We start from the raw sequence: 72,089 nt of genomic DNA, 5'->3' as shown, positions 1-72,089 counted from the left end.
AATTCTTCAGTGCTTCGCTCATAAGATACTCCTCAACTTCTTCCACGATCAGTTTAATTATTTTATATCTAATTCTAACAGTCTACTGTGATTTAGTGCTATAATAAAAAATATGTATTTGGTCTTGATATACCCCCCATTCCTGGCCCAGACCTCCTAAAACCTTTGCAATTTCCTGAGTGATAGGACCATCTTTTGTTATAGTATTTGGTCTTTGTTCCTGGTTCCTGACACAAGAGCTTCTAAAACACTTGGAATTTCCTGAGTGATAAGGGTGATAGGAGCATTTTTGTTACTCATAAGCCCCTTTCAACCAGACCTAAGTTTATGCTAATGATGTGACTCCTGGTGGGCCCCTAGATAACCAGGGGCTGCCCCAGATGACTTCAGATAGCTTCCTCTGGCTGTTAGAGGAACCAACCACATGATTAGAAGGTTGGAACTTTAGTCCCCACTCCCCAACCTCCTGGGAGGGAAGAGGGGCTGGAGATTGAGTTAATCACCAATAGCCAATGATTTAATCAGTCATGCCTACATAATGGAACCTCCATAAAACTTTTAAAGAACAGGGTTCAGAGAGCTTCCAGATCAGTGAACACACTGAGGTGCTGGAAAGGTGGTGCCTGGAGAGCGTCTGGAAGCTCCATGTCCCGTCCCCCACACCTTACGCCGACTCCTTACCCCGACACCTTACTTATTGAATTGTAAGACACACAGTTGGTGTCCAGAGAGTTAGAGAATTGGTAGATGTGGGGAAAAAAACCCACACATTTGGTGTCAGAAGTGTTTTGTCTAAGAGGCAGATTATAGTTTCTACCTAAACTGAGTTTCGGAGCCCTCCAGAATTATTAGAAGCAACAAAAATGGGGACAGGAAGAAGGAGATATACAGAGGCAGTCATACACACAAGAGAGAGAAGTGACCCATCAGAGATTGATATGGGAAGGATATTAAATTATCAAGAACTCCAAAAGCTTGTGGTCTCCTCATTGTACTTAAATGATGTCTAATATAGTTAGGGGCAAAAAAGTCCACAGGACACTAGAAGCCTGGAGCGTCTCCTGGAATGCAGCATAGTATTGTGATTAAGCATGTAAACTGAGAGACCACAGCCCGGGTTTGAATTCTGGTAGCTGCCTCCTGGCGCCTACCTGTGCCTCAGGTCTCAGTTTTCTCAACTGTCAAAGGGGTAGAATAGTATCTACCTCATAAGATTATTGTGATAGTTATATCACTTAATACACGTAACATGCTTTCAACAGTGCTTAGCTCATTATGAGCACCATGTAAAGGTCAGCGATGATAATTGTGTATGCACATATAAGCTGAAGAGTCTGGATCATAATAATAATTATCCTTTGCAGACTGGTAGGCAGGACAAAAATCATTATCAATCATGCCCTACCTCTGATTTTACAGATTAAAGAAAGCAAAGCTCACATCTTAATTAGCATCTTGTCTAAATCATGAAAACAAAGTAATGTGGTGAAGATTTAAAAATGGTGACATTAGATGATTCCTAATTTATTTTTGAGAAGAGTCCATTTTTAAAAAATAATTGAACTAACATATGTTTTTGCTACTGTTGCCTAGAGAAATAAGGTAGACATGTCTGGAAAAAGTCGTATAGGTAAATCTTATCTCCTAATGATACCAGGGAAAAGAAGTGGCTCATGAAGAACCCATATATACTATATGCTTTATTTTTGATTATGTTGTTTTGTTTTCGGGAGTTTAAAAAAAAATTCCCACTTTTCTATCACCTCTCTTACACAAAGATCCTTACCCAAAACTTCAAACAGAATTCTGAACTCAAAGATACCTCACAGTGGGAGCAATTAATAAGTGATCAATGGCTTGATTATTTAAATAAAACACTCAAAGGAAATTGAGAAAAGCCAAGTATCTGTGCTAGGACTTACCTTCGAGTCTTCATTCAAATTAGTGGTTCTAAATTATATGATATGTATAGATTTGTAACAGATTTGTCATAACTGCTTAAAATAAAGTCTAGTGAATAGCAACCAATAACATTCTAAGTAACTGTCATTAGCTGCCACACAGGAATCCTAAACACAAATTTCCTGGGACAAGGCTTTAGACAAGTTGGCTTCTAACCTAGTGGTTAAGTACACATACTAGGAGCTGAATTCAAGTCCTAAATACGTCATTTTTTAGCTGAGTGACTTTCAGTTAAATCCTTAAGCCTCAGTTGCTCTGTTTTATTAATAAGGAGGCTATGAAGCCCACAGAGATTAAGTGACATATTCAAAGTGACATAGCTAGGAATGTAGTGAAACGTGGCTAATAGTAGTTACTAACATTTGCTGAGAGCTATCCATATTGCCAGCTTGTGCCAAACACTTTACCTGCATCATATCATTTAACCTTCAGAATAACCTACAAGGTATCATTACTATCATCCCTATTCTTAGGTAAGGAACGTAAAACTTGGAGAGGTTGAATTTCCTAAGGCTCATTGCCAGCAATTGCAAAGCTGTGATAATAGAACAGTGCCTGGCAATTTAGTAAGATTTCAAATAATGTTAGTTATTATTAGGATTATTAGCATTATTGAGTCACCATTTAACACCCAGTTTACTCTGGATGAGTAACATAATATTTCTGGGCCTTATCAATAAAATTTGAATAATAATAATGTCTGACCTGCCTATCTCTCAGGTTTACTGTCATGGTCAAATTAGAAACGTGAAAATGCTTTGTAAAGTTTAAGAACATGTAGTTGCCAACTTACTTGAATTGTTTTAGACAGCTAATTTTCAAGAAGGGAGCCAAGAGCATACGATGGAGAAAGGAGGGTCTCTTCAATAAATGGTGTTGGGAAAACTGGACAGCCACATGCAAAAGAATGAAAGTACACCATTCCCTTACACCATGCACAAAAATCAACTCAAAATAGATTAAAGACTTGAATGTAAGACATGAAACCATGAAACTTTTAGAAGAAAACATAGGCAGTACACTCTTTGACATCGGTCTGAGCAGCATATTTTCAAGTCCCATGTCTGACCGGGCAAGGGAAACAAAAGAAAAAATGAACAAATGGGACTACATCAAACTAAAAAGCTTCTGCACAGCAAAGGAAACCATCAACAAAACGAAAAGACAACCTAACAATTGGGAGAAGATATTTGCAAACCACATATCAGATAAGGGGTTAATATCGAAAATATTCAAAGAACTAATACAGCTCAACAACAAAAAAAACTAACAATCCAATTAGAAAATGGGCAAAAGATCTGAACATAGATTTCTCCAAAGAAGATATATGGATGGCCAACAGGCATATGAAAAGATGCTCAATGTCATTAGCTATCAGGGAAATGCAAATCAAAACTACAATGAGGTATCACCTCACTGCAGTCAGAATGGCTATAATTAACAAGACAGGAAACAGCAAATGTTGGAGAGGGTGTGGAGAGAAGGGAACCCTTGTTCACTGCTGGTAGCAGCGCAAACTGGTGCAGCCACTATGGAAAGCAGTTTGGAGTATCCTCAGAAAATTAAGATAAATCTACCATATGATCCAGCTATTCCTCTGCTGGGTATTTATCCAAAGAACTTGAAAACACAAAGGCATAAAGATACTTGCACCCCTATGTTCATTGCAGCATTATACACAATAGCCAAGACTTGGAAGCAACCTAGGTGCCCATCAAGGGAGGAATGGATAAACAAGATGTGGTATTTATATACGATGGACTACTACTCAGCCATGAGAAATGATGAAATCCGGCCATTTGTGACAACATGGATGGACCTTGAGGGTATTATGCTCAGTGAAATAAGTCAGAGGGAGAAAGTCAAACACCGTATGATCTCGCTCATAAATAGAAGATAAAAACAATGACAAACCAACACATAGCATTGGAGATTGGGGTTGGTGGTTACCACAGGGGAAGGGAGGAGGAGGGAGGGCAAAGGGGTGACTAAGCTCACATGTGAGGGGATGCACTATAATTAGTTTTCAGGTGGTGAACATGATGTAATCTACACAGAATTCAAAATATACTATGATATACATCTGAAAATAAACAAATAAATGGAAAAAATTGTTTTAGAAGCGATTATTAATATTTTCAGATCAAAAGCATTCAGTACTCAAAATGGAGGTAAAGAAAAGATGAAAAATAAAGAGACAGATCTCTTATCCCAAGGAAACAGACATGGAATATGGATAATAAAGTCATGGATTTAAAGAAGGCATTGAGCTGTTCAGATGAAGCTAGAAATTAGATCACGCTTTTTAGAACACCCGGGACTTATTCTCTGTTTTGATGGCTTTACCAATATGATCACATCTGCTGACTCTCTTCCCACAGCTTCTTAGAACGTCTGGCCATTGATGGTACCTTCTGATTTCTAAGGCTATTGTAGGCTTATTATTTAAAGCTACATAGATAAATAGATACATGGTAGATAGACGAGAGAGAGAGAGATTGAGAGAGAGAGAGAGATCTTTTCTATCATTTAAATTGGAACTTTCTAGGGTAACACACATGTGGCTCTGTGTACAATTTTCTATCAAAAATTTACAACATTGATTTCCCCATTTCCATAATAAAGAGTCAATAAGTATGCTATATAACTGAACTATGATTATTTAAGTATTCTACTTAGAATCATAAATGCAACCATGAAAAATAAAATGAAAAACAAACATCTAACACAATCTCTGAGGTGGAAGCAGAAGAGGAGGCAGTAAACAGTGTAGTTATGTCAGATTCTTCATCTTTTGTGACAAGAAATCAAATGATCTGGTCCAAAGTCAAAAATCAAGAAATAGAGCATATCGTGCACATTTTTAAAGCTGCTACCAAAAGAAACCAAAACAGAAACTGATAGTAGCTGTAGCCTCTAGGAAATAAAAGCTTGGGTTGAGGGGTGAGTAGTGGCATTTGAAGAGAATTTTCCTTCTTATGTGTATTTGTCTATAATATTTGAATTTTTCAAATTTCTTTAGTGCAAAACAATTGGTTTATTTAAGCCATGAATCCTTTTAGTGGCTCCTTTTATCTTCAGGATCAAGTTCAAACTTCTTGGAGCGTCTATTAGGCCCTTCATGATCTGCCATCTCTATTTCTCCAGGCTCCTCTCCCTGCAATCTCCCACATGGAGTTCTTCCTCCCCACTTTAACAATCTACATGTCGTACCCCTCTGTGCCTTATCGATTGACTATGATGCACAGTGAGAAATATATTTGATAATATGACATAAATGTATATACATTTACATAACAGAACTGCCCAAAGAGAGCGTCTTACCAGATTCAATGCCTTCTGATATTTTCTGTTCCATTCTATTTTACTTTTAAATGTCAGTCCTGATTTTGTTTGGATTTCACATTTATTTCATGAACCACTAACTGTCACCAACTTCAGTTTGAAAAAACTGCCTTCACACATTCTGATCCCTTGACCTACATTCTGATCACTTGCTCACTCCCCTGGGTAAATCACTTTCAGCCTTCAAATCTCAGCTCAAGAATCATCTCCTCCTAGATGCCTCCTGTGACCAATGAGCAGATGGAATAAGCTGCTTTGCCCCTAGGGTCTGCCTGCGTGTTCCTATAACATTACTGCTGTGGCGCTTTCTGTTCTGTTTGGTTCTTGACTCTCTCTTCCACTAAATTAATTTCTTTAATACTGCCTCATTCAGTATTAAACATCCATTCCCTGGCATATAGTATGTGTTCATTAAATGTATTATTTTAATGTTGAATGAATGAATCTGTCAGTTTGAAACCAGGCCAATTTACTAAAGGATCAATTTGCCAAAACACTCAAATTCACCAAATTCACTAATTTACCAAATATGTTCTAAAGAACATTTTAAAATTGTATTCAGTGGCTATGAACATATTATTCGTGTTATACTTAAATTAGCTGTCACTGAATTGGTCATTTAGTGAATTGACATAAAAAATTAGTTGTTAGTAAATTGGTTTTAGGAAAATTGTGTTACTTGTGAATTGATTAAGAGCCCATAACTTTTCCTATTTAACAAATAACAACAATTATATTTTTTTCTTCTCAAGAATATTGTACATGGTAATATAATTTGTGTGAAAATTGGATGGGGGTACTTTGGAAGTTTCTATATATTCCTAAGAAAATGTTATTACTTCTTTTTATTTACATGGCTAGTACGACCAAAACTGATTCTCCCTGAATTGGCTGCTATGTGCTACTTAGAAAAATAGTTTTGCTCATCTCAATCTCAGACTTCTTATGCTTAGTTGATACAAAAGCATTTATATCAACTTGTCTGGTAGCTACTCCATGTGAAATCCAACTATAAAAAGAGATCCTATCTTTGTCTGTGCTGCTGTAACAAAGTACCATAGACTGGGTGGCTTAGAAAACAACAGGCATTTAATTCTCACAGTTCTGGAGGCTGGGAAGTTCAAGATCAAGGTGCCAGCAGATTCAGTGTCTGGTAAGGATCTACTTCCTGGCTTATAGACAACCATTTTCCTGCTATGACCTCACATGGCCAAAGGGACAAGGGCGCTCTCTCGGTCTGTTTTATAAGGATTCTGATCCCATTCATGAGGGCTCTGCCGTCATGACATAATCACCTCCCAAAACCCTCACCTTTCAATACCATCACATTGAGGGTTAGGTTTTTAACATATGAATTTGGAGGGAACGTAAGCATTCTGTCTATAGCAAACCCCAAAGTAGGACTACATTGAGTGTTGGGCACTGAATATGCCATCTTACTGACCAACTGAAATGAGCACTCTCCTTCAGTACTATCTTCTAGTATTATTCATGCCTTGTTCACAGAAGATGGCTTTAGAAATAATGAATAAAATCCAAAATAAATCTATGGAATTTAGCATAGGCTTAATAAAAGCTAATTATTATTATTATTATTACTCAGTTGTTACTTGTGGTTTAATCTAATATCTTGAAATGATATACAATTAAAGTTTAAAGCAGTCATATCCCCTGTAACATTTCATAATAAAATATGATACAAAGAAGTGACTCTGCACTTCACAAATCCATGGCAGCTTAAAGAAATGTATTAGCCTTCAGGACCCTTGGATTTTTTTTTCTTCCCTGTAATCTTCAATTATATCCTTGTGATATTTATTTAACTACGCTTTATGCCATAAAGAAAAAGGAAAGGTTAGGAGTTGGATGTTGTCTTTAGTTAGCAGAATACATGTAATACCTCCACCAAGGTAACTGGAAAATTCTCTCTCAACCAACTTTCTTTACTCTCTGCTGACAACAGACATTTATGCAACAATCTGTGTGTAGTACCTCTGTCTACAATTCAGCTATACCACTTTGGCACATTGCCTGAATAAGCTATGATCTAGTAGTAAGAGGAAAAAAAGAAGGGGTACTGCTCCTCTCCCCCCACTTTTTCCCACAAAATGCTGCAAAGATTTAGTCCTGACAAAGCAAACGGGACAGACTGGGGAAGGATATTTTCTCCTATAATAAAAACAATGAGTTTCTCCAGCGTGTCTCACACAGACAAAATATAAGGTAGTTATGCAGGTGTCAGTTCTGTGTTGGGTGTAGTTCAGAGATGGATAAATTCTGACTATTCATAACTCTTTCCTGTCATATTTAAACTAATTAATATTCACTCATTAGCAATAAACCTATTTGGAAGCTTTTCCTTACTAACATGGACCCTCTGTTTTAACAGTAAACGTCCTGCCTGCTTCATAGTTGTTTTTTTCACATGCACATATTTCCATCGGGTGTTTATGATGATGATCACCCATTGTTTGTTTATTGTTGGCAGAGGCCATGTCTAATCTTCCAGATGTTCATTCACCAATAGTTACCTGTGGGTGCTAAGACAATGCCCATTAAAATTTCAAGTATCTTAATATGTTTACAAGAAAGAGCTATGTTCCAAAAGTTCAGGCTGAGCAGTGAAAAAATAATAGATATTTTCCAACTGGAAGTGTACTCTGTGAAAGGATGCATCTGAAACCTCCTAGTCTACGGTTCCCATGAAAAGAAGTGCGAGAGTCAGATGACTCAGCAGATTTTAAGTGCTCATTTCCTTAGGAGGAGGTTAAACTTAATGTCAAGTGTTGAGTGAGGTTTGACTGCTTTTCCAGGTGCCCAGGACATCTTTGTAAACACAGGAGTTAGAGATGAATACAACTCATTTATTCATGATGTTTGCATGACTTAGACCTTTTCACATGTGCCTGTATCAGAGAAGCTCAGAAACATCTGAGTAAATGCCGACATGATTTATGGAGAGGCTTCTTCTCTCACACCAAGACCACAAACATTTAAGGTGGATGCAGTCCAACATGGAGGGAGAAGCAGCTTCCTGGACCAAGCTGGAGAAACGAGTGCAAGACATTCTGGGAGGGTCTAGGAAAGCTATGTACCACTGAAAAGATCATCCACTCAATAAATGATAAAAAGCCTCCTTTTGGAAGAAGATTTTTTTTTTCCTGCTAATGTAATTGCCTTTAACATCTGGGTCTATAACAATAAGAAATTTTATATTTGTCTTTAACATAAGAGAGAAGAAACAACATACCACAGACTTGAGGAAAGGCAAATAGAGGGAACAGAGAAATGGGTTAGGAGGAGAAATAGGCCTTTTTTTTGCCTCTAGTGGAATATTTTCAAAACTAAAGATTTCTCTTCTAAGGACTATTTGACCATTCTTTTCTCTTGAGACTGGCCCTTAGCTGAGCTATCTCTCTTTAATCTACAACAGTTCTCCACTCTCCCGAGCTCTGCTGAAGAGTAAAAGTTGAATGTATTTCCTCATAACTTTACTTGTGAATAAGACAGTATCTGCTTTTCAAAAACTTTTGGGAGACAGATCCTCTTTTTATCATAAATGACTCTGACAACCATCAATTCACTTTACAAACTAGACATCCAAAGGAAATAACTTTTCTTTATATATATATATATATATATATATACATACATATATATACATTTTGTATATATATGTATGTATATATATACACATATATATACATTTTGTATATATATGTATTTTTTGGGGGGTGGCAAAGATTTGCTCTAAGCTAACATCCGTTGCCAATCTTCCTCCTTTTTTTCATACTTGAGGAAGATTAGTGCTGAGCTAACATCTGTGCCAGTCTTTCTCTATTTTGCATGTGGGATGCCTCCACAGCATGGCTCATGAGTGGAGTAGGTCTGCGCCCAGGATCCAAATCCACGAACCCAAGCTGCCAAGGTAGAGGGCATGGACCTTTAACCCCTTTACCCACTCAGCTATGGGGCCAGCCCCTTATATATTTTTTTTTTACTGTGGTAAAATATACATAATATAAAATTTACCATTATATACACTTTTAAGTGTGCAGTTGTTAATGCATTAAATACATTCACATTGTTGTGTAACCATCACTATCATCCATCTCCAGAATTTTTTCTTTTTTTTCCCCAGGTTTACTGAGATATAGTTGATATATAATGTTGTGTAGGTTTAAATTGTACAATGTGTTGATTTGATACACATATATTGCAAAATGATTGCCACCATAGCATTAGCTAACACCCCATCACATCACATAATTACCATTTCTTTTTTTGTGGTGAGAACATTTAACTCTTTACTCTTTTAACACCTTTCAAGTAAATGATACAGTATTAACTATAATCTCCAAGTTGCACATTAAATCCCCAGAACTTATTCATCTTATAACTGGAGGTTTGCACCCTTTGACCAACATCTTTCCATTTCCCTCACCCCTCATCCTCTGGCAACCACCACTCTGCTCTCTGTTTCTAAGAGTTTGGGTCTTTTAGCTTCTACATATAAGTGATATCATAGAGTATTTGTCTTTCTCTGTCTGACTTATTTCACTTAGCAGAATGCCCTCAAGTTTCACCTATGTTGTTGCAAATGGCAGAATTCAAAGGAAATAACTTTTGATTGGCATAAATTGATATGTAAATAACTTTAGCAATTTAATTGTGAACAATGACCATGATATTCTAAACAATTTATTTTCATAGTTTTGATGAAGAAAATATTTAAAATATATAAAAATATGAAATATGAAATATTTTATAAATTATTAAAAATCTGAAGAGTATTATAAGTAATTCAATTCCCAAGATTTGTTGTACTGCCTAAGGAAAATTAAATAAATACAAACTCCAATGGAAATTTTAAGTATGTTGCTCTCCTAAAGCATTAAAAACTTTTTCTTGGGGGGGCTGGCCCCGTGGCCGAGTGGTTAAGTTCGCGCGCTCCACTGCAGGCGGCCCAGTGTTTCGTTGGTTCGAATCCTGGGCGCGGACATGGCACTGCTCATCAAACCATGCTGAGGTAGCATCCCACATGCCACAACTAGAAGGACCCACAACAAAGAATATACAACTATGTACTGGGGGGCTATGGGGAGAAAAGGAAAAAAAAATAAAAAATCTTTAAAAAAAAAAAAAAAACAAACTTTTTCTTGGGCCAGTCCTGGTGGCCGAGTGGTTAAGTTCATCATGCTCTGCTTCAGGGGCCTGGGTTCAGTTCCCGGGCATGGACCTACACCACTCTGTTAGCCGCCATGCTGTGCTGCTGGCCCATATACTGAAAAATAGAGGAAGATTGGCACGGATGTTAGCTCAGGGCAAATCTTCCTCAGCAAAAAAACGCACTTCTTCTTAAAATGTATAAGATAAACTTAAATTTTAAGGATCATAAACTCCATGAACCTTTCTCCAAAGTCCACATGAAAATGAGTAGGAAGAGCCACTCATCTGTGTGTAATGAAGACTATGCAAATTGTCATGAGGCAATTTAATTTTGCTCACTCACTATTCCAATTCCAAAGCCAGTACGATGGAATCATGTCCCCATCTCCACCTGCCTTGCCAGAAGGGCACCTTCTGAAGAGGGAGAACAATGAGTTAATGAGGGGTGGGAGAAGACATCAAGGACCAGCTGGGTCCCAGAGCCATAGCTGAAAAACCAGCCCCGGAGGTTGCCAGGCCTTAATAGCCTCATCTCAGGTACTATAAAGCAACAAATCATAATTCAGTTGGTTCTTGATCACTTTTAAAGAATTTTTTAGGGGACTAAAGTATTTTTTAGAGGACTAGAAGATCGTTTCAAAATCTAAGGGGGAGTCTAGTATCACAACCTGCTCTCAAGTTACTTTCAAACAAACAACATTAGGTGAATTGTTCTTGTTTATCAACCAGCTTTTGACAACAAACGGATTCAAGCTAGTGAAGACTAATCAAACCTTGATGGGCTTGGGGCTGTCTTGAAATAAACTCCTCCCCTGGGTTTTGAAGGCATCAGCTCTGGCAGATGAGACCCGCAGTCCATCAGATGTGCGAGTGCATCATGTAAACGACACCCTCTGGACTGGCCTTATTTGTTCTTATGAAATTCCTGTCAGTTTCAAGACATAAATAATTTAAGCAAATGGCTTTGGACACCAGAGACCACCAATTATTATTGTGTCACCAACTCACCACCGCTTGTTTTGGTCACCAGAGTATTTCTTTTAAAAAACCCAGACTTCTAGACCCAGAATAAGCAATTTTCTTTCCCTCCAATTTCTTTCAAATTCGTTTTATTTGTATTTTGAAAGAAGAAGTGGAAATTTATCATTTAGAATAACTTTTGTGTCTCTTTGATTCCCCTACAAAAGTTCAAATATAACAGAGTTGGGAATTAAATAGTACAAGCAATTACATCAGAAAAATGGAGTAAAGCACTCTCAGTATTTTCAAAAGAACCATAAAATTCCCAGAATACAATCAACACGTTTAAGAATTCAAGAGAGAGAATTACAGTGCTTGCATCAGCCTAATAACTGAAATGAATCCAGCATTTCCATTTTAAAGCCACTAATCCAAGAATAAAGGGGAGATGAAACAAACTCAGACACACAAAGGAGCTATGTCTGAGACAGGGCCCTGTGACACTGCCTCAAGTTTAGGGTTACCTCTGATAGAGCCAGAAGTTGCTAGGTGGGCTGCAAAGTCTCGTCGCTTTCCTGATCTTGCCTGCTTTGTCATGAGCAGGGCGATGAGCAATGGCATTGATGTCTATATCATTGACTCCATTGAATAAGAATTTTATTATGTCACATTCTCTTCTCTTTTTTCAGTTCTACACTGTGCACTATAAATAATTATCAGAATATTTTTCTTTTTATACTTTAAGTCTAATGCCACAAGTTCCGGAGCCTCAGCTAGCAGCAAAAACCAATCTACTGAAAATTATTAACAGTAGCATGACTTATCCTTGAAGACAAGCACTTTCCAGAACTGAAGCTACTTCATTTTGGTTCTGCTCTTCATATCTCCTTAGGAGAGGAAAAAAAGAGAGTTCCAGATGTTGAATTGACTTTCTGCAGTTTAAGCTGCTGTTCTATGGTGATTAAATGAAGCTCCACGAGGCACTTAGCCAGAGCCAGTCAATAAGTTATTAGTGCCATCAGCACTGTTTTGTCATAGCTAAGACCCAAATTCAGTGATTATTCCCATTGTCAAAGTCTTAGTCACTCTGAGAAAAGCACATTTGGTATTTCTGAAAGATGAACCACACTGTTCAAATGACTTGCGATATCTTCCCATAAATGTTCAGTTGCATCAGCTTTTTCTTCACTATTAAGATTTGAAAAGAATGCTCCTAATGTAGGAGTCCCAGATGTAGCAAGTAAATATACAGGTGCCCAGTTAAATTTGAATTTCAGAAAAACAATGGATCCTTTTTTAGTATAAGTATGTCTCATGCAAAATTTCGGACATACTTGTACTAAAAAAGGATCCTTTGCTTACCTGAAATTCAAGTTTAACAGGCATCCTGCGTTTTTGTTGGCAATCCTACCTGATGACATCACTATTAAGTGGACAAGAGTAGAGAAGAAGAGATCGATGGCTGCAGGTGATTCAACTACAAGCTGAAAGTCAGGTGGTAGCAAGCACAGGAGCCTTTAAAAATATTTTTGCTGAAAGCAAAGGAAGATTTGGCTGGCAAGGTAAATGAAGCTGGGCTCTGGAGAGAGGCCAAGCCCCGGGGAGAGCAATGGCCAACAACAAAGACCTCAGTGGTGTCATGGGCTCTCCACAAAGGACACACACCTGCTCCCGATGGGTTGTCACCATAAGGTGGTTTCCCTGTGAGCATTCTATTCAAGACTGATGACGTGCGACAAAAATAGTCAAGCACGACCAAGAAAAGACCTTAAACACAGAAATTAACCATCCAGCTTGTTTTAATAATCACCCCTCTTTTAAAGGTGTCTCTGACTGTTCCACCCAATCATTCAAAGGAATCAAAGGTCAAAGGACAACCACTTATTACTTGAAGCAGACTTTGTTTTGAAGAAATTTCCCACGAGCTCTTTCAGCACAAATCTCAGTTACGTCCTCTGTCAAAAATGTATTAAAACAGTAGAAAACAAATTGCTTTTATATTATACATATAATACGTAAAACTGTGAATGAATGTAGACAGATGGTGGAAGGAGAGAGGCAATAACTAAGGCTAATTGATATTGAGGAGATAATATTTTCAACACTTTCCTAAAAACCGTGATGCTCATGTTTGTCTTCATCTTGATGACTCTAAGGCCTACTGTGTCCAGCGCCTATGGGCATGCCTAAATATGTGTTTTATGGTCCCCAAAATAATCTACTTTGTAACCCTCTTTGAACCCTTAGAAACATTATTAGGTAAAACAAGCAGAGAAGATTGGGAGCGTCCTTTCCCCTGGTGTGGTTTCTCTCTCCTTACTTTGTCTCCTTCACATCTGTCACATTGGAGCTGGTTGACAGTTATACTTCTAACTAATAAAGCAATTAGTATAATTTTCATAATAAATATTAAATGTCCTTAATCAGTGAATGGGTTCAAGACCTGCACTGTTCAATATAGTAGCTACTGCCCCCAAGCACCTATTTAAATTAAAATTCAATAAAAGGTAAAATTCAACTCATCAGTCATACTAGCTACTTTTTGAGTATTCAATAGCCACACATGGTTAGTGACTACTGTACTGGACGGAGCAGATGTAGGACAATTCCATCCTCACGGGAAGTTCTATTGGGCAGTGTTGTTCTACAGGCTACTACATTTTCATACTGGACCGGAAAGGATATGCATCTTTTTAGCCACTCTGTCCATTATAGGCAAATAAATAAAATAAAAGAGACATGGTTAAGCAATTTAGTTGGAGAAAATTTACAAGGTTAGGCAGCATAAGTGCAACAATTTCAGGACAGTTTGAGCAAGACAGAAAGACAGCTGATATATAAATATGCATTTCATATTTGATTGTTATTAAGAACAGTCCTAATAGGGGCTCTCAAACAAGACTTCCAGGGTAAACTCCCCATTTACCGCCTGCAAGCTATTCCATCATAGGCAAGTTATTTGATCTCTCTGTGCTTCTGTTTTCTCATCTATAAAATGGGAATAATAACAGTATCTATCTTTTTCAGCAAAGCCACCTCATCTATGTCATCGGTGCCCCCTGGAGTCTACAGCACGCATCCTGTGCAACTGTGTAAGTCAACCAACTCTCTTCATTGAGATTTAAAGAGAACTAAAAGGTAAATTCATTTAAAGGACTTAGACAGTACTTGACATATATTAAAGCACTCAGTAAATGTTAGCTATACTTAAACTGCTTCTCCAAAGGAAATTTCCCAAAGGGAAGAATAAACTAGTAGAATTTGAAAGTCATTCATAACTGGGGATACCAACTGACCTGGTTTACCCTGGACCAAACAGGCTGTCCTCGGCGTGCAGAAGTTTCAGTTTTAAAACCAGAAAAACTCCAGAGATGAGTTAATTAGCCATAAAAAAAGAAAGAATATATTTAACCCAAAAAACAATCCAGAAGTGGATAAAATTTATTCACTCTATCCAGTGATTGCCAATATTAGTAACAGCATCTGGCTAAACATTATGAATTCTTCAAACTAAATATAAGGGCCAGTGGGTGAATAGGATTAACATGATTCTTCTTGGCATTAATGTGGAAATCTGCATGTAAGTCAAAATCATCCAGCTGGAGCAGAAAATAGCACAGTCCCTGTGGCTTGTGGCTTTGAAATAACAGCGCTGGATACCTCAGCACATGATCAGATGGCTGAGCTAGGACTGTGTGTGTGTTTTTTTTTTCTTTTCTTCTTTGACTGAAGTGAAAAGGTTTGAAAGTATCCCCCAAGCCTCTAGCCCTGGAGGCCTCAACTCCAAAGGAAACTGCTGACCAGGAAATGTTCAATGGCTACAGGGCATCTTATTGTGTTGCTCTATTTTTACAAACCATAAAAGAGGAATTGCATCTTAGCCCCATGTTTTTTATTGCATCACCATTGTTCAAATGTAATCTATATCTTGGCACTCAGAGAAATGAGGCGAGAAGTGGTGTAGGTAATGGTCTTAATTAAATCAAGCATTTATGATTTCCTCTAAAGGTCCTTATTGGCACAGCCTAGAGCAAGAACACAGCAGGGCAGCAGCAGTCAAATCAGCAGAGAAGCAGACAGAATTAGCGTGGCAGTCCTAAAATGCAAGCTGCATCTTACTCTGCTCCCTTCAACTGAGCACTAAATTGGATTTTATTGGGAGAGTGCCACCGCTCAATGCTTTTGTGAGTTCCACGGACCACAGCCTTCTTGCTCATCCACATTTGTTTGGAATGTGAGAGATAATAAGAGAGGATAACAGACAGGTCATTCCAAATAGAGAACTTCTTACTGTGAGGAAGTTAAACATGTCGCTTTTCAATGGGAATCTTTCTTGCCTGATAGCTCTCCTTCTTACATGGTGTTCGGATGTCTTCCCCACCAGGAGAGTGGTCAACGTGAGATCCTGGGCTTAAAGAAAGGGAACATTATCCGTTTTTTCCTTATAGCTTTGAAGTCAGCATCTTGGATCTCTGTCCTTATAAACAGGTGTGTAAAATTTTATACCAGCCCATTCTTTTATCAGTTCATGCTTATTAAATGTCACTAATGGGGCGGGGGGGAGGTGTGGGTGTGGGTGTTACTGAATTGTTACATGAATAATACAGAGAAACCCAAAATTAACCTCCAGTTTGGGGTGATCATCAAGGATAGAGGCCAGCAGGGATAGAAATAAATTTCTGAAAGTAAAAATGATATCACTTTTTTTCACTTTAAAATATTTGAGATAGTCTGAGGAGGCAGTGAGGAGGAACAGCAGTTTTATCTTTTGGATCATATTTCACCAGGATCAACATCACAATCGGTTTTCGCCTCTGCATACTCACGAATTGGTCGGCATCTCAGGTGGAGTAGGAGAATAATCAGGGAGAAGTGGAGATATTAGAAACAGATGGCCGATATCCTTAAACATAAAGTATCAAGTCAGTAGTGGGAGATTACCATGCAAAATTGTTTGGCTTTAAAGGCCATCAGATGGACCCTTGTGGCTAATAGCTTTAATCATCAAGTTTGTATCACGTAGCTATATAGTTTTAAATAACAGGCCAAGGATTGAGTTTTCTTTGTGGAGTCCAGATCATTAACCAGGCTCACAGTACTAGTCTTCAATAAACATCCTCACAAATCTCAAGGCAGAATACCAGAAAGGCCAGGCGCTCCCTCTTTCTCCTCTGTGTGGGAACGCCTTTGAAGAAAATGAAGATTTGTGCGTGGAATAGATGAAGAGACCCATGTCTTGGGATGGAAATCACACTGAAAACAAAATTAAGAAGGGAGAGATTTTCTAACTTGATGGTGAACTGAGTGATTGAGGTCTAATTTAGCTTTTCTGCCGTCTTGTGGTGCAATCTTTCACTTTCTTATGTCTCTTGGTTTTCTGTCTGCAAAATTAGAAGCAGTAATCCTACACTGACGTGGAAAATTTCAGGTTATCTCACCAAGTTTTGCAAATTATCACAGACACTTGGGCCTAAGGCTCGAAAGAAATTAGGCCATGCCTGAAATAAATCACATCCCAGGAAGATAAGTTGTTTCATAAAAATTAAAACTGTTGAGTCCGGCCCCGTGGCTGAGTGGTTAATTTTGTGCACTCCGCTTCGGCGCCCTGGGGTTTCTCCAGTTCAGATCCTGGGCGTGAACCTAGCACCGCTCATCAGGCCATGCTGAGGCAGCATCCCACACAGCAGAACTAGAAGGACCTACAACTGGAATATACAACTATGTATTGGGGAGCTTTGGGGAGAAGAAGGGAAAGAAAAATATTGGCAATAGCTGTTAGCTCAGGGCAAATCTTTAAAAAGATTTTTCTTTTAATTAAAAGTATTGCCCCTGGCAACTTTACTAGACTTCTCAAAGCCTCTAATATTCACTAGAATCAGACCCTGACACTAATAATTGAGAGAAAGACTGCGGACAATTTTGTAAGTTAACAAATCTTCTTAACAACCAATTTTTTTTTTAATCTGTCTGGATTCAAGATAGGAAAGTCAAATCCTTCCCAAAATGGGAGGGACATGCTTTTTCTAAAGATTTCCTACAAAGGAAATTCAATATTATCCTTCATTAACTGATCCAAGTCTCCTACATACTTTATGCGGTTGTTGAAATAAATCGTTAAGAATACTGAAGATATGCCACAACTAGAAGGACCCGCAACTAAAATATGCAACTATGTACTGGGGGGATTTGGGGAGAAAAAGTAGAAAAAAAAAAAAAAAGGACTAACTCTTTATGTAAAAAAAAAAAGCAAACTGAAGATGAAGCAATTTGCTAGTAGAAAGTACCATGTAAATGCCAACGGCCCCTTCACATTGGAGGAGTGGCTCTACCAATGGTGTCAATGGGTCACCAATCCTGGTTTCTAGGGATTCTGTCTACCTTTGACCCTCTTTTCAAAAACTGGATGAAAGTAGGAGACTTCTCTTTCAAAAGGAGGTTTTGAGGAAATGTTTTGAAATTGAAAATTTTTTCATAGTCTACATTTTATTATTTTTTATTGAAGTATAGTTGACATACAATATTGTATTAGTTTCATGTGTACAACATAATGTTTTGACATTTATTTACATTACAAAATGATCACCCTGATAAGACTAGTTCCCATCTGTCATTGTACAAACTTATTACAATATTGTTGACTATCTTCCCTATGCTGTATATTACATCCCCATGGCTTATTTATTTTATGACTGGAAGTTTGTACCTCTTTTCCCCTTCACCTATTTGGCCCTTCCCCCCTACCTCCTGCTTTCTGGCAATCACCATGTGCTCTTCATGGGTCTGCTTCTGTTTTATTCTTTTCTTGTAGCTACCCAAATTTTAAAAGCAAAAACTAAAACAGTATTTAAAAAAAAAAAGGCAAACAGAGAGGTGAATAGCCAAGCTGGTAAAAGTTCAGCATTCTGATGCTAGGCATGTACGATTAGGAGTTGGTTGGATAAGGAAGAGTTATTCTCAAATGGTCAGAAATGTGAACAATTGCAGGAATGTGAGTAAAGGGTACGCTGGAACTCTGTGTATTTTACTACAACTTTTAGTAAAGTCGACATTATTTCAAGATAAACATGTTTTAAAAAATAGAAGTAGTTTTTAAAATAAAGGCAAAAAAGAGTCAAATGTTTTTCTAGATCAGTAATTCCCAAAGGGTGATATCTGGACCAGCATTATCACCTGAGAACTTCTTAGAAAATCCAAGTGTCACATTTAGTGAAGAGTCTGATATTGGTTGTGAGAGAAACTCTGCCAGACTCAAAAGCCAAAGGATAAATGAGACAATAAAGGGCAGGATTAATACGCAAATATGTCTCTTGGTTAGTGGGGAGACAGCTCAGCTGCAGGAGAGAGACAGGAATTCAAGAAGAATAAAACCTGAGGGAGTAGGGACGTAGGCAAAGTAACGTTCTGGGCTCTCTTTGTCTGAATCTTCATTATGGGGATGATGACCTGGCCTATCTGAATATAGAAATCTCACTACTCAGTGGAGCTGAAAACCGAGACCCTGCCTTTGGACAAGTGGGCAGGGAGAAGGCCATATGCTAAGACTGGAATAAACCCTGGAGGGTACATGCTCCTTGAAAAACATCTACATTTGTACATATGGCATTCATTCCCCCCCAAAATAGCACTTTTAATACTGTAACATCTATGATGACTTATAATGAGTTTTCACTTTAAATCTCACTGTCCTCATATAACTCACAATCAAATAGTGAGCATAAGAGAAGTACACAGCAGCAATTATTCCACAAGGGAGGTACAAATCCCCAGGGTGTTTTAGTGGAGGGACAGATATCATTCAGTTGCAGCAGAGGGTCAGGAAAGGTAGGGTTGAGGGGTGTTTGAGGTGGAATTGGAAAGCACGGCCTTCAAAGACAACTGCATGTTTCTCTCTTTGGAATTTCTAATTAGGAAAAAAGCTTGTGGTGAAGGGAGGGCCAGGACGGAGACTTTAAGAATGCGCCTTGCACAGCAATGGTTCAAGGAATCAGAATTACAAACCAGGATTGAGAGCCAAGATAGAACCTGAGATGAGATTTTAGGAACTCATATAGAAAAAATATTTCAGATCCAGAAGATCTGTGGAAAATAGTGATTGCAACAGAGCAAAGAGACAGAATTGGGCAAGCTGTCTGAGGACCAGCGTGACACAATGCAAAGAGCCCTGGACCAGGAGCCAGAACGTGGGGCCTCCGTCTCAGCAATTAGGTAACTCTGTGGTCTGGACAACTCGTTCATCCTTTCAAGGCCTCATTTCCTTCATTTATAAAATAGGAGGTGGGAGGGGGTCAGAATAACATTCTCTAAAGTCTTTTCCTTCTCTGAAAGCAATATGGTAATTGAGCTGAGGAGTAAGCAGTGAAGATAAAGTACACAAAACCCCTCCAGAGCACAGAAGCTCAGGAGAGATGACTGAAAAGCCTGCCTTGCCCAGGTGCCTTTGAAGCCATCTTGCAGAAGCAGGAGCAGGGATCAACTTACCTGGTTAGCCTGGACCTGCTGTGGTCAGCACCTCCTCATACCTGGACTATCTTCACAGAGGTTGCTGGAGGCTGCCATTTTGTGGAAAAGTAACAGTAAGATTCAAATCCTAACACTATCAACAGTGGCCTCCAGAAAGGAGCTCTTCCTTCCATCCACTAAATCAAATTGTTTTATTTTCAATTAAAAAGTAAACATTTTCAAGCAGTCTGCTTGAATATTAAGACCCAGCCAATAAATAAATTAGTTGTGGAGAGAAATCCATGGAAGAAATTGTTTCCTAAGCAGTTGCAGCCTAAAGTCCCCAGTTTTGACTGACAGGACAAAGCTGAGATGAACTCATCGCTCTTCATCACCTCCAAACCAGGGTTCTACCTGGGACACCTGGGCCCAATTAGGCCCTTTGTTTTCCTTGCGTGGTAAGTTTTATTGCCAGAGTTACTGTTCCAATCGTCCAATGTACTTTGACTGGCTCTGGACAACCAAAGAGGCTTAAGTTGGAAATTACCTGTGAAATGCCAATAGTATGGACACATAAAAGATCCAGCTGCTTCTTGTGACAAGCAGAGCCAAAGCCTGCTTTATCTTGATTGGTTGCCTAAATTTACCAAGAAAATCTAGGCAGAGCAAATTCATTTGAAATCTATATGTGAATGAGCACTGGAAATTGTAAAGAGAAAATTCATACTGGAAAGAATATCATTTACTTTTATTCATTTTCCTCCATTAGTGATATGACCTTTAAATCTAGAAATCAGATTCCTATAGGCAAACTATCTATTGGCTAAAATAATAGGTATAACCTTTTGTGCATTATCGCCAACAGCTAATATCTTAGATCTAGTAATCTTAATAAGTAGTTTTCTTAATAGTATCTGTCACTAAATACAAGAAGGAAAATAGGCCTCATATGTGTTGTTAGTACCCTCAAGTCAATTCCAACTCCTAGTGACCCCATGTACAGCCAAGCAGAACCCTGCCTGGACTTCTTGACCATCCTCTCACCTTCTGGTGCTCTATCAGACAAATAGCTGTGGTTATTCACAGAGTTTTCGTGGCCAAATTTTCGGAAGTGGGTGGCCAGGTCCTTCTTCCCAATCTATTTTAGTCTGAAAGCTCTGCTAAACTCCGTCACCATGGGTGACCCTGCTAGTATTTGAAATACCGGTGGCATAGCATTCAGCATCACAGCAACATGCAGCCACCACAGTATGACACCTGACAGACGGGTGGTGTGGTTCCCTGACCAGGAAATGAACCGGGGCAGTGGCAGTAAGAGTGCCGGATCTTAACCACTAGACCACCAGGGCTGGCTAGACCTCATATACTGAGTGCTTAATAAACACTAATTACTGGAGACAATTTTCCAATTTTAATGGCTACCTTTCTATTCTACGAATATAAAAACAGGGAACTACAAGGCTTTTATGAAAGTGCTAGTAATAAAATTTGGCTCGAATCTAACCATTCTCCCTTCCCAAACGGGGAGAAATCCTTGAACGTTAGACTTTCATAACAACCCCCGCCAAAAAATAATATCACGAAAATTTCTAAGTAACTATTATTTAAATTCATGTTTGTCGAATTTATTTTAATTTTTATTATCAATTGAAAAAGTTAATTTGCAATACAGTTTCCAGACTCTTGTGTGGGCTGAGACAGATACAAGTGGATGCTGTTGTCCATCCTAACTAGTCCTCAGGGACAACTTGCTAGTGGCCCTTTGAATAGCAAGAAGATCTGAGAACATGTTTGCCCTGATCTATGATGTGAAAATACAAAGAGAGGAGGCTATTTAGGAAGAAATTTGCTTAAAGAGTTGATCTAATCAAATAGAGGATTACATGTGATGAAATATATATACTCTCTGTGGAGTGAAGAAGCCCTGGTTCTGGAAGCCAACTAAGCATCAGATAGAGTAAAGGCTCCATTTTGCATGTAAGTCTAAGCTTCTTTGTTAGCACTGGAAACATATTCACAGGATAAAGGAAGGTATCGCTCAGCCTTTGCTTTCTGTGTACAAGATGCAGATTATTTTTGCAGACACAGATAATGGGCTACGATCTTTCATAATATAAAACAAACACAAATTCAAAACATCTTTTCTTTTGCAAAACTGTTACTGACTCCATATTTCCAATGTTAAAAAAATGTTGGTAGGTTTTATTCTTGTGAAATAAATACAGCCAAAAATACAAAAGCCTTCTCCAGTCTGCACCAGAACAGAGAAATTAAGCCATAAGTATGTCATAGAAATTTTAATCATCGACAACTGTCTTAAAGGATGGCAAAGCCTCGTACATGAAGGTACAAGAGAATGAGTATATGAGGAGTTGAAAATCTGGCAAGATAGGGGATGGGGGAGTTTGCAGACATGATTCCAGATGAAGGTAGGGGTTCTATTCAACACACACTGCAGACTGAAGTTCAGAAAAAAACTTGGAGCTTTGAAAAAATAGTTTAATCCAATTTTAAAGCTACTTGAAGGAAAAGACAGAAAAAGAATGGAAGTAAGAGAACAGTCAACCTGGGATCGTGGAGTCAGATGCTGCATTCCCAAAATATGGTAGGCGATGGGAGAGAATATTTGTGGGAATATTGGCAGATCAGAATTCAGTGACACCTAACAATACTGGCTATTGTGCCTAGACAAAAAAGATTCTGACTACTGCAGGGTATAAAGAAATTATAAGAAAACTCCATAGTGACCTGCAGGGAGTGAGAGATGGTTAAGAAGTTAGAGACCTAGGAAAACACACTATAGATATGTCCAGAGGAAGCCAGTCAATTTAAAGGGATGTAACGTGAAGATTTAGGGCACACATGTCATCTGTGGAGAAAAATTATCCCTCCCTCAGCACATGTGTACTCATGCACACTCACACACTTACACACTCATACACACACACACACTGACTCACTCACAAATGCAGATTGAAATTTAGCTAAAATTTAACACAGGGAATGGTGACCAAAATCCTTTTCGGACACTTCTCTTTAGTGGAAGACTTTGAGATGCCTCTTCCACCAAAAAGAGATCAAATGTGACATGGGCAGAGTATTGGACAACATTTGAAAAAACTAATATTAAATTGTTTGAATCAGTTATTCTCAAAAAAAATTCATCTCTTCAATAAAGTTAATCTCAATTGAAACTAAAATACTAAAAAGAAATAATTTCTTCATTATTTCTCTTGTCTCTATTTTCCCCATTGAATTTTTCAATTTCCTAAATTGGGTCAGCTTTGTGGGAAAACTGAATGAGAACTTTTACAGCAGCCATGCATCTTGTTAATAAATGTCTGCTATAACATCTGACTTAATTATGTGTAGATAGAGCCATCATCATGACAATGATTTGTTATACTTCAAAGTCAAATAATGCTTTTCAGGAATGAACATTTCATGACATATACAGACTTTGGACTCTATTGTGTCTCAGTCTTTCTTTTAAAAAATAAGAAACAATTTTTTGAAGGAGAAAAGGAGAGGGGTACCCATACTTCATTTGATGACACTTTCTATTTTGAACTCTCTTTTTGGAAACTATTATCTTACTCTGACTAAATTGTCTAAGAATTTGTTCCAATGTCATTAACGCCTATATGTCTTAACTACTCTATAATCAAGACATTCCATCTAAGACATGAGAAGGAAGGTTAACAGCTGACATGCATCTGGGGAATTAGTGGAAAGCAAGGGGAACAAGAAAGCTAGATCCAAAAGGGTCCTGTATCTGAGTAATTCCATTCCTTCATTCAACCAGCATTTACTGGGCACCCACTTTATGCCAGGCATTGCGATAGGCACAGAAAATATAAAGACAGATAAACCATTCCATCTATCTTCCTAAAGTTCAGAGTCTACTGGGGAAAACAGACAAGTAAAACAATAATTACAAAGTAATATGATCATTGCTGGGACTCAAGAAAGATATCCTGTGTGCTTCGATACTTGAAGGGTAAGTATTAGGCAGCCAGATGGAAAAGAGAAGTGAGTGCTCTCCAGGCAGTGGGATCAACATACACAACAGTGGGGAGATATGAAACTGTTGGTGTGTGTGAGAAACTACACTGAGGAGAGATAGAAGGAGAGCAGAGAGTGAGGAGCTGAGATTAGGAAGTAGAAAGGTCAGTCTTTTGTGATAAACTAAGGAGTTCGAACTGAACTCCACTCCCAGAAAGTTGAGGGAATTGTTGGAGGATTAAACAAGGAGTAACTTGAACAGATTTTCATTTTGGACTGCTCACTCTGTAAGCAACGCAGAGAACAAATTAATGCGTAAAACCATAAGGAGAGGGGGCCGGCCCGGTGGCACAGCAGTTAAGTGCACATGTTCCGCTTCGGGGCCCCAGGGTTCGCCGGTTCGGATCTCAGATGTGGACACGGCACTGCTTGGCAAGCCATGCTGTGGTAGGCGTCCCACATATAAAGCAGAGGAAGATGGGCATGGATGTCAGCTCAGCACCAGCCTTCCTCAGCAAAAAAGAGGATTGGCAACAGATGTTAGCTCAGGGCTGATCTTCCTCAGAAAAAACAAAAACAAAAAACCATAAGGAGAGTTATGCCAGGGTAGGGTATGTAGGCATTGCCAAGGGTAGGGCAAGAAAATAAGTTCATTACTGGATGCTTTATTTTACAATTGAACAAACTCAGCCCATTTTAAACCAAAATAAAAAACATCTAATTTATTGATAGTTGTAACTGGAAAGGACAAGGATGAAACTGGATTTACTCTATAAGTGAATAAATAGCCTCAAACTTGTCATCAGGACTCACTCGATCTCCTCTGACATCTGCCTGTATGTTGGACTCACCTTGTCAGGATCTTCTGCCTGGTGAGGAACTTGGTACTCTCAGGATGGTGTCTTTTGAGCTTGCAAAACATGAGTAAAAACAGAGATTCAGAAAACTCCAGAGGCAACGTCTCATGGCCTCACTGGATCCTGTGCTCCTTCCACCAAGCATTGTGGCCAGGAGGATGGAACTTTCTAATTGGCCAAGCCTGGGTGCTTATTTCCATAGCCATGGGAGCAGGGGACTGGGATAGGCAAGGCCAAAACACCTGGAAAGGTAGTGCTTGAGGATCTGTACCTAAAGGAAGGTGGAAGTACTATAAACAGAAAGTGGGAAGAGATTTTGGACAGACAGAAACAATAAATATCCACTATGGTTTAGCAGCTAGGTGGAAACTGACAGGTACATGAACCAACTTGGGGAATTGTTGATTAAAGAAAAGAACAAAAATAGGAGATATTTAGGAGGCAAAATTGACAGGACTTGGCAGTGGCTGATAGGATTATGGGTACCCAGTTTTGAACCAGATGGTATGGCATACAAATTTTCTGTCAGGAATAGAAATTGTATAGAGACCAGAAACCTAAATGTAATACACCCATCACAAAAACGTAAGTGTGCCTGGCATTTGTGTAACAGATACAGCCACTAAAAGAAAGATTAGGGAGGAGGTAAGAAAGAGGGAGAAGTTAGAGATACCCCCTGACTAGACCTGCTGAATGGAGAGTGGTGTCATTTAGCTGAGTGGGAATAAACAGTTGTTAGAAAGATTGTCTATCCTGTTTTGGCTGTGTCTTGAACATTTATTAGAAATCTGACACATCATCACAAAGGGGGATAACAAGGAACTGGTGCCAAACTGTCATCCCATGAGGTACAGCAGTTTGAGAGCCAGACAAACCTGAATTTGCACCCAGAGGCCCTACTGAAGAGTTGTGTAACTCTAAGCAAGTTTACTGTCAACTAGTTTGTCAAATATAAAATGGGAAGAATTGCAACACCTACATCACAGATAATGTACACGAATTGTCTGGCATATGGAAAGAGTTCAATAAATACAAGTTCCCTTCTGACTGGCGCTCAAAGGAAGTAAATTACCAAAGATTAAGTATCAATTCAGAGTGCAAAGTGGAATATTTATCCAGTCCATACAGACGATATACCAGGCCTCCTGAGTATATAATGCTGTATGAGAAAGACAACACTTCTAACTCCAAGGAGTTTGCATTCTTATTGGGGTTAACAAACAAATGAGATAAATTCAGAATGTAAAAAGCGTTTTGAAGGAAATAAACAGGGTGACATGAAAAATAGAAACTGCAGTGGGCCCTACTGATTAACAGGTTGATTGCCTTGGACTTTTCCATCCTAGAGAGGGCAGAGATTTATCCTTAACGGAAATGACATCTACTCCAAATATGGTTTTACCTTCCCTGTATCAGGACCTCCCCACCGGCACCAACATCTAAGGACTTACAGAATGCCTGACTGCTCTGTATGGAATCTTCTCTAGGTCTATGACGTAGAATCTATGATGTAGGACCACTAGCAATCATATATGTGCAACCTGTATGCAAAGCAATTGACACTCCACAGGACATCTCTTTTCCAATGAGGGAAGAGCTTGTCAATATATCTGCTAATTTCTGTCCCTGGTAGCAGGAAGAGCAGAGAAGCAAGGGGAAAATTCTGTGATGGAGTCCATACGGCTCCTTGGAAGATCCCCAGAGGATCCAGCCAACAGTACTGATCAACAGAAGGACAAATCATTCTTAATTGGCTTTCTCTCTTTCCTGTTCGTTCTCCCCTGTCCTACGCTGCTATTTCCCTGGATCACCTCCCCAAACAAACAAGCTTGTTTATCTATCTCCAGCTCTTCTTTCTAATGACTCAAGCTAAGATCCTATCTTCCCTCTAATTGCCCTCCTACCGCTTCCTGATAGATTATTTTTGCCAGTCAGAACTGCATTACTATCCGGAATACTGCTTGGCCGATACTTTGAAATGTAGCATAAGGCAGTGTGTGACTTGCAGTGATTATATAACAAACTTGACCCTCATGCCTTCCAGTACTCACCAAACATGACATAAAGAGTTCTTTATTTTGGATGACCAATTTTGTGAAATTTAATATGTTTTCTTCGTTCAAGCTGAGCAACTTAAGTAGAACTTTTTCCTTTAAAGGATGTTTTCGGATTGCAGATTTTCGAGTTGCTGTGAAGTGTACAGTGATTGAACATTGTCTCTGATCATTCAGCTGAAAATTGGGACTGTAACATGAATTCCTGATCCTCCATAGTAGTTCACATGCTACTGAGAGGCTCCCTTTAAAGTCTCTGAAGTATTATCTCCAGATTATTAATGTTCAAGAGAGCTTACTGTTTGCCAGTCTGTGGGTTTAACCTTACACAAATATTATTTTAATATCTGTTAATCCTTTAAGTTGAATGATTTTTTTTCATTTCAACAGCAAAAATAAATTTACTCTTGTTCCTGTGATAACGGATAACTGTTTCCCTAGACGAGGATTTTGGAAAGTGCTGATATGGTGGTGCCGGGCTACCTGCATTGTTCATGCAAAAGCTTGAGGAGTACACAAGATGTTGGCTTTGTAGAAAGATAGAGGCTTAGGAACTGCAAGGTGTGAAATGTCTTTCCTCGGTGTTGTTTGCTTACATCCTTGAGAGACCCACAAGGCTGATAAAGGTGAGCAATGGTTCATTGGAGGGTTTGTTCAGGTTTCTGTGTGGGAATGCTGTAAACTCGGCAGGGAAATGGAAGGGTGTTAAAAGATTACCTGAGAGACATCTCAAAGCTCTTTCTGAGAACGTGCCAAAGGGAGCCCCTGAAGGAAAGAACTGTGGATAGCACATCAGTGGCTGAAAATTCAAGGCACTTGAGTCAAGTCCCATTGAGTACACTTTCCCTTCTCTTGTTCTGTAGCCCGCTGTGGGCATCAATTATTTGTGCCCCAGGCTAGAAGATTTCCCACTTTCCTGAACAAGAAGTCTTTTGCAGAGCTTAATACAAATTTTTTCTTTCATTTCTATGGCTTGAACTCTTTTTGAGTTGTACTGTCTTCATTTCTATTATTTTGAAAATGGTAAAATAAAAGAATAAACGGCAATAAGACCTACCAAGGTACCAAAAAAATTCAAAATAACTTGCAACTGAAGATTCTTCAGCTAAAAAGGCTCCATACCTTGAAATTAGGGAGCTTTTATTCTTTCCAAGCACAGCTGTGGTTGGAGAAATGTGTGTAATCCCTCTTGACGATATGAGAAGTGGGTAATTGAAAAGACTACCACAGAGAGGTCAGAGCTCCAAATTCAGTAACAGCCCAATCTGACTGTCATTAGTGATGAGAAAGTACTGACTCAAATCCTTTACTAACAGTGATGCTGGCTTTTTACAATCTACATATTCTTAAACTAGTTATTATTTTGGAAGAAAAATAGTCACCATTGTGATGTTTAAGAAGATTCTCAGTATGCTTCACAGAAAGTGTACCCCTTGTAAGATGACTTGGGACAATAGATTTTTCAAATTGCTATGAAATCTAGAGAACTTTTGAACATGGACATTTGCATTTTAATATTAAAATCTATTTCACAAATTGTTGAAACAGCGTTACAAGATTATGATTTCCTGATGTTTACTTTCCCCCCAAAAAAAGTCTCAAGAATATACATGTAAGTCTAACAAACCAGTTTACATGTGTATATTCTTAGGAAACCTATAATTTTATTATTACTTTTACAGATTGTTGTGCACTTATTATCATTATTTATCTCTGCACCTAAAACAACTTACCAATAGGCACGCTAAGGGCCAACTTATGCCCAGTAAAAAAGGGGGAAATGTTGATTGCACAGTTTATCATCTGTTTAGTTTTAGAAAACCAGAAGCCTGATGGAAATTATTTAGGGCAACTGAGTTTTGAACACATTGTCATATGTCTATAGTAGGATCTGCCGTGCATGTATGGCAACCACAGGCTCACCGTTAGTCTGAATCTTTTCCTCTAGCTCCCTGCTCAACTCCTGAAGGACCACAGCTCCCATGACAGCAGCAGGTACGCAGCTGCTGGTACCATACCAGGCCAGCAAGAAATAGAATCACTTCCCACAGTTCACACGGAGACGACAGGAGGTTTTGCTGGTTTGTGTTGTATTCTTTTATTGCTCAAATATTTCACGTTCATAAATATGAACCCAAGTACTGCGTGGGCATAAAGAAAAAGAAGAAAAAATAGTCACTCCAAATCTATTAGCTATTACCCAGAGATAACCACGGATTAACATTTTGAGCTATAGAATTCCAACACGTTCAACAATATTTTCTGTAAATATACGTTTGTGTGTATGTGTGTATACATATATATGTTTTATATATATTTCACAACTTGTTTTATTCAACACATATTGTACTGTTTCTTTTTACTACTCAGCTTTATGCCTTAAACACATGTCAATGTTAACAAATAAATATGCAGTTACTTTGTTGTTCACATTTGAGAAGTTGTGGTTTATCATATTTAAGCTCTGGAATCAGACTACCCAGGTTCAAACCCTCGTCTTATTGACCAGCTGTATGATCTTGTGCATGATAATTAAACTCTTTGACACTCAATTTCCTCATTTATACAATGGTTATCATAATAGTACCTACTATCTCACAGATTCGGTGTAAGGATTAATGAGTCAGTATATATATAAAAGTCTCAAGAACACCTGGCATATAATAAGCGTTCAATAAATGTCAAATATCATTTTTAAAGTTCCCTAATATTTCATCATATATATGTTCTACAACTTATTTGACAAATCCACTATTATTTAGTTATTTATATATTTTTGCTATTGAAAAGACCTTAATTAATAGCCATGTACATACATCTTTTCATATATTTCTGACTATTTTGGAGGGGAATAAATTTACATAAGTAGAATTTCTCAGTCAAATACTGTACATATTCATGGACCTTTTGAAAGTGACTGCCAATTTGACCTCAGAAATTTTTAACCATTTTTTATCCATTAAGCAGGGTGTAAGAATACTCACTTCAAAAACATTGAACATACGTTGTGTTTTTTAAACTTCTGTAAATCTGATAGGCCAAACAAAAAAGACTTTTTCAATATTATTATCTGTTTAAATGTTTCCAGCTAGTTATTGGCCATTTGTATTTCTTCTTTTTGAATTTTCTGTTCAAGTTCTTTACCCATTTTTAAAGTTTGTATTCAAGTACATCTCTTTCCAATCGACTTATAAGAATTGTTTAACCATAAGGGGAAACAATCTTTTGTCACGTATGGTGCCAATATTTTTCCTGTAACTGAGGATTTTAAATAACTCTCCTACAAGTAGGGGAAAACAAAGCAAGGGCACAGACTTCCCGGAAGAACTCAGGCATGTGCTCCAAGAGGTCAACATTTGCATTGCCAATCCACAGTAGGAGTGGCAAAAACCCAGGAAGGCGAGTCCATTTGTACATAAGTTGCCCCTGCCATCACTTCTATTAAGTTCAACCCCAGACAGAATAGGACCTGGAAGAGAGAGGGGAGGGGAAGTAAAACGAATGGCTTCACTCCTACTCTGAGGTGTGAAATGGGAAGAGGGTGTGAAACTCCCTGTAGGACCATGAAAGGTGGGTCCTACTTGAGCAGGAAGGAAGGGAAGAAAAAGAAATGCAGGTTTAAACTAACTAGACTCGGGCATCGTAATTATTAAGTTACTAGAAAGCTATGAGATCTGCCCAAGGTGAGAGAGAAACTCAACAGAGCACAATGGAAGGAAATGATTGGGGAAAATATTACCGTGTGTTACATTTGTACCTCCTTGAGTTCAAGCATTTTAAAGAACAACATGCATTCCTAATTGAGATTTATAAAACAAAAGTCTTTAAAACATATCTAAAAACCCTATTCAGTTAATTCCCACCATAAGAAAGACATGTTTGATCAGATCTCTAAACCCAAAGTGAATTTTAAAGCTGCTTCTACTTAATAATATTCTTATAGAACACTTTTCAAATTATATAATATGAATTCATCTATTAACAATTTATTGAGCACCGACTGTGCACCAGCAACTGTTCCAGGTGCAGAAGATGGAGAAAGACAAAATCTCCTTGCCTTTCTGGAGTTTATATTTTATTGAGATAGGTAGACTATATTTTATTGATACAGGCAGACTATGAACAACAAACAAATACATTTATAATATCCATATAAAGTCAGTTTTTACAAATGTTTATGAAGAAAAATAAATCATAATGAGGTGTTGGGGGCATCAGTGGAGGCAGAGTAAAGGGCTGTTTTTATATGAGGTGATCAGAGAATCTTCTCTGAGGAATTAACATCATAGCAGAAACTTAAATAATGTGGACAGGTGTGACAGGAATATAAAAGAATGCTGAATATCATGGCCACGGACATATGTAAAATACTCTATGAGTAGGTCTAACTCTATTGGTTGGTAAGTCCGATTAGTTTTAAGGCAAAACTGATCTTGAAAGAATACAAAAATCCCTCGACATTTAGAAAAAAAAAATCAATGTCTTTTATGATTCATCCAGTGCATGGACCAATAAAGGTAAAATATAACACATTATGTCAGACTAGTCATTGTTTTTTTCCTATTTGGTCCTTTCCTGGATATCTGGGAAGGCAAATAGATGGAGAAATAAAATCAAGTTGTAAGAGTAAGATTAATTAGATAGAGAAAATCTTGAAAATTCAGTCATTCATTCAACTAATATTTCTTGAACACCTACTATGAGCAAGAGCACGATTTAACATTGGTGTCACCAAAACATTTGCAGTTCCTCCTGGCACTTTTTTAAAGCACTTGGCATAATATCTTGCACAATGTAGACCCCCCAATTAGAAATGAATGAATGAATAGGGTACAGAAAACAGTGGATCTTTTTATATCTTGTAGGGAGTAAAATCAATAAATTTGGCCCTGTATCCTAAAGGATATTGTCATTTACCTAATTTTTAAGTTTTTATTTAATTTCTCTATAATATATCACATACATAATACAATTTACCCTATATATTACCTAATCTCTATTTTATTTAATGATTTAGATTTTATTTTAAAATCAGGTAGACAGAGGGACCCAAGAGGTGGTGCCAGGAGACTGAGGCCCCCTCCTCAGGAAAGGGGGCAGGGCAGGACATTGAACCTGTACAAAATAAATGAATAAAATAAAATAAAATTATTTTATTCATACTGAAAGTATATGGGGTAAATAATAGAATTAGCATGCCTAGAATAGGCTAAAGATGTGATAACAGGCTTTGATTATAAGTTGTTGTGTTTAGGAGACATGTGGACTCGTGACATATTTGAACCCACATAAATTAAAAGGAGAGCTCTACAAGACTCTTGTGAAAACCAATTTTATGCAGATTTATCCCTCATGTATGAGATAAGAGATGAACTTTGTTGTCATCTTTTAAATATTAATTAAAGTTAAGTTCAGCAAAAATAATTGAATTAACCAACATTCCAACAAATTTTGAGAAACAAAGTATTGGAAAAATGTACCACATGTTCTGTGAAAAGGGAGACAGAGTTCTGGTCTGGTGGGGTTTGAACTCACTCTGAGAATCATAATAATCCAATCTTAATCATGCAGCCTTGCCTGCATTTCAATTCTAATTTGGTAACTTTTCATTCAATTTGTGTGACATCTGATACAAACACTGCAATCTTTAGTTTCGTTCTAAACATAAGGTTCCTGGATTCTACCATTAGGACTCCCCCTATCATCTGCTACTTCACACCCTTTCCTGGTTCATCTTTCCCTCTCCCCCCACCCCACCATGATAATCCATTGGTCCTACTCCATCATAAAATGGTTTTTAGAAACTTCAGGGCCCTAGTCCTGCTCCTGGAACCTTCTGTTCCAATCTCCACTGTCAACTTTTTAAAGTAGATTAAGAATGGCCAAATTCTTTCTCAGGATAGGACAACTCAGAACTATGGTCCTCGAAGCCAAGATTTCTTTACTCTTCACGATTCCCTTTTTTGTGAGAGAAGAGTTAGTGTTATTGAGAGAAGGTTCAACAGAGAAGACAATACTACATCATGTTGCTTAAAATGCCACATCTGTTATTCCCTTATCTTGCACTTCGCCCTTCCTCTCCTGACTACTTCCATATCTAACTCAACTAATGCCCAGAAACAAGGTCTAAGCAACTTCTGCTACAAGAATAATGTGGCTAAGGATCAAGGTGGGAGAATAGTGGGATCTTTGGAAACCACTCTGCTCCAGTCACAGCAGCATGACAACTAATGACTAATGAGCTGTCCTTTTATTCGTGAGGATGATACCACTGGCCCAAAACTGGACATTCCCTTTGAATTATTTTTTGGAAGTGAGGAATGACTATACAGAATCTTCCACAGACCATTGCTTATGCCCTTTTTATCAGTAAGTTGCAGGTAGCCTGCCCAGGATAAATGAAGTCTGTGACCATATACCAGCACATCAAGAATCGCTCTCTCTCTTTTTTCTTTTTTTAATGTATAGGTGATACTGAGGATGAGCCAATAAGCAAAGAAAGCTGAGAGGAAGCAGTTAAACAAGATTAAGGTAGATTTGCTGCCAGAAGGAGGCCAAATAGAAGACTATTGAAAGGAATGCTAACAATTAAGGCATAAGAATTACATGCAGGACTTGAAAATAAATGGCCACAACCTAGGTATTAAGATTTGCATAGTTCTAAGGGCCCTGAGACTGAATTTTACAAATTCAAATAAAGGCAGGTTCTCTGAAAACATTTTAAGAAACAGGGATTAAAGGATGAGGAAAGAAAGAAGGAAGGCATCGATGCTCAATTTTGCTGTTTTAGTTTGTCTACACGCACTTCTTGGCCACTGATAGTTACTTTTTATTATTAAGCATTGAGATAGTAAATTTAAAAACTTGGAATATATATTTCTACCTAAATATTACGTTGCTTTGGTTTATAAATTCAAGCAAACAAAAAATATACTAAAATTGTTTAATTTTTCTGTCTTTTCTTTGAAATACCAGTTGTGGTTATAATTATATACTTTAAGAGTTCAAAATATGGTATCTTTAAGCATGTGAGTGTCTGGGGGAGAAACTGATTATTTAATAATATGATCATTTCTATACATCATCCTTACTTGTACTGCTTCCTCATCGGTAATCTTCACCGTCTGCCAGAGTGACTGTTTGGTAAAGAGCTTCATATGCTGTCAAACAAAATATCTTGTTCTTTAGGGGAGAATAAATCATAAGCATTTTGCTGATATTTTGCTATTCATGTATGGAGAAGTAAATACTGATGAATCTTGGAGGGAAGGAAAAAAATCTTTTTCCTCTACCCATCTTACATTCTCCAGCTGAGGTTTTATAAATTAAACTGCAAAAGACAGATTAACAAGAGAAAAACAAACAGACGTTTGTTAATTTGAACATCATCAGAGGAGCACCCACTGATGAGTAACTCAAAGGGCTGGTTAGAACCTGAGCTTATATACTATCTTAGGCTAAACAAAGGAAAAGGGTTTTGAGCTTCTGCACAGGGAAGACGAGCGATGGGAAGATGACCTGGAACAGTATGGTAATGAGGGGCGTTTAATAAGGCTTGTTATGCAGATTTAAGTCCGTGTCTTCTCCATTGATGAGGGTTGCTAAGAGTCCTCCTGGTACAGGAGAGGGAGACACTTTTACAAATGGAAATTTCCTTTACAAAAAGGAAATGTGTTTTAAGCTTTTCCTGCAACTGCTGGTTCTCAGTAGCCTTTAGTTCAAAATAATCCATATGCCAAAGAGGCAGATTTTAGGGTGGCATATTCTAGTACCCTTCAATCTCACAGGCTAAGTAATGGGGCTTCCACGCTTTCTCGAACTTTGGAAGATTGTCGATTCATGAGGTAATGGAATGAATACTATGTGGGCAAATCCTTCTAGCATAGAGGATATCAAAGGATCCCTCCTCCCAAACCTTGTGATTCTATCTCCATGAACAGGGGATATAAACAAAGAAACTCCTACTCTTAGAATATAACTTCTGAGAGTAATTCACTGCTAGAGTCAGTCCAAATCCATGAGACAGAATGTCATGATGTTTGCAAGTGAGGGTATTTTTGTTCTGCTAAGATGCAAACAAGTGTATGGTTTAAAAGTTATTTTGAGTTTTAGCAAAAATACTTTTTTGGACAATGGAATAGAGTCAAGTCACCCCCAAACCAGCCATCTTGTTTGTCTCCAAAACTCCAACTTGCCTGATGCTTGAAGAGCTGACAAGTTTTAGGTGGTAGGCAAAGGATTGAGAGAGGTGGTCAGTGACTCCATAGGAGCCATATATGCTATGTATGAGATATATAGATATCCTAGGTAGCACTGGGTAACATTATCTGCTTTTCCGTTCTCCAAAGGATTGATTAAAATGAAAAAATGCCTAGAGCCTATTTCCAAAACTCTCTCTTAAAAAGTCAGTTCTTTGTAGGCAAGAAAATACAAATTGTTATATTACCACTTTCTTGGAGCAGTGGCCTTCAGATTTCTTGCTGTTTTCCTTCTTTTTTTATTTCATCCTTGGAGAATCTCAACCACTATATTTTCTTTCTTCCTTGCTTTGATTTATTTTTCTTTCTCTCATTTTTTGAACTAATTTTTTCATTCTCCATATCTTGACACCATCTTGTCAAATATTTTTCTTCACTTCATCCAAGACAAATTAAAGATTTCATAGTGTCTTTATGATAAAGTGTTGTTGCATCAAATATTCCTTATTTGTATACATAGAATTTTCTCTTGGTAATTTGATCAGACAAGGTGGTCTTTAAAACTCTATATTATGTTTCACAATCAAGTCTTGAATTTTTCAGTTAATCTTGACAGACAGAAATCCCATTCCTATCTTAATACTCAATGTGAAAGTATTATATTACTAATAATTTTGCACCTGAGCATACCGTATTAGTATTAAATCACACCACTGAAGTATGAAATCTTATTAAAGCTTGTTTTCCCTTCATTACACAAAAGGCAGCATTCACAGCATATTTTGTCAACATTGAATACTGTGGACAAAGAGTGCTAAATTGTATTTTTAATCCATGACACCACCTTGAATAACATGGTGCTCAGAATTTATCCAGATATTATGGGGAAATAGTAGAATGCTATGAACAAAATATGTTGGTGAGGAACTAGTGGCTGAAGTTTCAGGTGACAGCTGTAGCTAGAAAAGCTTTTCTCCTGCTGTCCATAATATAGTGATTGAAACCCCCTCTTTCAACTGCAGACCTCCCACTTTCACTTTAGCAGTCTGTGAAATTTCCCTTGCATCATTGAAATACACTCTAAATGGGGTTTTCTTTGAAGACCACCCAGAAGTTACAGCTGGTGTAAAATGCAGCCAATTGGCCCAATTTGCATTCATATGAAGTCCAGAGAGGAACTAGGCCTATGTGGCTTTGAATGGTTTGCTTAAAATTTCCTTATTTCCTGTGGGTCAAAGTGACAAATAAGAAGAGCTGATCCCTCAGCTTTCTCTCTCCAAATCCTATCCAAAGTTACAATGATTGTATAATTGATCATCCAAGCTGGAACACTCTCCAGAATTAAAAAGGATGCTACTAATAATTATACTCCAAGTAAACTGAGTCTGTCAGGGCAAGGAACAAGGCAAAACAGAGATACCCATGAAAGATCTACAATTTTAGAATTCCTTGCCCACAATGAATCAGTACGCATCTACTGGCCATCATGAAGTCATTGACATTCCACTACTAACATACACTGATTCATGTTGCTCTGGTTTGCAGATGCTGATTAATTGTTATTACTATGTGATTGCAACCTATGTTAAACCTTATCCCCCATGTCATAATTTAGTTGAACAAATATGTAATATAAAGATTTTTTTCATGCATCTTAATTTTCTACTGTTTTCTTTTTTGTAGCAGAGCATTTTTGCCTATATTTCAATTCTACAAGATTAATTAAGAAAAAATTATTTCTCACTTTTTTTTCTTTCTGCTAGCATATGAAGTTGTGGCTAGGAAATATCATAAATTAACCAAAGGATTTTTTTTAATCTCTTTACTCTCCTCTCTGTGTCCTTTGCATTCTTTTACATTCTATCTTCAAACACCTCATCTGTTTTTCTTTTATAAGCCAGGGAGAATTAAATTATTAAATGAGTCAGTTTAAAATGTCAACAGAAAATCCTTCTCCTTCCTCTTCATTGATCCTGAGCCTTTTCCAACCCCTTCATCCAAAGTATATTTGCATGCTTAATTTCTATTGTCTGGAATGAAATAACTGGACTTGAATTTGACACTAACATAATGTAATTTTAACACAAAAGTAAAGCCTAAAATTGCTAGCATTACAGGAAGCTGCTGTTCTTGTGACAATATGCTGCTCTGTGAAAACCACAAATATTGTGCTATTGAAATACATTAATCAATTAAATATTTATTGAGTAACCCACATATCAGCTGCCCCAGTGATGCAGGGTGTTGTGGCGTGACCAGGATAAGTAGGGCGTCACGTGGTAGGTGGCTCGTCACAGACTGTCTGAGCACGGGTGGGATGAAGACAGGGAGGAACTGGAGCTGCAAAGGGAGATTGGTGATATGAAGGAGAGACAGATCTAATAAGGCGAATGATAGGGAGAGACAGGTTTCTCAGTGTTAGAGAAGGAAGTTACAATGGGAAAGGAAGCAATGTAGAATGAAGCTTACGGTTTGAATTGGAATTGGAAGCACCAGTATAAACTTATGATTTTAAATATCCATACATGGATTTAAAAATAGAGATGCAGGGGCTGGCCCCATGGCCGAGTGGTTCAGTTGGCGTGCTCCACTGCAGGCAGCCCAGTGTTTCGTTGGTTCGAATCCTGGGCGCGGACATGGCACTGCTCATCAAACCATGCTGAGGCAGCGTCCCACATGCCACAATTAGAAGGACCCACAATGAAGAATATACACCTATGTACCAGGGGGCTTTGGGGAGAAAAAGGAAAAAAATTGTTTTAAAAAATCTGAAAAAAAAAAGAGATGCAAATGTGTTTATGTGTATATGTATTTATATTTATATTCATACATATATTCCCTAACTCTGTCCACTGAAAGGAACAAGCAACAGTTCCTCAGGTCAGATCTTGGTTTCTAAATACCATGGTCCATCAAAAGGAATAAGGACTCCTTAGAGAAATGACTGATTCCTGCTCACTACAGTTGGAAAGAATCCCTCTAACCTGAATACTCACAGCACTTCATGCTACTTCAGGGGAAATAATGACGGCCTGCTTTATGCCCCAGGTATTTACATGAGCATTCTCCCCCAAGATATGAACCACATCTTTTAGATCTTTCTGCATGCTTGAGAATTCAGTGTTTCTTGGACAGAACAGGTTCTCAATAAATGATAGTAGAAGGAAGAAAGGAATTAAGGAAGGGAGGGAAGATGGAAGGAAGAAAAGAAGGTGAGTTTTCTAGATTTATATTTTTTAAAAATATATATTTAATAAGATGTGTTCAACAAAGTTCTTCTCACACATAGAATATCATATTAGAAAAAAAATATTATTGCCCAAAATATGCCATAACCCTGGCATGGGACAAGAGTTTCCAAGTAAATCAGGCTGTGCTGATAGATCTTGAGGACTTACCTGGTTGGTGTCCAGCCAGGTGCCATGCTTAGTGTCATTGACCAGTAGACAGAGAGAGAACCGGCAGGCCACCTCGTACACTGTTTTATTCAAGAATTTCACCACCTGCTTTCCCATCTGCCCAACTACTTAGCACCTCTCTTCTCATTCCCCTGGAAGAGATTTCAGATCTTCATGGAAATAAAAATTCGCACTTCTCAAAATCTTGGAGAACTTCCGAGGTAGATTACATCTTAGATACACCCATCCCACAATAACTCCTTTGATTAAAAAAAACAGTCAAGATGAGTAGCACCAGGACTAATCGTAAATAGCACAATTCTGCCTTCTACTTGCTACTTTACACTTTTACTGCTTAATCATGACTTTATACAACACAATGTCCACCGAGCATTCAAACAAAATTACGGAATGTCAGATATAATTTTTACTTATGGATTACTAAGAATGAGTATAGACGTTATATGCATGTGCAGACCTTTTAATAAATGTCTGTATTTCCTAGTGAAGTCTAACAAGATAATCTATTTTGCCCAGGTTGCTGTAAAAGTGTATGTGGAAAATATTGGACAAGAAGTTTAATCCATCATTTATGAGTTAAGAATAAATAAAGGAAAATTTGGTAGACCTTGTGATATTACAGTTATATTTCTGGCTTCATGTTATATTTATAAAACAGTATTTAAGAGAGAGACATTGGGTATTGCAAACTCCTTATTTTACAATGGAGAAACTGACAGAGGGCACGTTTGATCATCACAAAAATCATTTAGTACGAAGTTTAAATGAGCCCATTGTTCTTTCCACTACATCACATATTCGGTTTCATATTGATTTTGCATGTGCTGTTTTCAAATTCAGTACATGTGAATCTTCCTATTTTAATGGTAGCTACACCTCAGAGATAAAAAGCAAAGAGAAAGCATCATAACACAACAAAAGCGTATTGATTTTAGATCCATGGCCACTTGAAAGCCCTTCATCAACATAAATAATCAGGAGTGACTTTTTACTTAGTACATATGGGTTCTTTTATGCATAAAAGGTCTTCAATAAATATGCATTAATTTGATTTGCCTGTTTAATTTGAAGCTATCACTATATCTTCATGGTTAATATTATATTCATTCATGCTGGCAAACTAAAAATTACTTGAAGCTTCCAACTTTTAAATATTTTATGAAATGATCAATGTACTCTTTATGGTAAAAATACAAAAAGCAATGACAACTTGACCTACCAGTAAACAATTTTACATTTTACTTTAATTATGACTCATAAGTCTTTAATTATGAGTATAAGGAAGATCTACAAAAATAATTACCACCACTTTCCTTTTGATATTAATGTATCATATTGTCTTCTGTAACTTAAAATCAATGTTAATATCTAAGTTACATTTCAGAAATGTAAAGCATCTTGGAAAAGACAGTCATCAACTATTATCTAGCAAGAATTCTGCTTTTTTAGGCATTTTGAGATGTCATTGATACTGTTTTCCCTGCTTATACACCCTTATCTCTGTTTCCTCATGGAATGTTTAATAAAATTACGGAGACAGCCAATTTATGCAGAATTTCCTATGTATCTACTCAACTGCCAGAATTTGGCTTGATTGAGGCCACAAACACAACATCTAAATCATGAAGTTGTTCTGTGAATTTCTCTTCAAATGCCTAACATGGAACAATTTATCCTTTTATTTAATTAATAGAAAAGAATGCAGATATTTGGATTAATTATTTATGTCATGGACATCTGCAGCTAATCTGTTGCATCAGATTCCTGTTACCACTTTCTCAAAAATGAATTTGATGTTTTTTGCCTTGTAATTGTCTGTTTTTGTGTGGTTCTTATTATATACTTAATTCTAAGCTCAGTGCCTAGTACAGAGTAAGCATAAAATAGAATTGGTAAAAGAATATTGAATGTTTATCACAGCATCATAATCCTCTTGAAATTAGAATATATGTATCAATATTAGAATTTACACAAAGTAAACTCTCAGTGCTGGATAGATGGTAAAATGGTGGATGGTTAGATGGAGTATATGTATCATTCATCTCTGAAAATATATGAGCCATTTAGCTTCTATTCATGAGTAATTAGATGCTGTCATTATAATGTGTGTTCAACAATAATTTCTGCATCATCAGCAAATATTTTTAAGCTCCAGCCTTCTTATTTCAAGCAATAGTAAAATTCCAGGGTAATAAATAATGCATAGCATTTTATTTTGACTCCCAAATAGTGGCTCATGATTTTTAGCATATATTTAGATATTAAAATGGAAGCAGTCTCCATGGCTCTTGGGAAAAAGTTCTAATTAGGAAGATAGATTTTGCACGCTAATTCCCACTCTGTTAGTAATCTAACAGATGACCGTGAATGAATTGATTAATTTTTTTCTTGCTGTTGGCTGGGACCATTTTGGACCACTTGTATGACACTGTGAGAAATAGACAAACCTGTTTTATGGATTTGTCATAACTACATGTATATTAAGTTAGAGAGTTAAAAAAAATAGTTCTGGCAGATGCTGAACCCCAGTTTTTCCTACTGTGGTCTTAACCTAAGCTCTTTTTTTTCATTTCCACCATTTTTACTTAAAGTCTTTTAAAATGATATTAATGTTCCTGTTGCCTTAGTCAATAGAATGTAAGTGAATATCATATAATCTTTCTTTTGATTTTGTCTGTTCTAGGCTATCAAGGTTAATCTTCAACATCAATGATTTTAGAGAGAATGAGAGCTATAGAAGATGTAGAAGACAAGTACTGGGCATGTACTGATCAAGACAAACATTCTACATTGATTTTTAAAATTTAACTCCCTAATAGGAGCTTTGTTGATTTGATTTTTTTCTCAGGAAAGACAGTCAACATTTTTAACCTCCCATTCATTAAGAATTTTGAGTAGATAAAGTCAATGCTTTATTAGAAAACTCTAAGCATGATTACACCTATTTTAGTTCCATTTTACTGAAATAATTGTGTAATAAGTTAAAACAAGTATAATTAATTAGGCAGTGTCTATAGAGATTTCTAAACTTAAATAGAATTTAACTATATATATTTTCAGGCTATAAAGTAAAACACTATTCTATGAAAAAAACATTAATAAGGAACCACCCAATTTCTTCAAAGAGAATATATCTAATAGAAAATATTATGCAGCCAAGTATATGTGGCATCTAGACCACTTCTAGCTAGAATTTTTAGAATTCAGGGCATTGCATAATTTTTGCCCATGTGAAGATGTAACTGGTAAATTTATTTCTTATTCTGTAGAATAATAATGGGAAAGCATTGGTTAACACCTGGAATAAAAGTTCAAATACATCTTCCAATATCACTCTCTGTATCTTGCTCTTTTCTCTCTTTAAATGTGCAGAGCTCACCTTGATCTCAAATTGTCTTGAAGTCAACAACTCCTGCACACGAAGGAAGCAAAATTGGGCCTTTGATCATAGGTATTCACTCTCACAACAGGGAGAGACTAAAAGAGACGAAAGGTCACACAGCTGTCAGAGGGAACAGCTTTTTAAAATTCCAAAAATATGTTTAAAAGATTGAAATAAAATAGCCAGATTCCATTTTTTTAGTCTCATCGTTATCAATCTAAGATCATTGCTGAAAAATGATGGCACCTAAAGCATTTTTAATGCATTTTTATTGTTAATTCATGTTGAACCACCCAGGAGAAAATCCTCAGAATGATCTCCTTTCCTGCTTGCCCAGGAAATACCTGGGCTGAAGAAAAATCAACTTCATCAATAAACATATGTATGCATGTGCCAACATAAAGGTGGCAAACTATTAGATTCTCTCAAATCTGTACAAAAACAACAAAGTGAGCAGGACACTGAACCTCTGAGCAGTCTGAGTTTCCCACACTGGTTCTTTTACTGACAAGAAGCTATGATTTGTGTTACCAAAAAATGTCAGCTCCCAATTTGGATGAAGCTGAGATGAATTATACATAGGTCGTTGGAAGCCGTGTGGTCTACAGTGAACGAGAGATCACAACAAAATTCAACCACTGATGTGCTGAGTGCTTCGAATAACTGAATCATTATCCATCTGCCTCAATTTAAGCATTCAAAAAATGGGGCTGTGCAGAGAACTAATTATTAATGTATGCCTGTAAATTATTTTGAACTTCTCTTAGTAAAAACATCAAACAGAGAAAACGCTGTTGTTTGTCTATACCGACCATTACTGGGTTTTCTTTTGGGCCAAAATATGTTTCTATTCCTATATTTTTCCTGGCCCCCGAGTCACTGTTGCCCAGCTGTTCTTGCCTGATCTATTTTCTAAATGATCATTTCTAATGACTTTCTGATCATCTCTTACAGGATATTTTGTATCAGTCCCTATCTAGAGAACTATAAAAAGAAATTGGGGGTTGGGCACGGGGCGGGGGGCGTCTGCATCATTATAACATTTATGTCAAGCAGTAGGGAAGTTCCAGTTAATGAAAGCAGAGTTACTTCGCTTTTCAGGAGTACAGATAGGAAAGAACCGCGCTAGTTCCCTCATCCTAACTGGGAGCTATATGACTCCCATTGAAATTAAATTCTGACAAGTTTCTCAATGTGTGAAGTCTTGTGCTCTTACAGAGAAGTCTAGGCACAGGCTAGAACTAGACCAGGAATAGAAAAAAGTGACACAGAACAACGTAAACCCGTGAGACAGACAGTGACAGATAGTTCCTCTCAGAATCCAAATAGCCAAGTACTACAGAGTTCTTAAGTTCTAAGTGGAGAAACTGCTGAGCTAGAATGGCAGCTAGATGAAATCCAAAATCCTAAAACTAGTAATGCCAAAAGGTATTAAAGTCACCTGTCAAAAGGAATGGTACTGAGAATAATGCCAGGAGTTCTAGACTTCCGTGGACCCAGCTATCTCACGAACACGTTCTACTGGGAACAGAGAAAGGCAGCTAGAGAATATATGTGATCTGTTCTCTAAAAATGCATCATCTTCCCTGGGAAAGCAACTCAAAAGGCATACTTCATCTTTATATTGTTTAAATCTATGATACCCAAAAGCTCCACCTTGCGTGTGTCATGAAGCAAAATAAACAGGTTTTTGTATGATACAACTTTTATATGAAGAAATATAGCTAGGCCTGGCAGTAATATGAGCCCACTATACATGAAAGGTGAGCTTATAACTGCACTCTGAACTCATCTTCCTTGGGGAGCTTTGAGCTAGCATTTTATGGGGGGAGAGAAACCATCAGAATAGACATTACTGAAGAGATTCCAGTAGCAAAATTTTAAAAACTAAACCATAAGCAGGAAAACTTAGTCTGAGCCGCAGAAGAAAAATAAGACAAATAAAATTTTCATAAACCAAAGTCTGCTTATCTTGGACATTTTGCAAATGGAAAACGTTACATTATATGAGATCTTAAGTTGTTTATTTAAGGTTGATATTTCATATCTTGAATTTACACTACCATCATTTCATAGACATCAAAGTAAGTCTGTTTAAACTTTTCTTCCCTCATCTTCATACCGACATGAAAGCTGAATAGGAAAAACCAATCTGGCCAACTACAGGTAACTTAATTTATTCTTGTCCATGTTTCAACATGAAATGTCAGGACTGTAGGGGGGCGGGGTGGCAAGAAGAGTAGATCTAAAAATAATAGTGAATGATATATATATCTGTTGAGGACCTGATCAAGAATGAGCAGCAACTGACCATTAAAGCTGCCACCCATAATTGAAAATATCGAAGTTGCCCAATTTTGAGTACTCTCATCCATAGCAAAAACCCACGGAATACCAGCTGTCATTGTTTTGGCACAGGTAGTATTGTTTCTTCTCCCGCCAGGCCCACACATCTCCGTAGCCTCCCCCAGTTATTTTTACAAGCCGTCCAGCCTCCTGACAGCTCTCCCCACGTCTCTGAGGTGAAGCCCTTTTGAGATTTCCTACCTAACTTGTTTATACTTCAGTGAAAATAAGCCAAAATTTACTGGACATGAGAAGAATTGTGCTTTTACTATCATTATTACTCTAAAGGTAATATAAAAGAGATTTTAGGGTAGGGTTTCCACATAGAGCCATGTGGCTTAGACTGCACACCACACAATACCATCCAACACCATGGGATGACACTCACTTGGACTATAATGTGAATGGTGCCTGCAGAAGTTGTAGAATGCAATGGCTCTTCTATGTGTCCACAAGAGTATAGAGAGTTTAACCATCAGATGAAACTGGTTTGTTCTTCCCAAACAGCTTCCTAGTATTCTTCTTAAAAAGATGTGTAAATGACTTTTCTATTTTCAAGTTGAACAGAGAACTTCTGTAGAATATAGTTTTCATATTCTTTCATGATACATTATTAAGCGAACTAAAAAGGGAGAAAACCTTAAATGTCTAATTTCCCTGACCAAAGAGAACATTTCAAAAAGAAGGAAAGGTGTTTAGTTAGTTTGTTTTGTTTCTTAGCTGGTGTATTCACCAGAGCTCTACAAGAGTCTTCTTTATTTTTAACATGCAAAGGTACAAACTGCATTTTCTGAAAAGAATATTTTAATTTCTTGAATAGTCTTCACTATGTTATTATGTAGAGTGGCAATTTTAATTCATCAGGTTAAATCATTTCAGAGCTAAATGATTTTATTCACATCTATTAATCTTAAAAAGACAAGCAAATGATGGAGTTTTTTTATTGGATTTAGTTTGCCTTTTTCCCAATCAAATTGAATGTGGGTCAATTGTTTATAGGTGCTATTGTTAATCTAAAAATGTCCATCTTAATGATGATCCCCTATTATATTTAAGAAAGTAAAAGACCTTGGGAATAATGTATCTCCTTTTCCCGTTTCCTTAAGCAGTACTGAGAAGAAAAAGGAAGTCACAAATATAGAAAAAAATCTCACCGATACCTCCCAAATCTGAAGGATGCGGCCTGGTGAAGAGGAAAGCATGACAATAAAGCAGAGAAGGTAGAATGTCCTTCTAGGTTTGAAACCTCTTCCCCCACAATAGACTGATCATAACACATCAGAAGCTGAAAGAACTCCCTACGTCACCAATTTGTTTATCTCTCACTTAAAAGGAAGCAGGAGACACCCATGTAGTGGCTTCCAAAAAATAATTGTACCCACTGCAAATGCTCAACAAAATTGAATAAGAAAAGGGGAAAAACAAAAACACATTAAAAGGTTAATTGGGGGCCGGCCCATTAGGGTGTAGTCGTTAAGTTCGAGGACTCTGCTTTGGCTGGTGGTCAGGGTTGGCAGGTTTGGATCCCAGACACAGACCTAGCACCGCTTGTCAAGCCATGGCACAAGCGTGCCACATAAAATAGAGGCAGCATCCCACATAAAATAGAGGAAGATTGGCACAGATATTAGCTCAGCAACAATCTTCCTCACAAAAAGAAATAATAAAATAAAAAAAGATTAATCAACCTGGTGAAAGAAAATTAGAAAACCTGTGTGATGATCATTTGCTTTGTTGCTATTAAGTAGCACCAGAATTACCTGGAAGAATTCCTAAATTTTACTTCTATTTTCACCTCCATAGACAAAGGTAGAAAGGCAGAGAGACAACTGGAAAGAGGGAGATGAGTGAGGGCTGCCCAAAATGAAGGCTTCGCAGAACAGAATTGGGAACCGAAGGCCATCTTCCAAGAGATAGGGATAAGCATCTGGTGCCAACAATCTCCATGAGATACACTGAAGCGTTCTTCAGATATATCCCATGGCCTGGGTCACTGCCCCAACCCAAGACCTTCTGCTGGGTTTATCTGGCTGCAACACACAGCCTCATTGTGCTAGGTCCTGAGAAAACTCGCCCCTAGCCATTTTATCCATGTGCCCATTTGGCCTGCAAGAAGATTCTAGAATGTTTGACTCCCACCAAATTATGGAGTACAGCTTAACCAACTGCTGGCTCCTCAATCCTTGCCTCACCAACAGAGGGAACACACCAGCCTGATTCCTGCCTTCAGAGTTTTCCAGATAAGAGGTAAGCTCAGGTCTCCTCATTTTGCAATCAGCTTTAATTTTCTGGATGGTTCTTTTGAGTCCTCCCTCATTTTGCTTGAGGAAAAGGGAATGAACTACCCTCTCTTAGCCTCCCTTTTCTTTCCCATGAGTGAGAGGATGCCATAGTATTCTCTACTCCTAAAAATTCTCTTCGAAGAATTCACTTGATAAATCTCTAGCTCCCTCTAATGTAGACCAGAGCTGAATGATGGTTGCAGATCTATATGGTCACTTGTTGAGTGCATGCTGCAAAGATGTACCTAGCACATCTGTTCAGATTATGAAGTACTTATCATCCATTGGCCTCAGCTTTGAGGTTTAACCAATGTTCTGAACTAGCAGGATAAATTCCATTTGCTTTATGTTATGTAATATTTGAAATATTTTGTTTATAACATTGTTCAGGGCCATCTATTTTTGGTTGGTCTAACTCATATTTAAACTAGAATGCCTTGTTTTTTTTTCAAAGATTGGGAAAAGTAAAGCGTCTACCTACCATCTTTATTCTCACAGAGGGGCCGTGATTTGAGTCTTGTTGGTTTAATGGTTCACTGAAAGGTCAAACAAGTTCTCTTTTTTGTTAGTTAAAAGAACCAATTGTTGCTAGCTTCAATTTTAATGTCATGTAAATCGAATCTTGTCCCATAATTCCAGATTTTCTTTTAAAATACCAAAAGAGGTATGATGTGATTAAGTCCATTAAATGTATCTTCTAAATGTCATGCTCTCCTTTCAAAACCAAACAAAAGTGTCAGCCCTTATGTCTGGAACAGCGTATGGATGCTCATCCACAGATGTGAGCTGGCTTTGGAGGCACATGATTGTAGGGAGAATTTGGACTCTAAGTTATATGACATTTTTGCTAGGCACTCAATTTCTCTAGACCTCACTTGTTTAAATATACAGCAGATATGCCAGATGCCCCTCAAAACCCATGTTTTTCTCTTCTTTCTAGGTACATAGCTAGTCTAGGTACATTTCCCAGCCTCCCTTCCAATCAAATGTGGCCATGTGGCTGAGTTGTAGTCAATGGAACTTGAGCAGAAGTGATGTATGCCTTGGAGGCTCATCCCATTAAAACCTCCCAGATGTACTCTTCTGTGTTCTCTCTTCTTCTGGCTGGTTAAAAAGGAGATGACTCTCAGGGAGACTTTGACCAACATGTTTATTAGATGCAAAACTGCCTGCCTTCTCAGAATGTCTCATTGCCTCATTCTTTCCAAATATACCAATCACTGCCTGGACCATTCTGCAGCTGCCTTTACTGGTACCATTAATGAGTTCTCCAGGCTAGCTGGAGCCCCAGGGGAATCCCTATGCCTGCATGGCCTCATGGCCCTCTCATGCCCATACTGCTCCGTGATCCTCTCTACTTTTGCAGGAAATGCCACACTGTATCCATAGTGGCTGGCTTCCTGAGAGAACACTGCAGGGCAGACCATACAACCTAGCAGTGCTACAGAGTTACAGCCCTATAGTGTGAAACTTGACCACTGAGAAACGCGAAATAAAACCAACCTTGGGTGGAGAAATGGCTCCACATTTAGAGGAGCCCTCTCTGCCGGGCTCCTTTTCTTCTAGCATGTCTTGAAGAAAATGTCCAAAGGGGGATTTTCTACTTCTTTCCACCCCTTTCCCTCCCATGAATCCAGCTGCCTTGTGCCTTTCCTACTTACCCCTTGGATTTAATGTTCTTCTTTTTTTTTATGTTTTTAGACTCCCATCTTCTCATGTGGGCTACTTCCATTCCAGAATGGAGATACTCCAACCCATGTATATTTTAAAGGGAGAGTTTCTGTCATGGAGGCAAGTATATCACAATGTATTATATATTAGTTTTTATGAGTTAAGTTCTTTCCCTTTGTTTGAAGAGTCAAACTTGTTAGCAGTAAAATGATGAAGAATATATTCATCTTACTACTCAGACTATTTGAAGTAGGAAGAATGCAATGACAACTCTGGGTCAATAGCTTTAAAAACATGACCTTTAAATGAACAAAAACTTCCCCTGTTGTGAGAGGAGAATGAATTTAGCAAAAAGAACAAAGACAGATAATTGTGCTACACATCCAATTCTGCAAAAGAAGTGACTGAACTTCCCAAAAGGACTCCAAGCAGGTTTAATTCCTTGCAGGTGTTGTACCCTCTGCTTCCTTCCTAGGCCCTCTTTATGCCATGCTTCTGTTTTTGTTTTGAGCCCAGATTTAGCAATCATCTCCACTTACTAACTATATCGTTTTTGGCAAATAATTTAAATTTTTTGAGTTTCAACCTTTCATTATAAAATGTGAGTATATTTACTTTCACAGGTTGTGGGAGGATCAAATATGATAGTGTGCTAAGAATATTCTAACATATGATCTGTCACATGGTAAGTACTCAATATTACAGTATGTTGGGTCCCTCCCTTTCCTTGATCTTCATCTCTCTGTAGATAATTGAAACTATGAGTCAATGCTGAGCATGATCGGGAAGGTAGATCATATCTGATTGCAAGTAAGAAAGTTAAACTATTTTTGCCATTTGTGTGTGAGGATCCTGAGGCAGGAGAGACGCCTACTACATGAGTAAATGGACCTCTTACAAATGTCTGCTCTGATAAGTCTGGTGCTTCTGTTAGGAAATCAAATCTTGCATTAATGGGTTTGCCTTCTTTCTAGGTCACATAGGAAAGCATCGAATCTGGCCTGGAAGTTTCTCTACTCCTTAAAATCATTGCAAATTTCTGCATTTATCTTTCTAAGACAAAACTGAATGCATTAAGAGAAGTCACACAAGTAGAAAATAAACTGTACGGCAAGATACTTTCTCTTTATTGACAACTGAATGGAGATTGAAATAAAACAGGGAGGTAGACAATATGGTCAAGTGATATGAGTGTGATTAATGTTCTAAGCAATTTCTAACCAAGTCAAAGCATCTATTTTACTATTTATTAACAGACCCAAGGGCCTTTTGGCCAGTTAGTTTTGATAGGCTCCAACTGGAGACCTTAAAAATACACAAAGAACCATTTCCTGGGCTAGAAACCAAGGAGTTAGATAAATAGTAAGTAAAGGAGTTAATCATTTGTGTCCTTGAATACTTTATGTCGATTTCTACCTCTGATTAAGCTGACTTCTCATAGATATGTTACGTGGATTACGTTACAAGATACGTTATGAGATATGTTTTTTCTCTCTCTCTCTCTCTGTCTCCATCTACAAAATGGGATCATGGAATCATATTACTGAAAGGAGCCTCAAAAGACTCTGTAGTCTGTGGTCTTGTCTCCCAAGAGGCCTCAAGTCCTAAATCAATTAGTATCTAACCTGCTCATACAGCTAATGCCCTTCATTGGTCACCTACTCTGGTAACTAATAATCCAAAAGTAGTAAACAAACAAACAAAAAAACAAATAGACAAGGGTTTTTTGGTCCACTTCAATTCAATTAATATCAACAAATATTTACTGCTTCCTTTCTTTACCATGTGTAGACAAGAGTACTTTGATCCAGTCAATGTATTCTGAATTGTTGAGTGAGATAACTGTTTGACTTACTTTGAAATTGAGGGTGTGAAGGGGAAATCTTTAGTAACTGCAAATTTTTCTATTCTCTCTTAGTAATTACTGTAGTTTCATAAATGTTTCTAAGTGCTCAAATTCGAAAAGCAGTTGGGAATCTGGGGAATATAGAGTAAAATTGATTTTAGTGTATCAAATTACTCAAAATTTTTCTACAATTTTCACTCAGAAAGAACTCATAAGGCTGAAAACTTCTGAGCTTTGGAATGTTAGAAATGGAATTGAAGATTTTATTGCAGCTGCCAAGTCCTAAGCACGTATTGATATCTGTCAAAATGAAGATGCAATCAATCCTCATTATTTATGGACTCTGTACTTGCGAATTCACCTACTCCCAAAATTTGTTTGTAACCCCAAAATGAATACTTACTGCGCTCTTTAGGTCATTCATAGACACGTGCAGAGCAGCAAAAAACTTGAGTCATCCGATGGACACATTCCCAGCTGAGGCTGAACAAGGCGACACTGCCTTCTTGTTTCAGCTCTCATACTATAAACAAGTGTCCTTTTTGTGGTCTATTTAGTGCCATGTTTTTCACATTGTTGTGCCTTTTGTTGGTCATTTCACTGTGTAAAATAGCCCCCAAGGAAAGTAACAGTTCTGTCTAGTGTTCCTAAGCACAGGAAGCCCTGATGTGTCTTACAGAGAAAATACATGTGTTAGATAAGCTTCTTTCAGGCATGAGCTACAGTGCTGGTGGCCGTGAGTTCAAAGTTAGTGAATCAACCAAGCTTATTAAATAAAGTGTCTTCAAACCAGAAACACACGTAAAAGATGGTTATGTGATGATCAATCACAACACTGATCAGTGTTGTGACCAGAAGTTCACAGGGACCTTGTTTTCCCCTCGTTCACTATTCATCAATTCAGTGTTTGTAGCAACTTTAGAGAACATCACTACTGCAAGCAATGAGAAACTTCCACAAAAACTTGTGGCCAGAATTAGTCTATAGATGATCAGACGATGGGTATACTCTTGAGTTGCACTTCAATATGATCCCACAGCTGCTATAAGTTGATCTTTAACCTCCTCCAACTCGACCAAAGGCTCTGCTCACTTTACCTTCCATCCCTACCTCATTATTATAAACACTTGTTAACTTGGGGTCTCCTAGTTAACATAGTAGGCTCAAATTCCTATAGAAATCTGAAGCCTTCCTTGAGATTTCTACAGATACCTAAGGATTGTATGTTTTCTTGCTCAACTCTCGCTCATGCTACTGGTTCTGATGATTTCATTCAGTCTATGGACTGCCTCACCATCTCATTTCCATTAAAAAATTATAAATACACAAAACATTTCATGTAAGTGACGGGAAAGTTTAGTGATATCACTTGAAGTTTGGGGGCTGTGGAAACAGGACAGGATCACAATTCAGGAAAACAAGCAACTTTATAGTGAACATTATTCTTATTCTTAAAATATACTTCAGCCACACCATCACCGGAGAACTCTCAGTGCTCTTCCTCCTCCATCACGTCTTGACCTCACACCATGATGCTCCATTCCCATTCCCTCCCAGAAGCTAAAAAATGTATCTTATTTTTTCCTACAAGGAAGTTTACTATTCCATTATTTTGCCCTGAAGCAATATGATTATTCATACCTTAAAGATTTCATCATCTATACCAAGGGGCCTATCAAGGTCTTTTTCTGAACCAAAATTAAGTCTCCTCCCTAATAGAAATTCTATTGCCAGCTGTTAGTGAAGAACATGAGACTTAGAGGGGTTTAGTACCTTTTCAGCATCACAAAGCTAGTCCATGGTGGAGCAAGGATTGCAGCCCACAGTCTATTATCTTATTGTCTCCTCCTCACAAATACCATCCCTTCCTCCCCTGATATCTCAGCTCACATATAAATGGCCACTAACTCCATCTTTCTCACCTTAATTCTAAATGTCAGGAGGCCTGGATTCACACAAGTAAGACTGCATCTACTGGCTTAAGCAAAAAATGGAAAGGAAAACTAAAAAGGCAACAAGCAAAAGAATGTATAGAAGCACTGCTGTGTGTAGTAGAGATGATAGGCTTGAGTGTAGGGTCAAATTTGTGCAGTGAGATCATGCTTTATAAACACCATCTACTCCAAACATATAGCAATGATAGGTGAAATATTAAGAGAAACCAAAAAAGACATACTCAGATTCCTATAAAAGATAATATCCAGACTATCCGAAGAGTAGATGGGAGATGAAACATCAAGTGTGTTGCCATCCAGGTCAGAAGGGAGCAATGGCCACTGGGAATTTGACTTCTGTGGAGAAAGGGGAGCTGAAGGTGTATTATGCAAGATGGGGACAGTAGTGTCACTGCGTGAAACCAGGGACTGCTATGAGTCCCCTCACATGTGAAAGGACGCTGAGAAAAAGGGTGATAGATCTGCTGATGGGGACTTCAGCTTTATCAGTCTCTGTGAGCCCAAGGAAAAATATAACCTTGGTACTAGAAGCTAAGCTACACTGCTTACTGGGTCTTCCATACTCCATATATCAGTGGAGCTTGATTACAAACCCTAGTTTTTGACTGGGGGCCCAGAGAACTAAGTGGAGACAACCATAAAACAGCTCAATAGTACAGGGGGATGAAGAAAACAGAAACAAAAGTACTCAAAATAAGCCTGCAGGGGCAAGCCTTGGTGGCCTAGTGGTTAAGTTCAAGGTGCTCAGCTTCAGCAGCCCAGGTTCAGTTCCTGGGTACAGACCTACACCACTCATTAGTGGCCATACTGTGGCGGTAACGCACATACAAAAAATAGAGGAAGATTGGCAACAGTTGTTACCTCAGGAGGAATCTTCCTCAGCGAAAAAAAGCCTGCAAATTCTAAAACAAATATTTAAAAACATAATAAGCTGGGGCCAGCCCCATGGCAGAGTGGTTAAGTTCATGCGCTCTGCTTCAGTGGCCCAGGGTTTCACTGGTTCAGATCCTGGGCATGGACATGGCACTGCTCACCAAGCCATGCTGAGGCAGAGTCCCACACAGCACAACCAGAAGGACCTGCAACTAGAATATACAACTATGTACTGAGGGGCTTCTGGGAGAAGAAGAAGAAAAAAAACAAACAAAAAAAAGAAGATTAGAAACAGATGTTAGCTCAGGTGCCAATCTTTAAAAAAGTAAAATAATAAGCTAAATAAAGTGAGAAAAATAGATTGTACTTGATGTGGAATTTATTTCATAAAACTTAAAAAGGAATCTGAAATAATGTAGGGAGGATTTCAAAGAGAAATGAAGATGCAACATCCCTTTAGAAATAACAAGACATCATGAAACCAAAATAAGTAGAAAGAATACAGGATTAAGTTCATATTAAAAAGAACCAATCAGGGTTCCACTTACAATCTGGATGTTTAAGCTTCTACCATAAGTGACTCTCCTGCAGATAACTATAAACTTTGGACAAAATACCAAAATCAACAACCTGGAAAGCGAACCAAAGCAAGGGCTGAGATTCCCATGTTTTATAGCTTTTAGCCTGAAGGCAAGTAGAAGTTGATGCTGCACGAGGTGGCTAAAACTCCAATAGGAAAATCACAGTGTTCCTCACCTGAAGAAGAGGACAGAGTTCAGAGCAACCACAGACACTGGAAAATGAGGAGGAGAGGAATTCTGGAAAAAAGAAACCAGAGAAAGAAAGCCCTAAATTCTGTGTGTAGACTGTGCACAAACCTCGGGCAAATCCGTGAACCATGCATGCATTGGACAGACTCTACTACAGGTAAAGAACCCAACTAAGATTCGAGTTGCTTCCCAAGAATCAGAGTTTGCAATTTGTGTCCAACCAAGTCAGCATCTGCTAAAATACAAAAGTCAACACTCTTTGGTGGAATATAGCAGAGTTTCCACAACATAACATTTCACAATATCTAGGATAAAATCCAAAATTACTCAACCAGGAAAATATGACCGATTTTCAAGAGAAAATATAATAAACAGAGACCAATCCTTGATGATCATAAATTGGAAGTAGCAGACAAGGATATTAAAGCAGCTATTATAACTATGCTCAAGTACATAAAGGAAAATATAAGCACAATAAATAAATTTCAGCAGAGAAGTATATTAAAAGATGAGAATTCTAGAACTGAAAAATATATCTGAAATAAAAGAATATATATTTGGATGGGTTTAACAGCAGAATGAAGGTGACGGCAGCAAGCCAATGAACTTGAAGTTAGGTGAACAGAAATAATCCAATCTAAAGAATAGAAGATAAAAAACTGAAAAAAAAGACTAGAGCTTCAAGGACCTGCTGGACAATATGAAAAAATCTTTATATATATGATATCTATATAAAGAGAGAGGGAGAGTCGCAGCAGCAGAAAAGAGAATGAAATAGAAAAAAATATTTGAATAAAAGCTTTCCTGTTTGATAAAAATATGAACTTGCAGATTCAGAGATCTCAAGGATCCCCAAGCAGGACTACTATGAAGAAAACTACAAATGGGCACATGATAGTCAAACTACAGGAAACTAAAGATGACGAGTAAATCTTGAAGGCAACCAGAGGGAAATGTTTAGAGGGCAACAAGAATCTGAACCACCATCAACTTCTTATTAAAGCTTCTGGGGGCCAGAAGATAGTGGAACAACATCTTTAAAAAGCTGGGGGTGGGGGGAAACCATAAACTCAGTATTGTATATCCAGTGAAAATATTCCCAAGTATGAAGGCAAAATAAGGACATTTTAAAAGAAAAGAAAAAATGCATACTGCCAGCAAGCCTTTACTCTAAGAAACACTAAAGGAAGTTCTTCAGGCAGAAGGGAAATGATACCAGATAGAAACTTGAATCATCAGATAAGAAGAAAGAACATAAAAAATGGTAAATATCTAGGTAAATCTAAGACTAGTATTTCCTTTTAATTTCTTTAAAACACATAGGACTATTTAAATAAAAAATTATAGCACTCTCTTGTGAGTTTAAAAAGTATGATGGAATATATATGACAACTATAACATAAAGGACATGGGGTAAATAGACTTATATTATTGAAAGTCTTTATTTCATGTGAAGTGGTATAATATTAACTCTAAGGAGAATGTGAAAAATTAAGGATGTATATTATAGAGAACCCATTAGAAGAAGTAACGCAAAGTTACAAATTTAAAAAAATAGATAAATTAAAATAGAATTCTAAAATATTCAGATGATCCCATATAAGGCAGGAAAAGAGGACAAAGAGACCAAAAAAACCAGAAGAAACAAACAAAAAACAGATAATAAAATGGTAGATGTAAATCTAACCATAACAATAATTTCATTAATTATTAATGTACTAAACACTCCAATTAAAAGGCAGATTTCAGAACAGATTTAAAAAGATATGCAATCTAAAGAGATGCATGTTATATTAAAAAATAAAGAGAAAGAGAAAGATGTAAAAGTCTAAAGAAAGTAAATGAATGGAAAAAATGTATGCAAACATTAGGCCTTAGAAGGCTGAAGTGTCTATATCATCAGATAAAAGAGAAATCAAGAAAGAGACTATTACAAGAGCTAAAGAGGAAAGGAAATTTCATGATGATACAGGACTTAATTCATCAGGAAGACATAACAGCCCTTCAAAATATATAATGCAAAAATTGACAGAAAAGAAAGGAAAAATAGAAAATTCCACCATCTTAATTGGAGATTTTAATACCCCTCTTTGTAATTTATATACCAATTAGATAAAAATAAAATAAAATAATTCTCAATTTAGAATTTTGTAGATAGTTAAAACCAACATTTATCAGTGAAAGTAACAAAAAGATATTTTCAGACTTTCAAAGACTGTGAGAGTTTGCCATCCACAGACCTGCGATAAAGGACTATTAAAAGATGTACATAACCAAAAGAAATACAAACCAAAGATGTGATAAAATGTCAGCTATTTTAATAATATTTTTTAAAAATAACAAATTTGTGGGTTTAAAATGATAAAATAAAATTCTAAATAATAAGATTGCAGAAGGATATTCAATGCATACTCAAAGCATCCCAATACCTTTGTCATGTTTAGGAAAAGAATAGAAATACTGAATAATGAAAGCCCTGTTTAGAAAAAAATACAATTAAAAATATATCTTAACATTTTAAGAGTAACACTAAAACAATAAAATACAAGTTACAGCTTTCAAATAGCATAATCAAAAAATTGCATCAATCTAACCGAAAGCAAGGAAGGTAAAAAGAAAAAGAACAATAACCACAAAATACAAAAAGATAGTAGAAATAAGCCCAAATACATGAACTGCCACCAAAAAAATGCAATAGTTCTAATTAATATAGCAATTATCAATTGATTTTTCTTTAATTCCAACCTATACTATGCTTTCAAAAACCTAACTAAAAAAAGACTTCAAAAAGCCTAACTCAAACGAGGCCAAAATGAAAAATTGAAAAATAAGGGAAAGGAATAGCACTTTTATCAAAATACTAGTCTTGTAAAAAGCTTGAGTAACAATATTAATATCAGGCAAAATAAGGTCAAAAGTCATTAACCAATACAGAGAAGAAATTTGTATAACAATCAAAGGAACAATCCACCAAGAATAAATGTTATTCATGAACTTGTATGTACCTAATAGTATAGGTATAAACATCAAAAGCAAAAACTTTTAATTACCTTCATTAGAAACATACATCCAGAAGAACTTGTTTCCACTGCCACCTGGGAAGTGACTAATTAACAGACCTCAGATCAATCAGTTAAACTCTGCTCTCTCTTTATGAAATTGTGATATTCATGCTTGTCTTACTAAATGCAATGATTTGTTTTAACTAGATAAAGCTAATCGACAAATACAGACTGACATACATATATATGTATATGAGCAGACATGCATGTATGTATGTATATTATACATAGAGATACTAACAGACACAAGACAAGAGGAAAAGAAGGAAAAACAAAAGATCCACCAGGAAAATTCAGGTAACATCAGGTGGAGAGGCCTACTCGGAAGGAAATGGATAAATAAGCAGGGAGCACAGGGAAAAACAAAAGTCAAGAGGGACATTGGAAAGAAGGAAAGAAAGAACTAATCACAAAGATCTAAATCCAGGGAGTTACAAAGAATAACTAAGATAAATAAAAAATAACATTTCAGCAAAGAAAAGTGAACCATAGGATTTTTTCTCCATATCATACAATCCATATCACATTACTTAAGTCATACAGTAAAATAATAAGTAACATTTTTTACCATTTCATAAATGAACAGTTTATCAACATTAAAACAGACATAATCCTTGGTTCTAAAGTGTCTCCTGAAATCTCTTTTTAAAAAAATAAGTTTTGGTTGGATTATGTCAAGAAGTCATGCCACAAGGCACTTGCTTTGGTGGAAGCTTTTTAAAATTTCAAGTACAAAATGAGCTGCATCACAAAAGTATGTAAAATCTGACAGTTTATATGACAGGTTAAAGAGAAATTAGGTACTTGGTGCTTTAAGAATAGAAGTAGTATGATTTCACTCATATGTGGAAGATAAACAAACAAACACACAGATAAGGAGAACAGATTGGTGGTTACCAGAGAAGAATGAGGTGGGAGGGCAAAAGAAGTAGCGAGCCACACATGTATGGTGACAGGTAGAAACTAGACTTCTGGTGGTGAACACCATGCAGTCTATACAGAAGCCAAAACATAATGATGTACACCTGAAATTTACACGATGGTATAAACCAATGTCATCTCAATAAAATAATAATTTTAAAAAAAGGACAGAAGTAGTTAAATAATAATGCAGTTCACAAAGACAGTTGTTGAGTTCCTTTCCCTTACTTTGATCTGTCACCAATGTGTGAAGTTAAACAGACAAACTTCAAGAGTTCTCAATATCCTTTTAGCCCTTGGATAAGTAATGTCCACTGGAAGACTCTTCACTGAAAAGCTGAGAACTAGTACAGAACAGCTAAAAAGAGCACATTCTTGTCTTCCCTAAACCTACTTTCTAAGGCAGAAAATACTGATGATGCCAAAAGATTAAATCATGTCAATGAAATATAAGAAAATATGTTAGTTATTTAGAGATAAGAGAGATTAAATGTTTTCCTGCCTATAAGCTTCTTCAAAGTAGGATCCATACGTCTTTTTCAGCTCTGTTCCTGCAGGGACTAACACAGGGCCAGGCATAAAACAGGTACTCAGTGCTTGATTGCTGAATGGAATTGAATTAAGAAGGCGTTGGTTCATTTAACTGGGTCTAAAATGAAAAGGGAACACTAGAAAAACCAACATGCGTGGAGAACAGTAACATCCGTGAATGGCTGTTTTTACCACCCAGCACTCACTCATGTTTCTCCTGGTAACAGTGCCCTGACGCTAGTTCCCCCTCTCTCTCAGCACGTGGATTCCAGGTGACCCTCCAGAGATAGCTTAAGGATGATGTGTGACACAGACCTAAGCCAATCAGCATGGCACACTAACCTAGGCCATAGTGACTGGTTCAATGATGGGCACCGGCCGACTTATAGACAAAGAGACACTTCTAGGAATCCAGGGACAAAGGTTCTCACTCTTTTGCATGAGATTTGAAAACAAGACCACTAAAGATTAACAGCTGCTGCTGACCATGAGGAGAGAGCCCTCCTGGGGTCAAAGTCAACCAAAACAATGTAGAGATGAGATAGAAAGAGAAATCCCAGCTCCAGTTGGCATTCGTTGAGCCCCTTCATCCAGCCAGACCATATGTCTGCAGGTCAATGTTATTTTGCAACACAGCTTTCAGCAAAGGACAGGGAACCATAGGACTTTCCTCCATATCGCGTAATCTTCATTTTTTTCTGCTCTTGCCCGATCTTACCGATACACCTCTGCTTCTTTTCTTCACTTATTCATGAATGATTCTTGGTCCTCACAACCATCCTCCTTATTTTCTGTGACTCTGCTCATTCCACCCTTTCTAAATGTACTTGTGTTCCAGAATTGTCTTATTTGTGTGTCGGCCTCTTTCCCCTCCGAAATACGAGCTCTGCCAGGAAACAGGTTGTGTCTTATTCATTTCATTTCCACAGAGCCTACACAATTTAATCTCTGCAACACAGTAGGTACTCTCATTGTAGAGGTAGTGTGGTGCTGTTGAGAGAGCTTAAAGCAAGTACAACCAGGTTCAAACTAGCTACGTGTCTACAGTACAGAACATCTTGGCACCTCAGTTTACCCATATGTAAAATAGGAATAGTAATACAACTTTAACGATTGCAGTGAAAGTTAAATAATGTTTGAAACACGTCTACATGATACCTAGTTTACAGAAAGTTCTCAATAATTATCAGTTTTTTCAACTTCATTCCCAATAAACATTGTATAAGTTGATAATTTAAGCAAGATGTAAGGAGAATGTGATAGAGGAGTATAGTCATATAGGAAAAAAGAAGACAAAATTTAGGAGATAATGTAAAGTAAAAACAACAATTTTGGTAAAGGACAAAACAGAGTGAAGAGCACAGATAATTAAATATAACCTAGAAAATTTGAGGACTCAAAGAGGCTACTGACGATTTCATTATAACCCAGACAAAAGGCACAGACCATGTTATCAGTTGGTTAAGAAATCCTCCTCCGCAGTTCTCACAATGTAACTGGCAGTAGCAATGGTAAACTATAATTTAACTGCTGCGACCATGTTGATTAGTCAGACTTTAATTCTCTGTTAGGGCCTCCATCTGCCATCCCAGTAATTAATTACCCAAATTAGCTGTAAGCATTGAGCTCATTGATAAACAATTTAACAATAACACCAAAACAATTTAATGATAACACACAGCATACAGCAAGAATAAAAAAGAAACAGCTGAATATCCAAAGTGAGGTAGAGCTACCTTCTAGAAATTACCTTAGTATTCAGTTGGTTACATTCTCTCACTAGTAACTTAAGGTCCCAGGCCTTCCTGTGAAATTTCCACTGAACCCTTCTCATGAAATTTGTTGACTGGAAGCATCAGGAATAAGTCTAAATATCAAAATGAAGTGAAGATTGAAACATCTATTCAATATGTGGATACTGTGCAGATCAATGAATGAAATATCTCAGCCCACTAGTCTTTTTCATTACTAGAAAGGAGTTAAGCTTAATTATGACAATGCATTTCCACTGACAGAGTAGACAGTGCCTATAAGGCCAATGAGATTATATGTAGATTATCTACAGTATTAACCACATTTCTATTCAAGGAATATAAATTCATGTACATAAATTTAGACAAAGAGTCTAGAATCGTGGCTACAGGACCCTTGGTGAATGGTTATTTCTGGATAGCTGACTTTTTTTGAAAGTTGATTTCATAATTTTACATACCCAAACACTTTTAATTATCTTGGGTAGAATTCTTTCCAAAGTAAATCACTTACTTTCTTAACTCTTTAAACAAAGAATGTTAATGACTCAAGTTTATCATTATCAAGTTTATAAATAACAACTATTAAAGCCTTAAATACTTGAATACCCTTTAAACTAATATTTTCATTACTAAGAATTTATCTTTATAGCATAATCATAAAGGTGCACAAAGATTTTACTACAAAGATATTCATATGAGATTGGTTTCATAAATGATTATTTGTACAATGTACATTCAAAAGCCATTAAAATACTATAGATAAATGATGAATAAAATATGCAGCAATTACAATATTTTTACAAAATGAAAAATGACAACAAACATGTCACTTTTAAAAAAGAAAATATAAATGTTACTTTGAAAATATTAATTGTGATATTGTGCAATGAAACAGTAGTGACCTTAAAACCTACCAATGAGCGTAGAGCTGTTTGCTCTAACACACACACTCAAATCAGGCTCTATTATAGTCCTTTTCAGGTCTTGAGCCTGACTTTTGAAATGTTTCTGCCTGTCTCCACTGCTGTGAGGCTGTCTGCTCTATCTTCTCAATATTGACAGTGCACCTGTCCTTGGCAGCCTTCTTCCATTTTCATTCTTTCAGAGTCATGAGATTGAATAGGATGGCAGTGATGATGGAAACCCCTCACCTTCTGATTGCTCAAGTCACCTCATTGACAACTCTGCCAAATGCCATCCAGCTGAAACTTGTACCCATCCACTTACAACAACTTACTTCTCCCACTGGCTGCCTATTGCTCCCTTTAGTTTAGTGAATTTCTTATTTATAATCCCTGCACAATGTTTACCTTTTGGTTTTAGTGATAGCCCTTGAGGTCATTCAAATCTAAACTCCTTTCCAGTTATAGTTCTTTAAATATTTGAAAATAAGTATTACGGTACCCAAAGTATTTTCTTTTCCTTCATTTTTCATTCATTTAATGGATTATTATTTACACTCTACTTTGTGCTGGTTGCTGCTCTAGACACTGGGAACATATTAAAGAATAAGACCAGTAAGTTTCCTGTCCTCATCAAACTCTCATTCTAGTGGGGAAGAAAATAAAAAAGTAAACAAGATAATTACAGATCACAGTAGGTATCAGGAAGACCTCAGTAGGCTTTTGTTCCAGAAAGGCACTGGGAGAGACTGAGTACATAGGGAAGACACCATGTCTGAGTGGAGACATGACAGTTGAAGCTCCACCCATGGGAAAAGCCAATGGAAAAGCACTTAGGCAGAAGGAGCGGAATGTGAATTCACTGAGATAGGAAAACTCAAAGTGATCAAGGAACATAAAGGGGCGAGGTAGCTGGAGAGGTTGAGAGCTGAGAGGAGCAAGGGCCAGGGATGACGTGGGAGAGCTCGCAGCACAGTCCACGTAGGAAGGTGGTAAAAGGCTTAGATTTCTTTCCAAATGCAATGGCAAGTGACAGGCATGAGAGCAATAAAATCTGATTTATGTTTAAAAAAGACCGTTCTGGAGGCCTAAACATGACACATCCCCATAACCATTTCTCACAGGAATAATTTGTGTTGCTTCTCTTGTTCCCACCCCTCTAAACGTGCCTTAGTTTTTCTACATTCTTCTTAAGAAGGGAGCCCAGAGCTGAAGGCAGTGCTTTGGATGTGATGCGATTGTTTAGAATAAGGTGAAATAATCATCTCTCTCAGTTGGAATGTTCTTCTATTAATGTAGCTGAAGAGCAAGATTTCCTACAAGGTTGGAAATCATATCAAGAAGTTTATGAGAAACAAAGGTAAATAAACTCTTTTTGAGGGCTTAAAGTAGTGGGCAAAATGCAGCCCAGGGACCACATTTTGAAATCCACTGGGCTAGCCGGTGAAGAAGAAACACATGAACTGTAGGCTCTGATGTTTGCAGCACAGACTTTATAATTTTAACTTTCATTCCCCAGAAAAGTTTTCATCTCTTTTCATTCTCCCCTGGATTCCACCTACACACATTGTTATGTATATTCTCCACAGGAAAATGCCAGCTAAAAGGCATTTTATTTTGGGAAGGAGAAATACAACTATGACAGGCCCGCAAACGTGCTTTGGGGAAAACCTGGAATCTGAAGCACGGAAGCTAGCCCTGATATGTTTTATCACTGAGAAGCTTGTGCTAAATTTTGAATTCTCTCTTTCTCGTAGATTTTAGCTACAGCATGCAACTAGTTTCTCTTCTTGGTAAAATCTTTAATGTTCTGAATTCTTTTGTTTCATTGCATATCTGTCTATCTGCTTTCTTGTTTCAATGTATCTTTGTGTCTCTTTCTTGTGAACATGCTACAAAATGCAAACTAATACAAATATATGCTGCTGAAGTGTGGAGAGTTGTGTACATAAATAGAAAAATAAAGCGAATTGCTCTTCCAGCACCAAGTGTTTCTCAGGAAGCATTCTTCCGAATAATGCCTTTCCTTCGGGCTCACGTGCGTACCAAAAAGTGGACAGATATATTACACTTCATGTGTTATATATATTTCGGATGTGACATCATTCATTCCCGTTTTCTATGTATCATTCTAGGAATGATTATTTAAATAGTTTTATTAATAAAATGTTTTGAAAATAATAAACCACAAAATCTATTTTCCCTCTATAAACACCTATTTATTTAATAAATAAAGTTTGTGTTGATGTCCAGGAACCACAAAATAATATGATTAACTATCTATAATGTAGATATAAAAAACTACCAAGCTTCTCACTCTTCTGTGAATCAGTTAAGAATTCATACAGTTATGATATAATCAGAAGTCTTTTAAAAACACCCTAAAGCAATTATGGCACAATTCACCTCAAACAGCATGGATTTTTACAGCTCTAAATTATAGTATGAAGATGGAGACTGCCTAGCTGTCAAACCAGACGTGGGAAGGTGGATGACTGGAAAGCTCCAAGTGTTCTATCAGTTATCTGTTATTCCAGAAAAAAGGACAATAATAAAAGGTACACAACGGAGTTCTTTCTCCTATTCAATTTAAAATGTCAAATTATTTTTTAACCCTCTTGATTAGAAACATCCTCTGAAGGATAACGAAAAAGAAAGAAAAAGAAATTCCCTTCAAGTTGCATTTTATTGAGTTATTTTTAAGAAAATAGAAGAGAAAGATTGACTTGCGGACTTACTCATAGTAAATCTGTTCTGGCAGAAACCCAAACAGAAACTAGAAATTTCACATTGGAAAGTGGGATTTGATCAATATCTTGCTTGACATGAGTCTTGACAGTTTAAGAAAATCAGTGAGTTAACATAGAGTGCCTTGTAAAGAAGTATAGAAAAACCAACGGATATACCAAAACTCAGATTCCTTGTGATAAATGTTAGAAAGGTAAATTTTGGACAGTGAATTAAATGATATGTTAAATTTGAATTATCTCTTTCTCATAGATTTTAACTACAGCATGCAACTAGCTTCATAATTTCTTTGTTGACTCACTTACTGGATTACCTAGCATTGATTAGCTCCAGGATCCAAGGCTGGAACCACATTCCTGAAGTCACCAAGTTAAGAGTATTGCAGGTGCACACAGCCTGATATGTTTTTTAAATGAGTTAGCTCCGCAGGCAACCCTTGAGGGCAATTAGAATTTTGGCAGCTAGGAAGGCAAAATGACCAAAAGCAGCTTTAGCCGAAATAGCTCTACCTAGGAATTATTATTCAAGTCAACACTATGTATGTGTAATTTCCTCTGTGACAAGAGATGGGAGAAACTAAAATTAAATTGTTGGCTGGACAACATTACTAAATAAAACCAAACCAAACCAAAATGAACAAACTTGCCATTTGGCAAAAAACAAGCCCAGGAAGTAATTGTAAATGTAAGAAATCCTGATTGGGACAAAGTCCTTTAGAAGCCAGTACCATTCAACATTTTCATTAAAGGCTTGGAGTGGAGATTTTAATACTAATCAAATTTACAAATGATTAGGAGAATTACAATCTTTTTTAAAATTATGATTAAAATAGAATATGAGCCCGAGAAGTTGAGAAAATGGGTTAAAAACAATAAAAATAGTTCATTCGATATAGGAAAAATGTGAAGTGGTTCACAGAGAAAACATTGAGTACTATAAAACACTAATGGGAATCGAACACCAAAGAGCATGAGGCAAATGAAAGATGTCAATAACATGTCACTAACACAAAAATTCTATAACACATTTGACTCTTCATTAAATAGAGTGTTTCACACAATTGAGTGAATTTCATTTCTGTTGCTTTGACTTAGTACCAAGTGAAGTTCATTCTGGAAGTATTATGTAATAAAAGAGAAACAAATTACATCATTCAGGAGAGAATAAAAGAATTAATAAAAGGTTAAGAAAGAAATACCTTCCATGCAAAAGTTATAGAAATTTGTTAGTCCAGAAAAAAGAAGACAAAAACGATAGAACTCTTGTACAATATATAAATGGAAATTAGTACTAGGTGTAATGGCTAAGAGACTTTAGAGTCATACACCTAGCTTTGAGTCCACAAAACAAGAGCATGACTTGTAAGCTACTTACCTTCTAAATTTCCTCATCTGTACAATGCAGAAAATAATGGGATGCAAGATAGTAGCATTGTTGTGAGAATTAATTGAGATAATAGTGCAGTTCACACTGGTTTCTGAGCTCATTTCCTTCATTAGTTAAGAGAATTTGATTACAATTATGCTTTTCTAAAGCCAGAAACAGGTAATACTAAAATAGATCCCAACTATGGATTATTTTAAAACTGAGTCATCTTTTTCCCAAAATAAAGGGAATGGTCTACGTCAGATTCCCAAACCTGCAAACAAAGCTTGTTTATAATATTTTATTACATTTCACAAGTGCCTTTTGTCCTTGGACAAAACTACAGTTTGCTCTCACTCTTTTTATCTTTTGTGCCTTAAATTTAACTTCTAAGATTTCTAAACTCAATGTATTTCCTACCAAAAACCTCTACATCCTCACTCTTTTCTCATTCCACATATGTATCATTTGCAGTCTGCTTTATTCCAATCTCTTCCTCAAAACTTCCTCTTATCACTTCTCTGACTACTTTGATCAAACTTTAGCTGTCCTAAATTTCACATGAAATGAGAAGTTCTCTGTGAGAGGTGTTAGTAGGACATTTGGGAAAAATCTAGACCAATAACCTGTAACACTATAACCAAAAGCAGCATCTCATGTATTTTACTGTATATAGTTATCAAAAAAGTTTTCATGTATCTTTAGGCTAATTTACTAAAGAAAGCCATGGTTTTTCTAATTTGGTGGATATCTACGTGCCTAAAGGGGAGAGAACATACAATAAACGTAGGGGGTGTGACTGTGAAATCAGTCATGTCAAGCACCCAGCAGTCCTTCATGGTTCATGAATCCTATCACTGAGACATGGAATATCTGAAGTGTCAGATGAAGGAAAACCTGCCTCCAATTTTGCTAAAATAGATCATTTAGTAATATGAAGGCTGTTAAAACCAAAAATATTTATATAAGAAAAAAAAATAATTCAGAGACTTCAGCATGCCAAAATGAAAGGAAATTGATTATTCAAATCACATATTTTTACATGCAATGTAAGAATTCAGGGCTGGATACAGCAAACATCTCGATGTCAGACAAGGAAATATTGAAGAAGTTTTCACTAGGAAGTCTAATAGAAATCTTAAATCTAATAAGTCCAAAACTAGACTTTTGCTTTTCTCTGCAGACAACTTTTAACTTTACCCGAGCCTTCTGCTGCCACCCTTTTGTGTTCAAAGAAATGGCTAAACCATAAAGCACCACCCTGCCCTCAAATGTTCCCAGATAACTCACCTCCAGCCCTCCTCAAGGACTCAGATAAGAGCCTTCTCTATCCTTCTTCACAACTCCCCACAAGATGACCTGATGACTCCCTTGCCTACCTGCCTCTCCTTCAAGACTCTTTCCTTTTGTTTGAGAAGCTCCTCATTAATGAACTTTCTCCCTATTGCAACAGACTGAATAAAACCTTCTTAATTATCTGATCCATTATGTCTTTCACATAATCTGTTTCAACTCTTAGCTCAGTTGCTGGCAATCCATCTGGGTGGTGGCTCAGGCCAAAAGCCTTTGAGTCATCCTTGACTCCAGTCTTTCTCTCAAGCATCTCCATCTGATCTATCAAGAAATCCTTTTGATTCTAATTTCAAAATATATCCACAGTCTAACCACTTCTAACCAATTCCACTGCTACCACCATTGGTCTGAGCCACTATCATCTCTTGCATGGATTATGGAAATAATCATCCCACTGGACTCTCAGCTTCCACTCTTGCCTGACTATAGGATACTCTAAACAAAACAGTATGAGTAAACTCCTAAAATTCAGATCATTTCATTCTTCTACTCAAAATTCTCCAAAGGTTCTCAAATTCCATTAGAATCTTTACAACGACCTCAAAGTTCTCCACAATCTGGGCCACCATAATGTCTCTGAACTCATAACCTACGATTCCATTCTGACAAAACTGGCCTCTTTTTCTCTTTCTTGAGTGTATCAGGCACTCTTATGCCTCAGAGCCGTTGCGCTGGCTGTTGCCTCTGTCTTGAACTTCCTTCCCTATGTAGATCACTCAGTCAACTCCTTCAAGTGTTTGCTCAAATGCCACTTTCTCTGTGAAGCTCGCCCTAACCACCCTTTAAAACATTGCACATACACACCAGCATTCCACACTCCACTATCATGCTCTGTTTTTCCCAGAGCACTTTACTCCTTTTAACATACTCTAGAATATCCTCATGTTTATGTTTATTGTCCCTCTAGGAGGGAGGATTTTTATGTTTTATTTATTGATGCATTTCTTTGTTCCTAACTCTTTTCTCTTTCATTGATATATCTCTAGTGCCTACAAGAGTGGTGGCACGTAGTAGGCAGTTCAATATATATTAGTTGAAAGACTGATTGGCCAAATAACTGACTGAATAAATAAGTGGATATAACAATACTAGCTATCTGTTTAAAATAATAATAAGCGCAGTGATGAAGCTGTGCACTGATGACTTGGATTATTTTCCATATGATTTTATCAGATTTTTTCCACATCAATACCCCTAGTTCTTCAGGCTGTGAAGGTGGTAGGAAACCACTAGAATCACCATGTGTCCGGCACCATGAACACCACTTATGCATTATCACAATCACAGTGCCCTAAATAAGGAAATGATAAGGAAATGGCACAAGCTAAGTTGTGAAGCAGGCAAGAGTATGTCCGTAAGATGATTCTGCTTGTGAATTCACTATAAACTTAGAGGCCTCCCACTGAAGGAGTGAGTATCAAAACCTGTACTCCTAAAATAGAGCCATAGGCTCCTGGGCATTTAATCAAGCCAAGAATGTTCATTCAAGTCTTGACAAGTGTTCTATAGAGTGACAGAACATCAGTTGAGGAAAAAACAGACTCTTCAGCTCTCCGCACTATTGAGCAGAGATTGTTTATTGGGAAGGAACACAGGTTTAATTTAAAATTTCTAAAAATAATTCTTAAGTTTTTTTCCCAACCAGTTCATTTTCAATTTCACTCATTTTATTTGTCAGTGGCTCAAAATCTTTCTGATGAATCTCTGCATTCTAACATCAGGACTGTCCAGTAAATAATACAGAGGATTGAAGTCTAATGAAAACAACTGGACTTTAGAATCAGAAAGACTTGATTCTAATCCTGTGCCAACCACTTATTACATCTTTGGGCAGGGTTTTAAATCTTTCAACCTAAATTTCCTCATCCATAAGATGAGAACAATAATCTGTGCTTCAGAGAGAGGTTGTGAGGGTGCGGTTAGATCCTCCGAGAGCCAGACACCAGGGGTCGCTCCTAATAGTAATTAAATAAATGTTACTTCCAGTTCTTATCTCCCTGAGGTTCAGGAACAACCAAGAAGTCTCTTATTCAAATGGCAATTGAGAACTAAAGAAATCTGCCTTAGATTGCTAAAAATTCTCCCAGGTAAGGTACTTTCCACTATAGTTTTTTCTGTTCCTTGAACACTTCAAGATTGTTCATACCTTGAGACCTTGACCTCCGCCTGAACCCCCATTTCATTACAGGTCTTAGCGTGATATCTCAGAAAGTCCTTTCCATGAACGGTGGTTCCTTCTCACCCTTTTACTCTCTATCATAGCGCCCTATTCCTTAAACTCTATAGCATTATTAAAGTTATTTTGTTTTTTGACTTGTTGACTTGTTTATTCTCCCACTACCAGAATGTACATTCGTCAGAGGCTTTTCTGAATTGGTTACAGTAGTATCCCCAGGATTTAGAAGATTACCAGGCTTATTAGTGAGTGCTCAAAAATCATTTGCTTAATGAAAGGATTAAATAAAGGATTTATATTTGAGCATGAATCGTATCAGATCTTTTCTTTAACAAGGAGCAAGTATCCTGACTGCTGATGGCTTACGGGGTGGGGGGGGGGTGGGGTCTGGGGGCGTGCACCCCCATCTCCCTCGCACCCTCCCCAGGGGGCAGGAGAAAGGGAAACTTCATCCATTTCACATAGAGCCCCGCACCAGAAACGCATTCCTCACATTCTTTGTTGATGGACAGTCCCAGCTGGGACAGCTGAAGAGCACATTAACAACTCAACGGCAAGAGCACAGACCTCCGAGAATCCTTTCCTCCTCCCAAGCTTTCCTCTTGAAACAAGCCTCACTCCTGAATTCAGCCATCTTTATTTCACTCAGACTTCTGACAAACAAGCACTGTTTTCATCCCTTGGTTCGTTCTGACTTGAGTCTAACCTTGCTCTGGCACAAAGACTACTTGGGCCTCTTTATGTGCTTGGACAATTTGAGATGATGGGATGATGTAATACGAAGAAGACAAGAAAAAGGAGAATACTCATTGTTTTTGCACTTGTGATTATTTGAACAATGATTTCTTTGGTTCTATTATTGTTTCAGTTTATTAAGTTGGGTTAAAATGTATCTCCTTGGAATTTTCTCTAATATTGGTAAAGTGTAAACATATATCATCTGTATATTAGAACAAATCTGGTTTTTTTATTATGTAAACTCTTAACTGGTAGTATTGGCTATTAGAATTAAGGGTATCCAATTTCCCATATGTCTTAGATTTCACAGAATTTTAAGGATTTTGGTATATTCCATTCTGTCATGTTTTTATAATGTTCTTGCCACTGAGTGTGAGGCAAGTGTGAGGATAGAGATTTTTGCCTCTAAAAGAAACTATGAATTACCATGGTAGGTCTAAATTGGTTCACAGAAGAGGAACCTCTCTAAAAAGGTTCTTTTCCCACTTCTTGAAGTTTATTTTTTATAAATCAAATGCAAAGTAAAAGAGTGAATATTTTGGGAATATGTATTTTGCCACTTAAGACATATATTACAAGATCTAGAAAAGATAGTGTGTCTGTGTGTGTGTCTGTGTGTCTATAACGTCTGCAATTGAAATAATCAACAAATACAATAGGGAAAAGGCTAGTGCCTACCATTTCATTTTCCACTATTTTACACTGTGCTGATTGGCTAGAAGATTCATGACAAGAGCTTTTCTAATAGCAAGCGGACAAAAAAATATAGCTTTTCTCCTGGCACTTCAAGGAAATTATTGTCTATTTTCTTTTTTATCACATATTTTTTCATAAATATTGACTTTATTAATTGAATATGCATTCATTTACCTATTGTGTACATATGTAGGAATACTTCAGAATTGCAGGATATCTCTAGAAAATCAGGCTTGCATTGCTGATAGAAGTAATAGTTCTCATTTTCTGAAGGATATTCTTTTGTTGTTGCTTTCTCTGTTCATTAATTATGCATCCAGAAGTTTCATTTTTTTCTTTTGAAATTTGCAATTTACCAGAATTCTTTATCTTAATCATCATATGAGCTGATGGTTGAAGACAGCTGTCTTATATCTTTGTACAGAGGGAAAAAAGCAAAGCAAATCCTCATGCTTTTAAAAGTGCAAATAGGTCCTAGATCATTTATGTTTTTACTCAGTTTAAACACTGACCCTATAAAACAAAAATATATTTGTGCATTGCTATGAAAGCTTAGTAATTCTGAAACTCTTTTGTTGAAATTGAAGAAGAGATTTGTAGTTTAAAAATTAATACTTCATTATGAAATTTCACCCTTTTTGGTCTTGGTTTCCAAAATGATTTCACAGGAAACAGCCAAGGCTGCCCAGAGAGACAACCAAGGCTCAAGGTTCCAAAGTGGGTAGTGACTTTGGAAAGCATCCTGAGGCTAAGGAAAAATTAAACTTATTGATTGGATGAATGTGTTTATGTGATGATTGACAAGCTAGCATCCCGGTTCCACTGACCAATATTTATGTGGGGAGAAGGGGATTCTGGCAGCTTGTGTCTCTATTTATGTGCTGTCCAAAACCAGCTTAGCAGGGGAGTGGCCAAGGACTGGGGCTGCATTAAAAAACATCCTCCGGGCCGGCTCTCTGGGCTTGCTTTGAACTCTTGCTCATCATTATTTTATGTGGCAGCTTGTCTTTGTGTTGGTGGAAGGGAGAAGAAAAATACAGGAGACTTGCCTTTAGGTTCTAAATCAAAGCTCTGCTCTGCTGATAGCTGGAGTGGCTTTTCAAAGGCAAAACAAGTGGGGATGTTAAAATTCCTTGTTTCTGTGGACAGGAGCCAAGGTGCTTTTCTATTATTACTCTCAGTAGCCAAAAGAGCATTTTTCAATGTATTTTCCATTTACCTGAAAACATCCCCAGTATTTTATTTTTTTATTTGATTGGCACTTGGAGAAGATAAAGCCACACTTTAAACACTTTAAAAGGGAACCAACGGACAGTGAGAGGAGGCGTCCTTTGTCATAGAATTCAGAACCAGAAGGAACCTGGCAATAGCCCCTAACATACCCTTTCTTGATAATGACCCCGATGTTCAAAGACGTTAAATCAGTTGCCTAAGCCATACTCGGAAAGGTAGGACTAAACCCTCCTCGCTAGACTCCCACTCGCCCTCTTTACACTGCCCTATGCTGCCTCTAGCGTTAGACCGAGAAACTATAAAGAGGAGTCCGGGCAGGAGAAGGCGAAGAAAAGCTGCAAAGGGTCAGAGAGACTCCAAAGGAGGAAAAAAGTGAAATACTTAAGGCAAGATGCGTGAACGTTTGCCTGCACAAAGAGAAGCAGCCTGCTTGTCCCAGGCGTTGAATGCGCAGACCACCAGCTACCACTGAATACCTGTGATGATTATTTTCAACTTTGGAAGACCAGCCTAGGGAAGAAAGCTGATCGCTTCCCTCTCGCCCTCCACGCCTTCCACTCTTTTCCAAGTGACTGTCGTTCCTCGAACATTTCGTGGGCTTGTTCTTTATAACACACTTCCTCACCTGTGTCTTGGGTGTCTCAATCTTCTCTCCCCTCGTAATTCTCAGATCGCTATCCTGGGCTTTCGTAAGCTGTATACTCAAGCCACATTCGCACCTTCGGTGGACAGGAAAGATCGCTGGATTCCCTATTTCGGCGAAAAATCCAGAAGGCCATTCCTGCCACCTCCCCTCCCACACACTCACACAATTAAGACACACTAGGAAGACCCTCAAAGATCATTTATGGAGAGGAAGGGGTGCATTTTGTGGCCGTTGGTGGATTGCTAGAGAAAGCGGTGGAAAAGGGGCGGGTACCGCATCTCCGTCTGTGCCGAGGCGCCGTGTGGGAACAGCCTGCGCGCGTCCGCTGCCGCCCTGGCCCGGCGACGGCTGGCACAGTCACCAACCGGGAATCGGTTGGCGCCGCAGGTGGGCAAAGGCAACGCTGCCGGCCCGGGGGGCGGCGCGGAGGG

General features: G+C 37.5%; 1 long non-coding RNA gene across 2 annotated transcripts; it reads right to left on the bottom strand.

Annotated features, from left to right (window-relative positions):
• Positions 1-37,245: 37,245 nt before the first annotated feature.
• Positions 37,246-66,196, bottom strand: LOC124241509 (uncharacterized). 2 transcript variants are annotated; one of them, XR_006889234.1, is made up of 5 exons: positions 66,107-66,196; positions 59,798-59,914; positions 41,788-41,885; positions 38,388-38,539; positions 37,246-37,329 (listed from the first exon to the last, which is right to left on the bottom strand). It is a non-coding gene; the product is annotated as an uncharacterized LOC124241509 (long non-coding RNA). The 2 variants fall into 2 exon arrangements; XR_006889233.1 differs by lacking the exons at positions 37,246-37,329; positions 38,388-38,539; positions 41,788-41,885 and adding an exon at positions 57,628-59,049.
• Positions 66,197-72,089: the final 5,893 nt, after the last annotated feature.

The sequence above is a fragment of the Equus quagga genome, chromosome 7 (assembly GCF_021613505.1).
Source record: "Equus quagga isolate Etosha38 chromosome 7, UCLA_HA_Equagga_1.0, whole genome shotgun sequence".
In the NCBI taxonomy this organism is placed as follows: Eukaryota; Metazoa; Chordata; class Mammalia; order Perissodactyla; family Equidae; genus Equus; species Equus quagga.
Note: the sequence above shows the minus strand (reverse complement) of the source record. Positions and strands in the feature narration are given on the sequence as shown.